Source organism: Lontra canadensis, unplaced genomic scaffold, assembly GCF_010015895.1.
Source record: "Lontra canadensis isolate GAN:19392208 unplaced genomic scaffold, GSC_riverotter_1.0 scaffold46, whole genome shotgun sequence".
In the NCBI taxonomy this organism is placed as follows: domain Eukaryota; kingdom Metazoa; phylum Chordata; class Mammalia; order Carnivora; family Mustelidae; genus Lontra; species Lontra canadensis.
The window spans coordinates 3,871,227-3,943,315 of NW_022631040.1; the positions used below are offsets into that span (position 1 = coordinate 3,871,227).

A 72,089-nucleotide genomic window follows, 5' to 3' on the forward strand; every position below is an offset into this window, starting at 1 on the left:
CATGCTTATTACATGAGAAAAATGAGGCTGTTACTTTTTCTTTAAGCTGCTGTTAGCTTCTGACTAATAAAATTACACAGGTAGAAGAGGAAAAGCTAGCACAAAACATGGGGCTGAGCACTCCAACACCAGTATGTTTTTCTATTTTGCCAAACTGTGTTGATATCATTAAGCAATTCTTAGATTTCATGGAAAGGCAAATAAAGTCACAACGGCAAGGTATTATTGTTATAAGCATAGTTTCATAAGCACTTATGATTCTTTTGACAGCATCCTGGATTTTTGGGAGCTAATCTTGGAATAATTCCGTTGCCTTCCTACAACTTGCAAACCCTACCCTCATCCTCTTACAATCTGTCTCCCAGTGGATAAGACAAAATTTGGTCACAAGACAAAGAGGGGAAAATGCTAAAAAGCTAGAAAAAACATAGGCCATTACATGAAAGATATTTACTTCCTAAATTCATGCCTTTTATTTTGTATGTTTGTTTTCAGTGGTCGTAAAATTATTTTTTAATGTTAGTAATTCTAACGTACATTAAATCATTCTTCAGAAGTTCAAATATGTAGTACCAAGCAAGCTGCTTATAAAACAGTTTTTACTTTGCATCAGTTTCCAAACCACAATTACAATAGATGTTTCTAGAAATGTCTATTGGTTTCTGTTATGGAGATTTACTCCATAACAACAATAGTATCCTCTGATTGGCATTTTACTATTGTACTGCAAGCTAAAGACAGATAGGTGTGTATATACATGATATGAAAAGCAAGTATTTTATTTTTTAACCAATGTTCTTTTTCAAAGAGGTTTCTTTGGACTTTTTGGAGAACAAAAAGTGTCTCTTCTTTTGTAGTGCTCATTTTTTCCATCTCTAGTTAAAACCTGACTCAAAGGTTTTACTTCCTATGGTCATTAAGTATGGCAGCAGGCAATTGGACTTTAGAATTTCAATGTAAATTGTCTTTTTTGGAGACCTACAGGAATTGGTAAAACAATAATAAAGTGATTAGGTTAGACAATATTCCAGCTCGATATTTATCTCAGGAATTCTAAATGTGACTACTAATGCTAGTATTAAATATAAGGTTGTATTTTAATTTGCTATACTACTTGAAATTCTAAAACCATAATCAACTGAGTCTGATGTCTGTTAAAACTAAAAATAAAATTATGCTGGTAAAAATGTAATTTAACATTCATTTCTAGCGCTAATCATTGCCTAACATTTTAAAAGATGGAGGAAGATATTTGACTTGATGAAATCACTAAAAATTAAGTCTGTTCTTAAATAAATAGGACACTATGTATCCAAAATATTTGGATAAGGGTGACTATAAATAAGATAACTAAAATGTCTTTTGTTAATAGTAATCTTTTGCATTTACGAAGTGTGCTTCTTTCAAGAGGCTGGAAGTGCTTTTTTAAATATCTTTGTACTGCTTCACTCTGTGAAAAATGAAACATCTCTTTAAAAATGTCATTGTAAAAATAATTTTCTCTATGGGAATAAATGACCTAACATTGAATAAATAGCCCCTGAAAATCTATTGCTCCCTTTGTCTGCCTCAAAGTGTACAGTCAGATCAATGGTCCCATTGAACTTTGCACTGGTCTGAAATCATCTGATTTATTTGATCAATTTTAGGTGTAATGTTTTAAAAAGGAGTAATTGATCATGTCTAATTTATCAGTTCATGTATCCCAAGCATTTCTTATATGTCTATGATATGTAATTGTTGTTCAATAAATATGTAGTACCTGAATTAATATCAAAAGATGATTTTGTAAATGCCATGAAAGGTGTATACATAAAGCATTTGGAAGTTTAAAAAATGTATTCTTGTTTTTATTATTTCATAACAAACTACCACAAATGTAGCAGCGGGTCAGGATTCTGGCTTGGACTTAATTGGGTTCTCTTCTCAGGATCTCACCAGGCTGAAATCAAGGAATTGGCCAGGGTTGTGTAACTATGGGAGGAATTATCCCATCATAGTTTGCAACATATATAAACTACCAAGGGAGTGAGTGTTAGGTTAGATGCACATTCAAGTGTAGATGATTATATAAGGCCTATACACTGGGGAGCAAGAATCTTGAGCCCCTTGGGGGCCATCTTAGAATTCTGCCCATCATAATAAATAAGTATGTACACACACACAGACACACACACAGACACAGACACACACAAACACATACCCTGAGGCAAAATTAAAGAGATCCCTCATTTAAATATTACTACCATTTTTTTACTGTTGTCCCTTTTTAGGAATAGAGAGAAGGAAAAATGATTGGTGATTCTTTTCCACCTGTAGTTCAGCTATTTGAAATTGACTTGTTTCATAGAATAATAGCTAACATGTACTGAGTGTTTATTATGTGTCAGACACTAACCTAAATTTTTTTAGATACATTATTCATTTAGCCTTCCAGAAACTCTGTAAGAGAGGTAGCATTATTACCAATTTTTTATAATAGACAACAGGTACAAAGATATCATTAGTCAAGCTCCATGGCAAGCTTTCTGCTCAGCGGGAAGACAGCCTCTCCCTCTGCCTCTGCACCTCCCTCTCCACTCATGCTCTGTCTCTTTCTTTCTGTCTCTCTCAAATTAATAAATAAAATCATTAAAAAAACTCAAATTGGGAAAGAACTTTTAATTCAGAGTATCTTTGGTTTAGCAGTAATTGTTGCAGTCTTGCTCAACTTCTCAATATATTGACCTAGGGATCCCAGGGGGGGGAAAAAAAGACAAAAGCTTAAAATGACCATAAAACTCAAATAGAAGTAAACCACCACAGGATAAGATCTCCATTCATTCTCAGAAGTGAATGAGAGCCATTTAACTCAGACTTCCTTTAGTAGCGTAAACCTAACTTTGACCCCATGGTAAAGAAGCTAACTAAAATCATGTAAGAAGATGCTTTACTCCTCTCAAAGCTTGATTTTGGCTGTTCCAACAGAAATATGAGCAATGTCCTCTCCAGTTCCCAAAGGCTGATTTTAGGTAGCAACAGTAATGTGGTTTTTCCTCATCTCTTATTACCATATACCCAGCCCCCCAATATCAATTGTCCCACCAATTCACTTTTTCCCCCACCATCAGGGCAGAGACTCCAAAGCCCAACAAGTCCCTAAGAATCAGACTCTATGTCAGGTTTGCTTTAGCAGGTGGTGGTGGCTATGGAAGGATAGAGGAACCTACCAGAGGCGAAGAGGCATTATAAGAAGTTTAAGAACAAGACCTAAATGCTATAGGAAAAAAACTGAGAGCAAGACATGTCATGAAATGTGCTTTTTTAGGCATTATGCCAATTCTGAGAAGCAGAGAAATGGGATCATATTTCTGAATTAATATTTTATAGGACCCTTTGTATAATTTCAAGAAACTCTTCTACCTGCTCAGTAAGAATAATGAAAATCAGACTTTATTAGTTATTATTAGTTATTCTGATTTAAAGGGAAGAGGGTAGGAATCAATTTAATGACCCGGGGAAACACTGTAATTCTACAATACTTTTATTAAAATAATTTGATTTTAAGATAAAGAAGAAACAGATCAACAGACATCTGCCACACTGTGGTGAATAAGAATGTGAATTTTATTCTTAATCTTATTCTGTGAATAAGAATGCAATTTTAATCTTGTTCTAATTGATAAATGTGGAGCATAGTCAATAAAGGTATGTGTGTTTGGTTGCCATGGTCAAAAAAATACTAATATAAGTTTGATGAGAGGCAAAGAGACAATCAGAATAAATATAAAATTGACATATAATTACTTGATTAGTAGAATTGCATAGAGAATTATGTTAGTGGTTGACCAACTTAGCTTTGATAAACATATACAAGAGGCCATAAAAACAATTGCTAATGCTCAGACTTTGTCATTATTCTATAGGATTGTCTCTTCATGTCTCTCAGAATGAAAGTATGTTAGTTGACATCATCACAAAAACTTTGTTATAATTGTTGAGCCATTTCCTATAATAATTGCTTTTTTAGCCCTGAGGTTAGTTTTTAAAGCTTGAATTATGAATATTTCATATTATATTATTTTCATATTCCACGTGCATGCCTCATGCAAATTAACTTTCTTATAGCCTCACACTGACCTTTACTTCATTGAAGGAAATTAAATTGTAAAATGAATCTGCTTAGGAAAATCTTTTTAAAAAAATGTCTCTTTCTCTACGTTGTTGAGGTTCAGCAGAAGCCTTTAGCATTCCAAGTCATAAATCCTATTATATAATGAAATGAAAATCTAGTTAATTGACAGAAAATTAAAATATTTTGTTTGTCTCAGGATGAAAATGAAATAACAATGTTTAAAATATTGGAATATGGTAGAAAAGAAAAAAGTAACTACAACAATTAGCTCTTAATATTTTCAGGATTTCAAGATGCTTTTCTAACCATATACTGGACTATTTGATATTTTCCTCAGGCTGCTTGAAAATTGATGAAACACACACTGAAACAAAGGCATTTCAGTTCTGTAAATATCTGAAAATCCTGTATTTGTACTTCCAACAATATATTCATATATTAAGAAATAAAAAATACCTTAAATACCTAGAAACAAAATTTTGCATGTTACTACACAATAAAACTATTTTCTGTTTTATCTGAGAGTGCTTTCAGAACAGTTTTTTTTTTTTTTTAAGGTTTTATTTATTTGAGAGAGAGAGTACATGAGTGGGGAGAGGGACAGGCAAACTCCCTGCAGTCAAGTTCAGAGCCCACAGGTGAGGGGAGGCACCATCCCAGTACTCTGAGATCATGACCTGAGTTGAAACCAAGTCAGACGCTTAACCGACTGAGCCACCCCGGCGCTCCTTCAGAACAGATTTTAATCTCTGATGATTTCTGAGGAAAAGAAAAATACAGGTTAGGTATTTTCTAGTCACAAAATCTCAGCTGCCTCCTAAATTTTACGTATATAACCTTCTGATGCCTGGTGGCACTGATGTCCTGTATACTAAAGAAGGAGAAAAACTTTGGGTTTCCTATGCACTGTTTATTTTAAATTCACATTGCATCTTATTGTCAGCACTCTGAAATCATATTACATGGGCTTTACTTCCTTTATCTAAACATCCTGATTCAATTTTCATATTAGAGTGTTTTTTAATGTAACATCATGCATTGAATCGAAAATAGAAGCATTGGTATTTATTTTCACATCAAGAAAGTTTTGTTTGTATGCCAGGCTTCAAGGGAACACACCTATAAAGACAGAGTATATAGATTTTAGAATAATCTTGATAAATTATTACTTAGTTTAGGAAGATGAAGTCTGAGAGAGAGAATAACCAGCTCTATAAAATCAAGAGACCCAATTTCTTTTTCAGGAATTTTAATTTTAAAAGAACTAGAAGACAGAATAATAGTATATAAAGTCATGACATTCTCAAGCTTGTTGACTTTAGGGGGAGGAAAACAAAAAAATATATAGATTCTATAATTGTTTAGTAAATTCTGTGAATCAGTTACATGTAACATTAATAAATACACAAAACTCTTTCTCATTTGAGGAATTTTTCATAGATATTTATTTTCTATTTTTCCAACCTCCCTTCTCCTCCCTCCCATTCTGTCACAGCCTACATTTACTTCTGTATGATTCATTATTTTACTAGGATGTTAAATGCTCCTTTAATTTATGTGGCAAAATTAGAGGTTTTAAAAAGAGTATATTCATCAAAAACTTTGAAATGTATAATTGTGATTTTACATTTGATTTCAGAACCCTTCTTTTTTTTTTTCTAATTGATGTAAAATCTGGTCTGAATTACCACATATCCTTTGAAAAGACTTGAGCAAACAACCCATATCTTTGCTAAAGACTTAGCTTTATAACCTGGAAGAGAAAATTTAACCTCTATGGTTAAAACTTATAATTTAAATGTTCATTTTTTATATCATTAATTTTAACCACTGTTACTCATTCTAGTATTTATATGTAGCATATACAAAGTATGAAAGAAGCAATGAGATTTTTTATAAAACAAAATAATAAATCAGTGGCTCCAATTAAATTTTATTAAAATGATTCAACCAAATATTCAAAAATTAAGGTAGCTTCTACTTAAAAATGAATTTAAGAGATTAACATATAATATATGACACATATCCTCAGTATAAAAGCCAAATACCACACTACCTAAATGTAGTTTTATATAAAGCATAGCTTTCAGCTGAATATTGTACTATGCAAATTTTATCAGGTAACATACCATGAAGAAAGTTTCTTTCTCTCTCCCTTTCACTCTTTAATTCACCTCTGAATGTCCAGTGCTAACAGTACCAATCAAACACAAAGTGTTCAATAAATATTTGTTCATACATACAACGTGCTACAGAAGAAGGGTTGGCTATGCTATTACCTTTCATTACTTCAGGTAATGTAAATGAATAAACTTGTGGTTAAAATGTTAAGTATTTTTGTGTTTGCTTCCCCTTTATAGACCAATGATAATGAAAAAGCAAGGAAATTAAATACAGTTGGTGTCACATAGTGAAAATAAACTTAAAGTGTTTAAATTTTAGTTAATGTTATGGTTAAGTCTGAGCATTTTGGGGAGTATGTATCTTGAATGTGCTTTGTCCTGTTTTTGTTTTTGTTTTTTTTTTTTCTCCAGGTAACATTGCACATAATTAAAAAGATTTTTTTTCAGCTTTGTCTTTAAAAGAATATTTAAATTTATAATTTTCCAATATATTTTTATGTGGCTAAATGTCATTATTTACTTTTCTACGTGGGGTAAAATGATAAAAGACTTGGTAAGAGCAAGAGTTATCCCCATATTTATCCAAGAAAAGCTCATTGTTCTCAAAGGACACTTATTTGATTTTAACATAAAAATTAGGAAAATATATAATTAAAATATGATCTTTAAATTCTAGGAATATTCCCATTATTTCTGTTCACACACTAAAGTCAATATATACTTGGCACTTTACAAACATTTTTAAATTTAATCATCTTAGGATCACTGTAAATGTTTTACTTCAATATTATAAATGAGAAGTTGAAATTCAAAATAATTAGGAAGCTTACCAACATACTACACTTGATAAGTGGCAGAGCCAAGATTCAAATAAATATACGCTACATTCAGATAAAAGTATGCCTTTACTCTTTCCTGAAATGTGAGCTTTCCTCGTAATGCTTCCTTTTGCTTCCATTTGATTCCATAGTCATTTGTTGAGCTTCTATCATGTATAAAATATGAGAGTATGGGTACTGACTTTTGTCTATGAGCTTCAAGATACTCCAAATTATCTTCAATCCATTTAAAGATATTGGTTAAAAAAAATGTAAGCTGCATTACCTGTTGTTTCTTTCCTTTCACTTATGTCTAAGGTTTCTACAAAATTACACTTTACTATTAGATCAGTATCTCATATTAATTTTTAGTCTGAAGTTTTCCTTCATTAACCATACTTATTTGCCATACTTTTCCTTGCTTGGGTGTCAATCAAGAGGTGCTTCGGAAAATATCAGGTGGTCTACTTAGAGACCAAAATGTAGAGACCATAGAGGATAGAGGATTAGAATCAGAAATGCTGAGCCTTTATATTTAAAAAAATGTGTAAGGTAAAGATGCTCAAAAGTAAATGAATTTCTGACGCACACACATCTGTTTAGGTAGTCCAAGCATTGAGGTTCTCAAGTTCTCCAGCTTCCATTGTATTTTTGTAATGCCTTCAGCCAGTGCTCAGTATTGTCTGAACATTTTTACTTGGCTTTTTCACTTATTTAATTGTTCATTTTGTTTCCTGTTTGTGACCATGTTTTCCTTCCATGGATACAAGTTCTTTGAAGTCAGACATTAAGTTCATCAAAAATTCCTTCTATGTTTTTGAAGGGTCCCACTGAATTCTTTAAACAAGATATTGGAAAACTATTACAAATGAAAAAGCTGCATAATATTTATTTGTGGTCCTAGAACAGTGCTATTAAAATCAGCCCATGATTTTTCCAGTGAGATCAGAAAGCTTGTATATCAAATCATAACTGTGCATGAAGCAATCAGACTCTTTGAAAAGACACTTCTACAGAAAAAGAAAATACAAAGCAGCCAAAGAAAAATTAAAAATCACTTTCTTAGTTGGTTTTTGAAATGCATGATACCTTGTTTTCATATTTATAACAATATAAAGAAGTGAATTAGCATTAAGATCAGTGACAAAACACTTTAATACTTTCTATCCCAATATCATTCTAAAATAAGAAAATATGTCTGTGTGTAGTTTGATGACAGAAAGGATAATCAACAATCAGCAAGAGCACTTAGTGACCAAACAAACATTAACTGTATGAATGAAGAAGTTAAAAATATTTATTACTATGGGTGATCTGCAGTTTTTATATTTTACATTTCAACTAAAATAACATTTGCTACAGCCAAATGTATGGCATCTTTAAATACACACATTTACATGCAACACACATTTAAAATAAAATATTTCCCTAAAGCAGAGACATATATACTTATTACATACTCTTATTCGAATGATATAGTATTAAATGACTCAATGAGACTTGGAAGAAAAACAATCAATGGGGAAGTACTTTATTTACAGGATACAATGTAGCAGATGCATGAGTCTCCAGAGTCTTGGACTCCTTGTTTCTTTACCTCCTCTCATTTCTAATTCTTATCCCAGTCCTAAAAGTCCAAAAAAGAAACCTAACTACTTCTGGGATAAACCTCCTTTGGGCCTCATCCAAACTACTAATTGCCCACTACTTTAGTAGCAATTTCTGCTAGCAGATGAGAAGATGCTCCTAGTCCCAACCTTGGAGCTATATATAATATGGTCAGGTTTCTACGACTACTAGAAATGTGCTCCACTTACTGGGTAAGCCTCTGTTCATTTAAGTATGAACCCAAATGTGGATCCCATTTTCAGTTATCAATGTGGGTCATGTTTAACCTGGAAGTTCTACAGAGGTGAATGTGTCTTCCCCAAAGTTCCTGTTTCCGGCTTATAACTAGAAGTGATACATTGTTTATTCTTTAACCAGGGTTAGTAACCCAAGAACAATGATTGTCCTCTCCTATTATAAGAACCAGATCACTTCTACCCTCTATGACTGAGAGTGAAAGAGTCTTCGTTATTATGGAAAATGTGTTCTGAATATATGGATATCTGAACATTAACTTTTTTTACATGTAGAAAAAATATCCAAAGTAGATATTTGGTCTAAGTATAGACAATTTTGCAAAAGCTTAACTTTAACTCAAATTTACGGTCTTATAACACATTCTTATTACTTCTTTACTTTCTTTCCATTAAGTAGTATGTTTTTCTGATTATGAATGGAATTAAGTCAAATGGAGGCTTTACAGAATATATTGGCAGATATAGTATGTGTTGTTATAATGTTAAGTTTTGATTTCCATTTTTAAAATCCTTTGACACAATGCATTTTATTTTAAAACATGTACTCATTTGTTAGAAGTAAACATGCTATATCTTAAAAGCAGATTACAGGTTTGCCACCAAAATGAACACAATTAATTTTCTTTATAACCAAATGGCAACATCTGACTTTACATCTTGGAACTCCGTACAGGTGAATGAGCGTGATCGTCTTCTAAGATTTGTTGGTCTCTGAGGTCTTCCTTCTGTCAAGTCTAAATATATGTCAGATTTCAGAAAACGTGTGTAACTGTCTTGTTCCATAAGCTGATACACTCTGCTTTGCGCAGCATCAAAACTGTGTAGGGTAGGTTGGGTGATGCTCTTGCTAATGACTTCTTTGGTGTGAAAATCAAGGTTAACCTGGATGATAATAATAACAAAAAGTATGATTATGGTCAATTCACTTAAGTAAACACTTTTGAAAAACAAACACTGCAGGACTGATCCAACGTTGGAGTGGGCATAAAGCACTTGGTTGCTTTCGTGATTTTTTTTTTTTTTTTTTATAAGTCTAAGGATCCAGTGATTTACTCTGGGGTGACATTTCATCTGGCTCTTCTCTTCCTTTGCTCCTGGTCCTTCTCACTCTCTGCTGATTTAGAATAATGAAACATTGTAAATATCATTAAAACCAGATTAACCCATTTTCAACGTGGAAATGAAACTTCATAGAAATTAAATTATTTTGAATGAGGGCAAAGGGTGACTTGGGGGCGTATATGGGATTTCCATGCAGGGCTTTTGTTTTATCCCTGTGCTCTTTTCATTTTATTATGATGCTTTCTTACAGGCAAGTGTAAGCTAAAAATGGATATCTTTTAAAGATAAAAAATCCTTTAATGGTTTTTATCAGAGCACTACCACTATATCTGATTCTGATAGATGTTAAGTTTTCATTTAGGGTTCCTTCCTTTTCCTTCAGGGGTAACACTATACAACTAGCTGCTTTTAAAAAAAAATGTTTATAAAATTGGCCTTGGGAAAAACAGAATAATGCACTGAAACACAGAACAGATTGAGACTTATTGATACAAGAAAAATAATCATCATTCCATGTGAAATGATATCCACATAAACAATGCTACCTCATGGACATATTAATTTATAGTGAAACAGAACTCCTAACAGTGGTATACTACCAGTCCTACCATTTCAGCAAAGAAACACTATTTATTGAACACATAATAAAAATATAGAAACTCTATTTAAATTATTTTTGAGGGCAGTCAGGTAATATTTGCTAGTTGTATAATTTTATTGCTATAGTTTCAGCAGTTGTATCACACAATTATCTCACACTGTGTTTGCAGCCAAAATCACGACTATTTTTTCACTTGAACCATTGTCAAATTAGGTTTTGCTCATCTATCAATTATGAAATTTTCTTTATCCTATCTTAAAACAGAGGAATAATTATTTGGGGGCAATCAAAACTTCACATAGGTAGGTGAGCTCATGCTAAAATGGTACATTATACAAACTTTTTAATTTATCTTGCCTTCCTCACTTATAAAAATTGTTTTTATAAGACATTGCTTATGCTTAGGTGATTAATACGGATAAGTGAATGAATCTAAAGGCTGCAAGTAATTGTATTTACTCTTGGTCTAGAATAAAAATAACCCCAAGGAATGACTTCAGTTATACTTTAACTTTCATGGCGAAGCCTTACAATGCATTTTGTTCGTATGTAGGAATTTATATAAATATCCGAATTTGCTTCAATAAAATCTTGACCTTTCTGATAGAATATATGAGGATACCAATTTGATAAAGACAGAGTCTCTCAAAAATTTTTCAAGCAGTTTTAAATTTTTACAATTATCTTTACTGTACCTCTTGGGGAGCATCATTCTGTATAAATTTCTCATATATTGCTTTTGCTTTAACGATAATTTGTTGAGGGTCTTTACTTTTCTTGAAATCTTCACAGGCTATCCAAAATTCAATGTTTTCCTCACTGAATTCAGTTTTAAGGAATGTGGTAAAAGTCTTCAGTCCATCTACCAGGAAAAGAAGTGATATATTTTAATTATACAATATTAATGCTGAGGAATTGGACTATGTGATTTTCCCCCTCCAAGTATGTATAAATTCCAGTTAGTTAACATGCAGTGTGATATTGGTTTCTGGTGTAGAATTTAGTGATTCATCACTTACATACAACTTCTAGTGTTCATCACAAGTCCCCATTTTAATACCAACACATCTCTCCACCCACCTCTCCTTCTGTATTATACTACTTGATATTAAAGTATAACTGCAAATATTAACAGAATAGCTATGTCTTCCCTCTAATGCAGTAAAGAAACACACATCTGCACACTATATGTGAGAGACCTCATATAATTTAGCTGTAATCTTCACAATTATGTAAAGTATTAATCCTGTTGAAATGAGGCTGATTATCATACATAGACCTATTATACATAGACCTGAGGAAGAGGGACAAACCCCTACTCTGGACCTTGCTTTGGGTCTCTTTTCCTCAGTGCCTTCCTCAGGGATGTGGGGGCTATTCTATGGAGCCAAGAAACTATTCCACCTGGAGCCCATTCTCCCCTCAATGCCCCCTCCCCCACTTCTAGACTATGCTTCTATACTCAGGACCCTGGAATTCCCTGTCTAAAAGCTCTATGTTACCAGGTTTATACAGTCCTCTTCCCTAAGTTCATCGACTAAAGGCACTCAGACTCAAAAGTATGTGTACCCTTAGGATAAGACTTGAATTTGAAGGTTGAGGTGTCTACCCAAATATGCAAAGAGGACTTTCACAGTATGGAATCGAACCATGAGTAGAAAGATAAGGAAGGTAGGCATGTTGCTAATAGAACTGTGAAAAGTCTGAGAATTTTATATTTAAGCCTAATGGTTACACAGTACATTTATAAAAATAATAAGATGAAATATGTATTTTTAACAGTTTGTTAGCTTGACTTATTGCTCTTAAGCATTTAGATATTTAGTATGGGGTCTCCATTTTTACTTGTGTTCTGAGCTCCATCAATATTAGACATTGGTATCAAGTCTTGTGGAAGATGGCCAGTGTTCAAATTCATGTTTAGCAAGTTACTATGTAGTCCTGAGCGGAATACTTTTCTTTCTTTGCCTCAGTTTTTTATGTTATTTTAAAATTAACATAATGATGATACCTACCTGATTGGGCTGTTTAGACAATGAAAAACATTGATTTCTGGGAAAGATGGAGTAGGAAGACCTTCACCTTTTCCCACAGATACAAATAGATAGCATCCATATAAGTGTAAATAACCCGGAGAATGACCTAAGGCCTGGCAGAACAGACTCTCCACAGCTAAATGCAGATCCACAAGACTGTCTGCAGGAGGGAGGGACACTGCAGGCACAGAGAGGGGAGAGAAACAGACCCTCATGCCAGACACCCCAGGCTCAGCCACAATAGTAGAACACATAACACACATAGGAGACACCCCTGAAGTGATAGGTTCTCGGGAATAGAGAACTTTGCACTACAGGAAACCATAAGACTTCTTCATAAGACCAGTACTTTCAAGAGCAGATGTAGTGGACTTTCCTAAAACATAGAAACAGGCACAGACCATTAGACAAAATAAAGAGACAGGGGATATGTCTTAAATGAAAGAACAGTACCAAACAGAAAAATAGACTTAGAGAACTCAGCACTATCAAGTGTAATAACTTTTTCATTATATGAATCCCAGAAGAAAAAGAGAAAGGGGGGCAGAAAATTAATTTGAGAAATGATAACCAAAAAATTCCCAAATCCAAGAAGGAAACAGAAACCCAGATCTAGGGGGCACAGAGAGGCCCCAATAAAATCAACCAAGGAGGTCCATACCAAGACACACAGTCATTAAAATGGCAAAATGTAGAGATAAAGAGAGAATTTTAAAAGCAGCAAGAGACAAGAAAACAATTACATACCAGGGAAGCCCTGTAAGTCTATAAATTGCTTTTTCAGCAGAAACTTTGCAGGCTGGCATGATATATTCAAAGTGCTAAAAGAAACAAAACAAACAAAACAAAACCTGCAACCAAGAATACTCCATGCAGCAAGGTTATCATTCTGAAAAGGAGAGATAAAAGAGATTCCCAGACAAACAAAAATTAAAAGAATTCATGACCACTAAATCATTCCTACAAAAAATGTTAAAAGGAGATCTTTGAATTAAAAGGAAAGACCAGAAGTAGGAATAAGAAAAGTAGAAAGCATAAAAACAGTAAAGTTAAGTATATCTATAAAAATTGGTCAAGGGATTCACAAAATAAATGGATACAAAGTATGATACCAAATACCTAAAACATGGAGGGTGGGGAAGAGGAGTAAAGTATGAATTCAAATGTAAACAGCCGTCAACTTAATATAGACTGTTATATACATTAGATATTAGATGAAAACTTAATGGTAACCACAAATCAAAACAAAAAATAGATATGCAAAAAATAAAGACAAAGGAATCCAAGTATATCATTAAAGAGAGCAAACAAACCATGAGAGAAGAAAGCAAGAGAGGGGAGAATTAAAAGTATTACAACATGCAAAATATAAGTGATTCTGGTAAAATTGGATAGCTTTTTACAGAAGAATGAAACTCAACCATTCCCGTACACCATACACAAAGATAAACTCTAAATGGATGAATGACATCAATGTGAGACAGGAATCCATCAAAATCCTAGAGGAAAGCATAGGCAGTAACCACTTAGACATTGGCCACAGCAACTTCTTTCAAGACATGTGTCTCCAAAGACAAGGGAAATGAAAGAGAAAATGAACTTATTGGACTTCATCAAGATAAAATCTTCTGCTCCACAAAGGAAACAGTCAATGAAACAAAGAGACAACCCACAGAATCAGAGAAGATATTTGAAAATGACACTACAGATATCTTGATATCTATGGTGACTAATATCTTGATATCTAAGATCTATAAAAAATTTCTCAAACTCAACACCCAAAAAGCAAATAATCACGTCAAAAAATGGGCAGAAGACAGGAGCAGACACTTCTCCAGATAAGACATACAAATGGCTAACAGATACATGAAAAAGTGTTCATCATCATTAGCCATTAGGGAAATTCAAATCAAAACCACATTAAGATACCACCTTATACCAGTTAGAATGGCAATAATTGACAAGGCAAGAAACAACAAATGCTGGAGAGGTTGTGGAGAAAGGGGAATCCTCTTACACTGCTGGTGGGAATGCAAATTGGTACAACCACTTTGGAAAACAGTGTGGAGGTTCCACAGAAAATTAAAAATAGAGCTACCCTATGACCCTGCAATTACACTCCTGAGTATTTGCCCCAAAGATACAGATGTAGTGAAAAGAAAGGCCATATGCACCCCAATGTTCATAGCAGCAAAGTTCACAATAGTCAAACCATGGAAAGAGCTGAGATGCCCTTCAATAGACGAATGGATAAAGAAGATGTGGTCCATATATACAATGGACTATTACTCAGCCATCAGAAAGGATGAATACCCAACTTTTGCATCAACATGGATGGGGAGATTATGGTAAGGGAAGTAAGTCAGTTAAAGAAAGTCAACTATCATATGGTTTCACTTACTTGTCGAACATAAGGAATAGCATGGAGGACATTAGGAGAAAGAAGGGAAAAATGAAGGGGCAGAAATCGGAAGAGGAGAAGAACCATGAGAGACTGTGGACTTTAAGAAACAAACTGAAGTTTGTTTTTTTTTTTAAAGATTTTATTTATTTATTTGACAGACAAAGATCATGAGTAGGCAGAGAGGCAGGCAGAGAGAGAGAGGAGGGAGCAGGCTCCCCACTGAGCAGAGAGCCTGATGCGGGGCTCGATCCCAGAACCCTGGGATCATAACCCGAGCTGAAGGCAGAGGCTTTAACCCACTGAGCCACCCAGGCACCCCAAACTGAAGGTTTTAGGGGGGAGGGGCGTCGGGGGATGGGTTAGCCTGGTGATAGGTATTAAGGAGTGCTCGGATTACATGGAGCACTGGGTGCTGTATGCAAACAATGAATCCTAGAACACTACATCAAAAAATAATGTACTGTATGGTGACTAATATAGCACAATAAAAAAAAAGATTTTAGTAGTTTTGAATATATTCACAAAGTTGTACACCCATCAAAATAAAAAAAAAATAAAACATGCAAAGTGCTTAAAATGGTGACTGGCACATAGTATTATACTTTGTGGGTTTTGATGATGATGATGTTAATGGTCTTGATGACTATCATTTATTTAAGGCTCAGTCAGGTAAAGTTTACATAATTAGAATATGACAGAATCAGAATTCATCCCTAAGACAAACTAAATTTAAACTAGTGCTCATTCAACTTTTAATGATATGATACTTCTTTTGGCTTATACACATTTTTTTAAAAATTAAACCTTTATTTTGAGAAAATTATAAATTCATATGTAGGAGAGAATAGAGATCCCATGTACTCTTTATCCAGGTTCCACCAATGTAGCATTTTGCAAAAGTATACAGTTATTTTTGAATAGTACAGGGGTTAGAAGTGCCAACCCCCCACTGCATGCAGTCAAAAATCCACTTATAACTTTTGACACCTCAAAAACTTAACTGCTAATAGTTTACTATTGACAAGAAGTATCACAATTAACCAGTCAATTAACATATATTTCGCATATTATGTGTATGGTATACAGTATTCTTAGAATAAAGTAAGCCAGATGAAAGAAACTACTAATAAGAAAATCATAAGAAAGAGAAAAGGTTAGGTTAAAATCTAACGGTAACTACATTTAAAGTATTGTCCTGTATTTACTTACAAAATCCAAGAGTAATTAGACCTATATAGTTCAAACCTCAGTTGTTTAAGGGTTAACTCTAATAAAATATCACAAGTAAGATAATGACATACTACTATTTATTTACCCATTGAAAAACATAAAGAAGTGGGTTTTAAAAATTTATTTCATTTAGAGCGGAATTATTTCTTAAATAAATTATTTTGACAACCTTCTAATTAGTGACCCTTACTCTAGTGACCCTTGTTCCCACACCCTCATAGTTTATTATTGGCATTCTAGTCAATAGTATATTTCTATATACAGGCTTCATCATGTTTCTTTACTTTTTAATATGTTCCAGTAGTGCCTTTCATCTCTTTCTACTATCTTTTTCACACTTTAAGCTTCAGGTACTTAAAACATTGTGCTATAGTTGCTTGTTCACTTGTGTTTCTCACACTACTTTTTAAGATTCATGAGATGAAAACTCTTGTCTAATTTGCCACCAAACTTTGGAGTTGTGGCTCCACAAGGACCATGATTTTGTTACAAACATTACACTAAAGCCACAGGTCTTATACTAGTATTGAGGCAAATCACAAAGAGATGGTTTCAAAGGATCAAATTGGCCAGAAAAAATAAAGAGGATCTGTGGGGGATATAATGGGCTGCCAGAAAAATAATCCAAAACTCTTTAAAGGAAGGCAACATAGTCTAGACTCCTCTATCTTCTTTTATGCTCACATACAATAAAAATTTATTAGGCATGAAAGAAATGCCTAATGTGACCCATTATTAATAACAAAAGGAGTCAATAGAAACTGACAACAAGGTATCCAAAATATTTGAAATAGCATACAAGGACAGTAAAAAAGCTATTATTGACTTGTTGAGGAACATAAATGTTAAAAAAGACATACTGAGTGAATAGATGCAAAAACTCAGCAGAGAAACCGAAACTCTAGAAACAATCAAATGGAAAGTCTAGAATTGGAATAAACTAGGGTAAAAAATTCATCAAATGGACATGACAACAAATTAAAGACTACATAAGAAAGGGTGAGTCAAGTAGAAGAGAACTGAATAGAAATTATTTAATCTGAGGAAAAGTAAAGAGGTAAAGAGTAACAACAGCAAAATTATGGGACAATCAGAAAATAAGATGTTAGCTATATCAATGATAACATTACATTTAAATAGACTATATACTCCAATTAAAGGCCAGAGATCATTAGACAGATTAAAAATTAAAACTAGACTATATATTGGCTACAAGAGACATGTTAAAAATAAATACTACGGCAAAATAAAAAAGTGAACATGATACACAATATAGGTGCTTAGCATAAGAAATCTGTGTAAAAACAATCTGATGTGGCCTGACAAAGTGACTTCAAAATAAAGAGTATTTCCATTTCATAATTATAAAGTGGTCAACTATTACTACTAAATAATAATCCAAAATATATATGGACTTAGTTGCAGAGCTCTGAAATACATGAAGCAAACTGGCAGAACTGAAAGAAGTAGAAATATTTACAATTACAGTTGGAGATTTTAATTCTGTTCACTTATAAACTTATAGAACATGTAGACAGAATATTAATAAGGTTATATCAAATTTATCATTATTGGGGCACCAGGTGACTCAGTGGGTTAAAGCCTCTCCCCTCAGTTCAGGTCATGATTCCAGAGTCCTGGGATCGAGCCCCCTATTGGGCTCCCTGCTCAGCAGTGAGTCTGCTTCCTGCCTGCCTCTCTGCCTGCCTCTCTGCCTACTTGTGATCTCTGTCTGTCAAATAAATAAATAAAATCTTTTTAAAAAATTAATAAATAAAAAAAATTATCACTATTTTTCAAGTTGACCTAATTGACAATTATAAAACACTCTGCCCAACACATTTTCAAGAGCATAAGGAAGAATATCCATGATAGACACATGGTATGTAGGATGTAAAATAAATCTAAATGTCAAAAGAATGATATTTTATGAGTATGTCCTTTGCCCACAAGGATTTTAATATAAAATTAATAATGGTAACATAGCTACAAAAGCCTCCAACTATTTGGAAATAAACACATATAAATTCATAGGTCAAATAAGGAATTACAAGAGAAATTATGATATATTTATAGTTGGATTATAAGGAAAGTACAGCACATCAAAATTAGAGGAGTTCAGCTTAAATAGTATTTAGAGGGAAATTTATTGCATGTAAATCTATATTAGTAAAAAAAGAAGGGTATAAAGACAAGATATAAGTTTCTACCTTAAGAAGCTTGAAAATAAGAACAAATTAAAGCCATGGTAAGTAGAACGGAAAAATAATAAAAATAGAGGAGAAATCTACATTAAAAGAAAAAACAGAGAAAATTAGCAAAAGCAAAAAGTTGGTTCCTTGGAAATATTAGTAAAATAGAACCCCTAGCAAGGTTGTTTCATAGTATAAAGCAAATCAGGAATATTACCACATATCTGACAGATATCACAAAGATAATAAATATTATGAACAGTTCTACACCAATAAATGTAACTTAAATAAAATGGGAAAATTGTTTAAAAAAAAAAAAAACTACCCAAAGTGACACTGAAGAAGTGAAAAATCTCATGACCTTAATCCAATTAATGAACCAACTTTATAATAAAAATATTCTCCCCTCCCCCTAGCAAAATTTGGGTTCAGATTTAGTGAATTTTATCAAACACTTAAGAAAAAGTATTCTAATTTTATACAACTCCTTCCAGAAAACAGTGGAGGGATGAATACTTTCCACATCATTTTAATACCAAAACCTGATACTCCTTCCTCCTCAGAAATAAATAAAATAAATATTAAGAAAGAGAGAAAAGGAAAACTATAGACCAATATCCATCATGATTGGAGATGCAAAAATTCTAAACAAAAAGACTTAAAGACTTAAATTTAGCAATGTATGAAAGGAGAAGCAAACATTCTAACATGGTTAAAAGAATTGTGAAATAAAGTGATAGCTTTCTTTCCTCAACTCATTTTCATTTATGTTCATTTCTTATATTCACTACTCTTTAGAATGATTCTTTATGGTCAGTGATGGCTTCTAATATAAAATGTTCCATACAGAGTGAGGCAAGAAGAATGAATCTCTATGATGGAATTACAGAAATTGAGAGATTTTGCATTTATAACATGTTTAGAGAGGTTCTGAGGGCTAAGTGCTGCTTATATACACTATCGCATTTAACCTTTACAACAGATGCTAGGAATATGCCTTATATTCATTTTCATAGATGAGGAAACTGAGATTCAGATAAGTTCAACTTCCCCAGATCTCACTTTTCTAACAAACAAACAAAGTTGTAGAAGTGTATCTTTTTTAGGAAGGCAATGTTTTCTGTGGTAGGTACAGTAACAGCCCTCCATAGATGTCCATGCACTAATTCCCAAAACCTGCGAACATGTTACCTTACATAGGAAAAAGGAGCTTTGCAGATGTGGGTATAGTTAGGGACCATGAAATGGGTAAAGTACCCTGCATTATCTAGGTGGATAATCTAATCCAGTCTGAGGACATGAGTCCTTAAAAGTGGAAGAGGAAGGCAAAAGAGTGGGTCAGGAAGAAACATAAGAAGGACTGTTACTGACCTTGAAGATGAAAGGAGACGGTCATGAGCCAAAAAATGTGGTGGCTTCTAGAGGGTATGAATTGTCATGAGTTTAGAGCCAGCAACATAATGGAGACCTTGGTCCAAAACTGCAAAGAACTGAATTCTACTAAAAACCTGGAAAGGGATTCTGCCCTAGACCCTCCAGAAGAGACAATCCCACCTTGATTTTTTTTTTTCCCTGATAAGACCTATACTGTACTTCTGACCTACAGAACTCTAAGGTACTATATTTGTGTTGTTTTAAATCACTAAAGTTAGGGAAATTTGTTATAGCAGCAAGGGGAAACTAATACAATCCTCAAACTATGTTTTTTATTTCCCCATATATATTTTTATATTTCACCAATATATTTTTTATTTCTCCTATATATAGAACTTGTCCTCTTTGTCATGAAGCACCATTTTTCTATGTAATAAGCAATTTTTAAAAATATGTTAGAGACACAGGAACAGAAAATGACATGACAACCCATAGACCCTTCCCAAAGTATTGAATATGAGATGATTTCAACCACTACCATGACAAAAGAATCATGCAGCTCTATCCCACTGTTCCTTCCATTGGTGTTTTCACTGGACTATGGGGAGACCTTTTTTTTTTCTCTCTAAATTAGTCCTGAGCACCAGGTGCTAGTTAAATGTTTGTGAAGAAACTAGGAAGACAAGCAAAGATCAGGCTACAGGAATTTGAGAAGCTATCTTTTAAGATGGTCAAGCAAGTCAGAACTTGTTAAGCACCACCTTTTTAAAGAGGTCTTAGTGCTAAGCAGTTCCTGAATGAGTTTACAAACTCTAATCACTGAGAATAAGCAAGAGTGATCAATGTAGGATATTTAACAACTTTTCTTATTTTTTAGTTTGTGTTTGATTTTCAAGCTTTATTTCTTAAAGCTGTGTAGTGTGCTTTTCTCCAAATGTAGAAGGGAAATATAAATGGGTAAAGATTCTTTGAAGTATTTTGATACATAGAAGATTTTCCTCAAATACCTAAATATGTATATGTTTCAGAGTCAAAATAAAATGCCTGCAATCTTGCAATGAGACAATAGTCTGTTCCAGATCAAACCTAGTTTGGAAAGAGGAAATTAAGTATAAGCATTATTGGGACTGTAAATAAAGTCACATTGACCCAAGTGAAGGAAAAAACTTTTCTGATTTCAACTTTTGCTATTCATATGTCATGTATAAGTATGGTTGATCAGTTTTTAAATGCCAAATTATTCCTAAAGTGAGTTAATAATGTTATAATTTTGGGAGAATATGACCATTACTTTTCCTATTAATAGATCTCAATTATAATAAAGTGTTTTGCACTAAACATCTAAAAGGAATCATCCATATGTCAGGCAACTGAAATTGTTACATATTAAAAATAACTTTCTTCACCTTTTATTTATAAAACACCTAGTATGAACATGAGGACTGTATTATATACTGAAATGCAGTAATATTAATTATAATAGACATTTCAGGTGTTTGCAAAGGTCTTGACACATTGCTATATGCCTTTTATTGGCCCAACTCCATTTAATTTTCATGTCAGCCCTACTGGAGCAACCCATTTTTACAGATGAAGAAGTTGAGGTACAAAGAGTTAAGTTGCACACTGAAAAGAGCAAAATAAAATAAAATAAAATAAAAAAAGAGTTAAGTTCCCCTAAGTTTACAGCTGGTAAAATACAGTGCAGAAGCTAGAACCCAGATGTTTTTTGTTCAAAGTTATAAGCTGCCATCAAACAAACTCCCTGCTGCTGAGGAATATGAAAGTCAATGGGTGGGCAAGACAGACCTTTATAACCCAAGGACTAATGAAGGACATTTGTGGGGGGTTTTTATTCTGTTTGGAGCAGCAGAGGAAAATCAATTTGCATGGAATCCAAATAGAAACTTTCAAAAAAATAAATGCTTCTTCATATGTGGCCCTTTACTAATTCACAAAATGTAAGTGTCAACTATGTGCCAGCCACTGTGCTCTGGAATATGCATAAGAACTTTGTTACATGATTAGTCTTGAGTTTCATACAGACGTTCAGAATGAAGTCACAGAACTAACAGTGGGAAAAGTGCTATGTGCTAAAAGTGCTGATAATGGGTAAATCGAAGTGAATGGGTTCTGTTGGCACAATATGAATATAATAAGGAAGAATAGATACTGATTCAAGAAATGAGTTAATAATGGAGAAAGTAGTTCATTTATTTAAAAGTTTAAGTAAATTACTTTATAAAAAAGTAACATGCAATGTTGTGCAAGATTATCCCAGCACCTTAGTTACTTCCTGTTTCCCTTACTTACTTTGGGCAGCTACGTTAAGTCAGGTCACAACGGAACCATTTGCACACAGAAGGAGTCACTTACCCAACAGTCCTTTAGAAGGGCAGCAGTGGTGAATGCAGCTGCCAAAAGTGTTTGATGGAACCTGGGATTAGAATTCACACTGGAAGAAGCTGGCTCAATGTGTCATACAAATATGAAATGCTTGTGATTGCATGTTTCTAAATTGAAACTCTGGCATCTGTTGGAGAATTTTTCTGATGCCAAGAAATCAAATGAAACAAAAAGTCAAGAAACTCTCAGGTTGGCAACCCAAGTACAGTATTACTAGGTTGAATGTTTCCCCCTTAAATATTTGGCTTCATAGCTCTTGACCTGACACAGAATGTTGTGGTTACTTTTGCAATAATGATGTATTTATGTGATCCATTTATAATTTAGACTGGATTTTACTTACTTTTATCCTGAGACAGATTAAGAAATTGAGTGTTAGTTATGGGTCAGCCTGATTCAGAAATTTAACTTTGCAGAACTTTGGAATCCTTTATCTTGCAGAAAATCAGTAACTGAAATTGGGAAGAGCGAGCTGAAAAGCCACAAGGTAAAACGTGTAAGGAGAAGTACTCATTTCCTTCTGCAAAAGTGAAGTACTCATTTCCTTGCAGGCTTTATTCAAAGTCAGTAGTAAGTATTTTCCACAGTATAATCGGTTTATATTTTTAAAGCAAGGGGGAGCCTTGACTTACATATCCTACTTCCCTCATCATTATGAATTATTCTCAGACTCAAGTTTAGTAGAACCACAATACAGGTTGCAAAAAAGTCCAAGCAAATATTCATTAATGAAAAGGTAAAAAAATTGGATTTATTTGCAATGACCAGAAAATGCACAGTTATGTAGTAGTTGGAATATTTTCTTACCGAGACTCCCTGCAGGAAATAACATCCTCTTTCACACATCTTTAGTTAACTGATTGAAGATGTGATGGTTAGAAAATCTCTATTTATAATCAAGTACTCTTAAATATTCTAGGTGTGTCCTTATAAAACCCTGCAAAACTTTCAATAAAGTTTACCAGCAACTAAATAAGTTCAAACTCTGACCTGTTATCTTCTCACAAATCTTGTGCTCCCACTTCTTTTTCTCATCTGTAAAAGGCACTGTCATCTTCCTATTAATATGGCTAGAGATTTTTGGCTCATCCTTTTTCTTCATCTCTTCATCATCTCACTTCACAATACACACACACATTCGATCAGTCACCAAGTTCATCTGTTTTTTTTTTCCAAAATAGCCCTTACTTTGAGGTTAGCTTTTATATTTGTAACAATCTTGTAGGGAGTCCATATTACATGTATAGAATTCTACTTTTCTGTCCATCAGTTTTCTAACAAACTTTCTGAACTTTGTCCCCAACTTGACTTTCCAATGTGTTTGTTCACTAGTCTGCCCCAGTGAAAGTGAACTGGTTTATTTTCCAAGTTATATCAAAATCTCTTATTTCTCTAGCCATTTTCCTGCCTTTTTCTCAGCTCAGGAATTATTTTTTCTTCTGCCTGTTGAAATCCTGAAACACATCCATATAATCTCTTTTAATAATTTTTAAAAGGTTACACGAAAGATTGCAAGTTACATAGCATTTTTAAAACTATTTAGCTAATTATTTTCAAACATATATTAGTGAGCAGAATTATTTTACTTTCAAAGATATCTTATGTGGAACCATATACATATATGTATACAAACACACAATATACACATACATATAATACCACTAGAGTTGATTTGCTAACTTTATATTGGTAACATTTACTTTTATAAGGTCAATTAATAAGAAGACTGATAACTAAATTTGAAATTGGTGATTATGAATCATATATAATCTGATATAGCATTCAGAAATCATTGATTTTGTATGTGTAATTAAATTATAAATTTTTATGATTCATTTCACAATTTCAGACAAATTTGTCAATAAATAAGGATGTATGCTAACATCTGCATAGAAACAAGAGGAACAGTTTATTTTAGAATAGACTTAGATTTATGGAAAAGTTATGAAGACAGTGCAGTTTCCTTATACCCCACAACCAAGGTTCCTCCTATTAACAACATCTCATATTGGCAAAGTACGTGTTATAACTGATAAACAAATACTGATACGCTTTTATTAACTAAAGTCCATACTTTGTTTAGATTTTCTTGGATTTTATCTTCTTTTTTTTTTAATTTTTAAAAGAGCTAAACTGCATTTGAAGGATGAAATTTGGATAAAATAGCCAGATTATCAAAACACTCCATGGATTCTGTCACTTCTGTGGAATATAGCTAAAACCATGCTCTTTCTGTTTTAGTCTCATCTGTCTATTGCCTGTCACCCTAAGCCTCCCTTTCTTTTTCAAATTGTTACACAACAAAGAATTACTTTATTTTTAATTCCCTAAATAAATTGCACTGGTTAATTCCCCATGCTTATGTTGGTTCTGCACTTGGATGGTCTCTCTCCTTGTCCAGCTAGTGAATTTTGATTAAATCCCCTAAAATCTAGAGTAAGAACCATCTAGTCTGTGGTTCCATTTCTAAAGTTGCTAATAGTTAGCATACATTGCTTTTAATATCAGCCATTTTTGTCAAAATAATAATCAAATTTCTATTGTATTTTGATTTTAATTTAGTTCGATTTATCACTGCATTTCCCATTTGGCTAAATTTAATACAATTTCCTTTTCCTTTATATAGACATGACATACAGAATTTAAGAAACTTACTCATTTAACCACAGGGAATTTGTAAAATTTGATAAAGTCTTTCTTGAAGTGCCTATATGTGTGTGTGTGTGTATGTGTGTGTGTGTGTGTGTGTGTGTATTAATGAGTATAAGATCTTTCCTTCCTTTTTTTGTTTGCCTGGAGTCAAGACAGTAGAAATGAACTGAATTTAACCATTGCAACCAAAAGACTTTTTTAACTGATTATTTTATGCTTTATAATTTAAAATTACAGTAAGCTTTGCAATTAAAAATAATTGGATTTTCAGGAGATTGATTAAAAGGATACTAGTAACATAATTTTTTTGTGAATTCAATATAATTTAATTAGCACTTTGATCAAGAGCAATGATAATAATGTCCAAGTGGGTCAGTGGGGCTGACTTTCATTATCATGTTGAACCCTCATGATTCAAATTGCTGGTATTTTACAGTTCTTTAATATTTCCACCAGCAGAGAAGAGAGAGAGGGAAGCAGATTTAATTTTTTCCATTCAGTTTTGACTACTTGTAATACAGAATGATTACAGAATGCCGGGGGAAATTTTTCTGTAGGGCTAATTACCCTCACTGAATCTTTCTTCTCTCTGTATGGGTCATGAGAGTAGGATGAAATTATTATGTACCAATTTATTAAGTTCAATAAATAAATACAGCTTATATCTTTCTTTTAATTGAAATTTTACCTTGTAAGTGATTTCACCCAGTTGGGAATTAACTGGAAAATAGGAAAAGATTATTAAATTTATTGTTGAGGGGTGCCTGGGTGGCTCAGTTGGTTAAGGGGTTGCCTTTGGCTCAGGTCCTGATCTTAGGGTCCTGAGATAGAGTCCTGGATCAGGCTCCCTGCTCAGTGAAGAGCCTGTTTCTTCCTCTCCCTCTGCCTGCTGCTCAGCCTATTTGTGCTCTCTCTAACTCTCTTTCAAATAAATAAAATCTTCAAAAAAATAAATTTATTGCTGATAATTATTATTTTTCATAATAGAAGTAATAATTTACACTTGTGTAGGGTAAGTTATTGGTTTCTTATTCATCATCTCACTTAATCCTGAGAGAAATCCATTCCTATTGGAACCAAAGACATTTTTATCTCCATTTACAGTTGAAGAAGCTGAAAGTCAGAGAAAGTAGGAAGATTAACTAAGACTATGCAATCATTATGTAGCACAGGTGAATCAGAGTTCAGATCTCAAAGGAACAGTGGGCTAAACTTTTCCTAGAAATAAATTTGTTTATATTATTTAAACACTTAATATTTATCCGGTGATGTAATGGGTTTGAGCCTCCAGAGATGAAAAGACATTTGCTTCCTTATAATAAACTGTCAAATTAATTAAAAAAAAAAAAAAAAGGAGAGAGAGAGAGAGAAACAATCTAGGAAGCCTGTCCTGAATCATGGCTTATCAGTGTTGAACAGTCAAATAAGGACTCAATATTTGTTCTCTCATCTTCCACCTCACCTAAAAAGCTCCATCTTAAATACCCACCTGATTCTCAGCTCTTCTACAAAATTCTGCTTTAAAAATAGATGATTGATATGAAGAGTGAAATATTTACAAAATTTGGAAAAAAAAAAACTATTTTCATGATGGTTACCTGAATTTCCAATGAAAGAACTACTTTAAATTTTAGATCAATAAAATTAACATGTGTAATCAGGTATTTTAAAATGAAGGATCTCATTAAAACAATCAATAAATTAAAAAATTTGAAACTATTAATCACAACACAAAGAGGTAATATTTCAACCACAATAAGTATTTTTAGTAAAATCAGAATATTTAAAAAAATTTCCATTTGTTTACTATTCTATTATTTAGTTATTTCTCTTGATCAGAAACTCAGATTGCTGTAAATTACTAATCAGACTACATTTTTATGACAGCCTGTTTTGTAAGGTTATGTGCACACTTTGCATAATTATCCATTAAAATGTAAAGCATTTGGGGAAAAACACCACTAACCTTTATGGGAAAGCAGTTTGTCAAATGATTCACCCCATATCACTGCTTCTTCAGGGGAGACTCTGTTCAAGAAACAAAATGTTTGTAATGGAGTATGCAGAAAGTCTGTTTCGGATCTGCTCTAACACACTGTTTAACACTGCTCTTTTCAGTCATAGGGTTTCTTCTTTTATTACTATGTAATGAAAGTTGTATTTACATTGGAAACTTCAAAAACATTTGTCAACTTTTTTATTGATTTTGCCTATCAAACAATATGTTAAAATAATATTAAGTATTTTCTCCTAAGTGTATAAATTATTTTATTTAAAATTAATCATGTGTCAGGTTAAGAACAAAGAAAAAGAAATCAGGTCAATTATCTTTTTATTTTTTTCTTTATTCATCTCTGCATATCCAGTTTAATTCAGCAAATAGAAGAACCTAAACTAACAGTAACTTTTAGCCAAACTTTTTTTTTTAACTGCAATTTCCTTGAAGCTCTTAACACAACATGCAACAATTTTTTTTTTTAAACAGACACAGGAAGTTTGGCTACTGAGGTTCTAAAGGGATAAGAAATATGTTTAAAAACTTGCAATACAACAAATATTTTATAGTTACAATTTAAAAGGTTGAATATATTTGTCATTTCATTATTGGAAAAATTTGTATTTTAGTATTTAAGTATATAAGTACATAAGACCACTTCATTTTCTGTTTGAATGGCTAAAAATGACAAAACATCCCTTTTCATGCTTTTTGCTTTTATACCTAGAGGCATTTTTTCAAACTACTAAGGGAGGAAATGAATAGCTCTCCTCTATGACAATATTACGTTGTAAAACTCTTAATGAGTATTTCATCAGTTTATAAGGAGTAAAATATATCATTTAAAATTGACAGGTATATAATTTTAAAAAGCGCACCTTTAAATTTTTATAAGGTTATTTAATTTAAGCCATTAAAGTATTTTAATTTTATGGAATATTCCTAGTTTTTTGAAATGAGACCTCTAACCTTCCTTATATTACTGTGTAATTTCCAATAAAATGGAAATCCCTAATTTCCTCTTTCTTAAACCTTTAATGATAGAATCAGCAAAATCTTCCCTCAAATAATTAAAAGTTATTCACCTTGTTTCTTTGGCCAATTGCCCAGATCTACTGGAGTGGGTTTCTTCATGAAACTCAGGTTTCTGCACAAGAAGACTTAACCTATTTCTTTTTTCCTTAGCTCTGAAAATGAAAAAGTGTTAGCTTCAGGACAATTTGGATGACAAAATTTTTCCTTCTAACTGTCAAATAAATTTGGGATTGGTAATCATCTGAACACCCCTTCTCGCCCACATTCACCCCCCCCGCCCCACACACACACACTCACAGTGGTTTTCCTAGTGAATTTCATTCAATTTGCAGAGGAATTAGGATAGCATATGTGAAATATATTTTGCTTTTTTCCCCTCAGTGATTGTAAAGTATTTGAGATTATATTTCAATTAAGATTGTCACTAGTTGTTCTGTGTGGTTAAAATTGTTGCACTTTTTCAAAAAGAAAAACATTTTAGGGGAGCCTGGATGGCTTAGTTGGTTAATCATCTGTCTTCTCAGGTCATGATCCGGATGTCATAGGATCTAGCCTTACATCAGGGTCCCTGCTTGGTGGGGGGTTGGGGAGGATCTACTTTTCCCTCTGCCCCTCCTTCTGCCCTTCTCCCTGGTCATGCTCTCTCTCTCTCTCTTTCTATCAAATAAATAAATAAAATCTTAAAACAAAACAAAACAAAACCCAACACTTTAGATTTAACAGATGTTTACTCCTAATAAACAAAGAGACTTTTTTTCCCAGTTGTAACACTACATTCAATATATTTTCAACCACATACTTTAAAAATAAGTGCTAACAAATATTCAACATCAATCATGTTTTTAAAAGTATAAAACTGATTTTAAAAATTACGATTTTTACCTGATTTTCGCTTCTTTGCTTGTTTCTTCTTTTCCTGAACCATGTATTAACTTGAAAAAAGCTTTTTCTTTTGATTCACACATATTTAATTGAGGAAAGAAAACCAATGATGTTTCCATCTTCTCTCTCTAAAATGAAGAGATGTTTAATTTATTACATCCTTCCCCTATTAATGCTATTTCATAGTTATACATGGTATAATAAAAAGTTATCTTAACTCTGTCAGCAGTGCTTAAAAAAATAAAGTAAAAATAGAGTCAAGAGCTGTGTTTCTCTCTCCACAAAAAAGTAGAACTGAGGAACAGAAGTACAATTTGGTCCTAAGTTGTTTAGGGAAATGATACTACAAATTTGCAAAATGACTCTTGGTCTCTAAGATAAAGACGGGTATTACAACAGTGCAACTTCTCTTTCTAGTTTGTGCAACCAGAATGATGCTTTAGCAGACCCAAATGACACTGTCATTTCCCACAGGAACTTATAAAAAGCTTTTTTAAAAGATTTCATTTATTTATTTGACAAAGAGACACAGAGAGAGCAAGCATGAGCAGAGCAGAAGGAGAGAGTGAAGCAGGCTCTCCACTGAGCAGGAAGCCTAATGCAGAGCTCTATCCCAGGACCCTGGGAGCCTGACCTGAGCTGAAGGCAGACGCTTAACTGGCTGAGCCATCCACCCACCCCTAAAAAGTTCTTAAATGTGTATAGTATGTATTTAAATATGTTGTGGTGAAGTATTACATTGAACACTAGGAGATATTTCCCCTTGTTCCTAAATTTTTTAAACTTATTTTAATTACAATGAATTAAGTAAATTACATTTAATTGACACAATGGAATGGAATGTAAGTTACATTTGCTTGACATATTATATCAAAGTAAGGATATAGATGGAGTTTTATAGTTGAAAGAGACAGTAGAAATCATTTCATTCAATAATTTTTAAGCACAGGTTCATGGAATGATTTTAGACATTTAAGAAATTTTTATCAGTCCATGGTGAAAATGGGGAAAAAAGATAATACGTAATTTTTTCTTTTTTTTTCTTTTTTTTTTAGGATTTATTTATTTGAGAGGGAGAGAGAGAGGTGCATGTGAGTGGGGATAGGATCAGAATGAGAAGGAGAGAGAGAATCCTCAAACAGACTCCCTGCTCAAATGCAGACCCACCCTGGGGCTCTATCCCAGGACACTGAGATTAAGACCTGAGCTGAAATTGAGAGTCAGACGCTCAACTGACTGAGCCACCCAAGAGCCCTGTAAATTTTTTTCTTAAACTACATATATATTTATATGAAGGAATTCATTATCTTGAATTTGCCTTTCTTTTTTATTGTTACAATGTTCTTTTTTGATGAAATATTGTAACTAGAGATAGCAGTTTGTATCTTTGTTATTTTATGTCCTTATTAAAAAAGAAATGGCAACCTGAATTTGGTTCAGCCTCTGCTTCTTTTACTGTTTCATGACAACTTTAATATCTAAGAAATACTGATGTAGTCCATAATTCACATTTTATAGAAAAGGAAACCAAGAATGATAGATATTAAGTGATTTATTCTTGCAAAGTCCTGGAGGTCAGTGGAATAGAAGATCTGGAATTATTAGAGCCTTTGATAACCAGAGCATGTGATTTAGTCTTTATAAGATAACTTTGATCTCCAGTAGTGAATACTTCAATTCCTCTAAAATTGTACATATTAAAAAACAAGTTAACAAATGTAAAAGAAATCTGTTTTATTTTTAGCCTGTTCAAGTTATTGATTTCAAGAAAGTAGTTTCAAGACACTTTTCAAGAAAGTAGTTGCACGGATACCACCTAGGAGCTCAAAACATTTGCAGAATTGAAATTAAAGAATATTTAGTATATATTTATACACACTCACTCCTGATTCTATAACTTTCACTTTGAACATTTTTAAATTCACCTTAGCTGAAAATTGACTGTAAAAAGACTATATTTGAAGTACCATATCCAGAGGAGAGACAGAAACTTAGTGATGCTTTTCATAAGATTGGTTGAAATTGTGTGCAAGGTGTGCTACCTGCAAGCTGACAGAACTATCGAAAGAGATATTGTGAAAATATGGACGCAAGGAAACTGCAATAAAGACCTGTATAAAGGTGTAAAAAAGAATTAGAAGATGTGTGTATTTACTCTTTGTGTATGCAAAGAGGTGGAAACAGGAGAGGAAGAAAACGGGTGGATGCTGCAGGGTGACCAGCTAATAATCACTTTCGGGTACAATTATCTCTTAAATACATATTTGAAATGAGAACAAATTGTCTTTTAAATTTACCTACATATTTAACATTTCCAGCTTTCTTCACTTTGTGCAGAAGTGCACAAGTCCATCTGGAACATTGTCCTTTAGCTTTATGACCTTTAACATTTTCTGAAATTAAGGTCTGATGAAAACACATTTGCTTAGCTCTTGATATTCTGAAAATATTTCTTTAAATTTTTTTTTTCTCTTCAGTTTGAAGGACATTTTCACAGGATAGAATTCTAGATTGACAGTTGCTTTTTTTTTAATCTTCAGCAATTTTCAAGATGTTGCATTGTTGTCTTCTGGCTGCCATTTCTCCTGTTGAGAAGTCACTGGTAATTTGTTTAATAGACTTCCATTTTAACATAAGACTGTGACCACTTCTTGGATTTCTTCTTTATCTTTGATTTTTAAAGATTTGGTTAATATATGAAAGGTGTTAATTCTACTTGGGATTTATTGAGTTTTTTGGATTTGTGGGTTTATAGGTTTTGTCAAAGTTAGAAACTTTTGGGTATTAGCTCTCCACTTTGTTGCCCTTTATCTCAACTTCAGAGACTCAAATTACAAATATGTTTGACCCCTTGACACTGCTTCACTGGTCACTTAGGAAATATTCAATTTTTTGCCTCTTTTCTCTCTATTTCTCAGACACTTTTCATTGCAGTGTCTTCAAGAATATTCACTGATCCTTTCTTGTCTCAGTGCCTTATTTGTTTTAAGCTTAAAACAAGGCACTGTGGCAAGAAAAGATCAGTGAATTTTTTTATCTTCTTTTTTATGTATTACTTGAACATATTGAAAATACCTATACTGAAGCTCTTTTCTGAAAATTTCATCTCTGTGTTCTTGGGTCTGCTTTCATATAGGATTTTCTTCCTGATGATAACACATTTTCCCAATCCATCAGATGTCTAATAACACTTTATTGGATGCCAGACATTTGAATTTCATGATTTTAAATATCAGGATTTTGTTAGTCTTTATTTAATGATGATGGAGTTGAAACTGACCAGCAGTTATTTAAGTATCAACTTTGTCTTTAAAGACTTTTATTTAAACTTTGGTATCGTGGACATAGACTAGCCTTACTTATTAAAGTATGATGACTCCTAATTTATAATGAATTACCAGGGTCTTCATTAAAACTTTCCTATATTTGAATATTAAGAAATTGAATGTCCTCAGCCCTGTGTGATCTCCAAAAATTATTAACTTATATCTTATGGTAAGTATTCTTTGCCAATACTCATGGAGTTTTATCCCGCATGTGAGCTGCTTGGTATTAAGCCAGACTCAAAGGTAACCTTGCACAAATTTCTTGAACTCTAATACTTTGTCTTGCAAATTCACAACTTTGCAAAAAAAAAAAAAAAGTCCTCTTGCTGTCACTATTTTCTCAACTTAAAAGAGTACTTTTTTTCTCTATTTAAGGAGTACCCTGTAAACCTCTCAGTCTCTAAATGAGACTGATACTTCTTCCCTGCACTGAAGTCTTTTTTTCAGAAAGTGGTTGAAGCTGTATGGCTCACTTCATCTCTCTCTCATCTGTTAATGGATTACAGATTTTTCAGTGCCTAAAAACAGTTGTATTACATTTTTTTTTCAGTTTTCTAGTTTGTTATGGCAGAAAGTAACATGTTTGATAGCTAATGCAACATGATCATTGCCATCTTTTACCTGAGATGCATATGTCCAGTTATCTTATTGAATTCTATTATTGCTATTATTGCTCATAGAATTATTCACAGATTTTTAAATCAGTTTTCTTAATTTATCAATAAATAGATTCTTTATAAATATTATTAGTTTCTACCACCCTTTTAAAATTGTTATGCTCTAATTTATTTTCCAATCTAATATTAGTTTATAACTTTGGTATAAAAAGTTGGAATTCTCTTCTTTTTCTTTGCATTAGGAAAAATTGAGGCCCATTAAAATGAGGCTGAGTTTCAGGGGTGCCTGGTTGGCTCAGTTGGTTAAGCATCCAACTCTTGGTTTTAGATCAGGTCATGATCTCAGGCAGGGTTGTGAGACTTAGTTCCTTGTCTTCTGGCTCTATGCTCAGCAGGGAGTCTGCTTGAGATTCCCTCCCTCTACCCATCCCCCAACTTAAGCTTTCTCTCTCTCTCTTTCTCCTTTTCTCTCAAATAAATAAATAAATAAATAAACCTTTTAAAAGTAAATAAATAGAAATAAATAAAATGAGGCTGGGTTTCATACTTACCTCTTGTGAAGTTACACAATATATAACATAGTTGTGTTCCTATTCTCCTTATTATAACTCCATATGGAATTTAAACTTGGTACATTTCTTGTTTATTTTTTCTTGATACACTTCTGTTGTGAAATTAGTTTTCTTGTACTTTTAGAATGAACTTGGATTCAAGGAAGATTTTCTAGCTTTATTTAATTCAGCAATCACAGTGGAGGTAGTATTATTTTGAGAATAATTTTAAAAATCGTTAATTAGTGGATGTTCTAATTTATCATTCCCTGTCACAATGAGAAACTGAATTCATAGGGTGAAATAAGGGGCACACAGTTGCATTTGGAAAGAGTTTAATTAAAATTTCTGTGGTCTTGAAATTTGATTGCAAGTATCACTATAAATTTAGCAAGTTGATACTGGTTGTCCATAGTTTCTAGTCTTTTATAAAGATAGGATATATATTTTTCCTACCTGTTAATATTTTTTACCTCTTTATACTTTAAAGACCTCAATATAATTATTAATTCATTAGCAATAAGACCCAGATTATAGTCTTGAAATGTCATTTTTCTCTAATAGCAACCTAAATTTAGTAGAGACATTGCTGAGGTCTGAGATAGGAGATGTATAAGCCTCACCTGGTCCATCTTGTCATATTAGTTAGCAAGAAAGCTATCAAAGACTAATGGAGTCAATTCAAAAGATATTCAAGGGCTGACATTGCAAATCTTCCACTAAGCAAAATGAGACCATTCAAATTTCAATAATTTTAATAATTAGAATGGATTGTACAGATCAAGCTTATTTATATCAGTGGGATACATAGTGTTATTTAAAACGAATTGTCTATGTTCAGAAGATTTTAGAAATCAATGCTTTATCATGAAAACTTACTAATAAAGGGAAGAATTGAACAGTTATCTTGCCCTTCCTATTAATTCTACCACAAGTAACCAACCAGTTAGATAAAAGCAAGTATTTCTTTTAAAAGTATTCTAACAAAGAAAGTGAAATAATAGCATCAAAATCTCAACTTTTCAAACAAATAATTAGATATAGGCATCATGCTTCAGCAGTTACTAAAATCACATAAAGAGATAAACATTATGGACTTCTTATAGCCCTTCCATACTCTACTTCTAGTTTTCCAAAGAGATCAAATCAGAGTTTGATCCAGTCTCTGAACCCAGCTGCCAACTAGCAGGAATGAGAGAACACGGTGAACTACACCATGAATGTGCTGTCAGTGAGATCCAGACTGGGGAAAACTGCAGCCCAGTTCTTCAGCAGGTAAACTGTAAGGAAAAACGGGAGATTGAAATAAGTGGGAAACAAAATTGTTTTTGGATTGACTGAAAAATATCAATGTATAAGCCAAATATGGCTCTCAAATAAAGGACTATTTGCTAAATTAATTCTACCTGAAAGTCTAAGTGTTTGATTTTTACCTAAAAAACATCCATGTGCTACTACTAGTCAAATAGTAAAAATTGACACTATTTTACTAGCCGTTTTAAGAGTAAACTGTATAAATATCGCCAAGTAAGGGAACTCAACAAGAACTTACATACCAGAAAACTAATCAAATCTCCATTTCCATAATTATCTCCAACTATTACAATCATAGTAATTTGGTGATTTTTCAACCCAGCAGCCCAATGTAAATACTGGATCACATTAGTTCTTCCAATATTCTACCTGATTTTACTAACTGGAAAATCCAAAGATTTCTATTACTAGAAATAACAATAAAAAAATCAAACAGAAAACAAATTTGTTGGCTACCCTTAATGCAAAGGTGGAAAAGATACAAACATTCTTAAGATCCTCAGTGAAAATATTATTTATGTTTTATTGAGGAAACTCAAAGGCGGAGAAGCAGCAAAGTGCATGGGGTCTTCCACACTTGCATTATTCTCCCTCTCTTTCTGTCCTTCCCTGCCTCTGCTCTTGCTCTCTGTCTCTGTCTCTCTGTCTCTCAAATAAATAAATAAAATTGTTTTTAAAAATGCAAGTGACAGAATCATTCAAGTTGCCCTTGACAACTTCATGGAAGAGCTCCAAGATGGAGACTTTACCTCAATCACTCAAAGTATTTATAAGGAAAGGAGGACAGAGAGCATCTGTGTATCAGTGGGAGTGCACCCATTGAGGAATGCTCTTATTAGAAGTGGAGAATCCCCATAGTTTTCTACACTCTTCTATTGAACTAACACAACTACAATGCTCAATTACTCCTAAACTACAGAAAAAGAGGAAATGACCACCAGGGCCACCCACATTTCTCTCTGCCTATCCCCAATGCCAAATAAAATAAAAGGTGTCATTTAGTTTCATTATAGGGGCCTTGCCCATCTTTCCAACCTCACTCCTTACCCCATCCCTTTTGTTCTTTTAGCCCCAGATATAGAGCACTATTGCCATTCTTAGATTAGATCACACTGTTGTGCAACACCTTGTCTTTATATTGTCAGGTAAAATAGTTAAAGACTTTAAAATAAAGAAAAGATTTCTGAGTGGCCTCTCCAGTTCAACCTTCAGAGTTATTGTCCCTTCTCATTGTCTTTGAAGTATAATTCTATAAATTGTTCCACCCTGATAGTAATGCCTGTGATTCCTGTTCACATAAATGCAGATTAGACCTATTATTATTATTGCCCTGCAGATACTGATGAATTTTGTACCTATGTGTAAATTCATTTTAGCATTCCTCCTGACCAGTATACGTGTGTGTGTTGAATTTTCTTTTGAACCTCCATACCATTTTACTGATTCCCTTATTAAATAGTGAGTTAAATAAAATCTTACATATATATTTATTTTACATTTATATAAGAATCATGATTTTACCTTTTTGAAAACATCTTTCAAAGAATATTTAGCCTCTTCTTCTAGATGGCTCCAGCCTCTTGTTCATTAACCAAGTGATTAATCTTTAAGTGTTAAGTTTAAGTATCATATTATTTCTTCTTCAAAGAATTCATAGCTTTGCTAGGCAAAACTGAATACCGCATTCATTAGGCTCCACTGTGTCTAATACATCATTTTATAATAGGAATTGAATGATTCTGTCACTTGCATTTTTAAAAACAATTTTATTTATTTATTTATTTGAGAGACAGAGAGACAGAGACAGAGAGCAAGAGCAGAGGCAGGGAAGGACAGAAAGAGAGGGAGAAGCAGGCTCCTGGCTAAGCAGGACTAGATCCCAGAGCCCTGGGATTTTGACCCGAGCCAAAGGCAGACTCTTAACTGACTGAGCCACCAAGGAATCCTGTATTTTTTTTTACTGGATTCTAGCATCTGACCATAGGAGATTTTCTTACCTATTTTTGTAAATGTAGCACATAGCACTCTGTTAGTAACACATGAACATTTTATTACACATTGTAATACACAGAAAAATATGATGAAAACCACACAAAAAAAATGCATGTCATAAAAATTATCAAAAGGTTAACACCCTTGTAATCACTATTCAGATAAAAAAAAAGAGTACTTCACCAGGAACCCAGAAGCCCCACCCATGTGTCCCACCACAATTACCAATCCTCTATCTTCTCATGGGTAACTATTTTCCTGAATTTCAAAAAGATCGCTTCATTTTTAACTTTATAACTTAGATATGTATCCTTTGATATTATATTTATTCTCTCCCTTTTTCAACTTACTATGACGTCTAAGTTTCTTTTACTAGGTCCCTCATCAATCCCCTTCTTTTCCTTACAATTTATCTGTTGAAAAACTGAGCTATAATTTTCCCCACCATCTCAATCCTGCTGATTGCACATTCATGGTGCAGTTCAACATATCCTTCTGCTTATGAATGATACTTTCAGGTATTATTATAGCAAACATGATGAATACTTCAGGAATTAAAAGCGTAACTATCTATGGTCAAAACTGCCGACACTGTAATTGTATGATAAATTAGCTTGTACCATGTCCAAGGACTTGCCAAAATAAAAATTTAAACTTTTGTAGACTAATTGAATCTATTTTTTTTTCCTTTTAGGATTGCAATATATTTTAATTTTTATGTCATTGTCAAATATAAAACTTCATGTAACATATCCAAAGGGATTGAAAAACTTGTCTTTGTAAATTCATAGAATCAAAGTCATGGGTGGATTTCAACCCATAGTCGAAAGAACCAAGAATGAGAAAAAATTAACGACTTGCTCACTGTCAGCATATTACTGGCAGAGTTGAAACTGGAATATGATTTTTATAGCTCCCGGGTCTTCTCTAAGCTCATCTGCAAGTGACTAAAAGCTTTTAGCTTGGAAAATGCTCTACTCTTTTCCCATGTCCAGCATCCCTCTTTGCTTGTGACTTTACTAGCCACCAATAAGGTTCCTTTTTCTCTTCCACTGGAGCTTTAACCTGCAACTGGATTTAAAAAGCCAGAGACAAAAAGCTACCATCAGTCTGCATCTCATCTAGCCCCTTGTTTCTCCCACAAGTCTCCCACTTTGTATGTTCTACTATTACATAGTTTGATAGTGTTCTTCCCCATCTGCAGACCCATAAAAGGCTTATTTCTGATCCTTAACTGTTAATTTTACTAGGACTCAAGAATATATTGTAAGTTTTTAAATATGATTGAATATTTAATTTATTTTTAATAAGGATTTTATTTTGAAAGAATCATAGATTTGTAGAAATGTTGCAAAGATAGTATAGGAGTTCCCCATACATTCTTTCTCCAGTTTCCACTATTGTTAACATCTTACATAACCATGGTATATTTGTCAAATCTAAGAAATCACTGTTGGTTCCTATACAATGAACTAAACTAGATTTTATCTGGATTTCACTTTTTTCCACTAATGTCATTTTTTTTTTCTGTTCCAAGATCCTGTTGAGAATTCCACATTGCACTTATTTTTTTTTAATTTTATTTTTTCCTTGTTGCATTTACTAGTCATATCTGATTAGTTGCCTCTGTCCATGACAATATCTCAGTCTTTCCTTGTTTTTCATGACTTTGGAAGTTTCGAGGGAGGTATTTTTGCAGAAGATCTCTGGTAAGGTATTTTTTGCAGAAGATCTCTCATTTTGGGTTTGTTTGATGTTTTTTATCATGACTAAACAGGATGAGTTTAGAAAAAGAATACCACAGAAGTGGAATACCTATTCATTGTAACATATTAGTGGGTACATACTATCAGTATAACTTGCATTGGTGATTCTAACCTTGTTCACGTGGCTGAATTAGTGTTTGTCAGATTTTTCTAAAGTTTCTAAAGTTATTTTTCTAACCTTAATAAGCTCTAATCTTAGGAAGCAAGTCACTAGTTTAGCCCACACTCAAGTGGGAGGGCACAGAATTAAGTTCTATCTCCTGGAGAAGGGAGTATCTACAGAAATTATTTCTAATTCTTTTGTAAGGAAGATTTATCTCTTCTCTGCCATTTTTTTATTCAGCAACTTATTCTATCAGTATAAGCTCATGTATATTTATATTTTTCTTACTGTGTGGTAACCACAGTTGTTTTTTTTTTTTTTTTGATGTACAATAGATCTAGCTTTTGTCATTGGTACTCATTTGAATTAGTTGATAGCTCATTCAAATTAGTTGCTGTTTGCAAGCTTTTTAAGAAGGAAAATGCACTTAGTTTCTCAACTATCATTATGGAAAGCAAAAAATTATTAGATATCAGCAAATACTGAAAAGAAATTTTTAAATTACTGAAATTTCTTGGCTGATAAAAAAAAATCTTGGAAAGAAACATACAATGTTCACCATCATTTGAAAGTAGAAAGAATATCATAATTTTCTATGCACCTTAATCCTCAATTTCAAAATTAGCAATGTTTTGCCACACTTTATTATCCTTGGTCCTTATTTTTTAAATAATTCATTTTTGATGTATAGTATTTATATATGCTTTACTACTATGATACAATTTCTAACATTCTCATTTATAGTTGATTTACAAGAAAAATATCCTAGACCTTATTCCCCCTTTTGAAATGTAGCATAAAATGATAAAAAAATATATATGTTAAATGCATCTGGGGCAAAACTTTAAAACACTCATGAAATACAAATAGACTTTATTTTTAGTTTAAAGATTAGACACAGTCTTAATAAAAGCTCAGTAAGATATAAACAGTGCCCCTGCCCACCAATCCAGTGCTAGACTAATTAATTTAAACAATGACACAGACAAAAAAAATAAATATCAATGACTAAGAAAGTCACATAACAAAGGGAAGAAGACTATACTTAACAAATTATAAAGTTTTCAGTTTAAAAAATGCAATTGCTGCATTTTTTGATAGACTGAAAGAAAAAAATCCGAGGTTTAGAAGTAGACTTAAAGAGTAGAGAAAATTAATATCTAATAAAAGTAGCCTAATATTAAAAGAGCTCCTAAAAATAAAAAAGAGTAAGACCAAAAATTGAAGGAAAAATGGCAGAAGCTGTAAATGCAAGTGGGATGTAAATATATGAAGTTATGCTAAGTCTTAGTCATTGGATAAGGGAAAATCAAACTAATAGAGGTATTTATGGAAATATTGGGTAAATCTAAATGAAGTCTATAATTCAGTTACTTGCATTAGACCTCCAAAAAGTACAACTTTTCATTTATACAAGATGAATGAGTTCTGGAGATCTAAAGAACAGCATGGCGATAATAGTTAACAAAACTGCATTGTATGCTTTAAATATGCTAAGGGGATAGATCTTAAATCTTCTGTGCACACACACACACACAGACACACACATAATGGTAGCTATTTAGAGAGGAGGATAAGTGTTTTAGCTTGATTGTGGTGATTCTTTCACATTTACTATAGATGAGTGTCTCAATCAGAGGAGGCCAGTAATGACTAAATATATATTGTAGTTGTAGGCATCTCGGTTGGACAGTTCCACATAATTTTGTTATTTTTAATTTCAGGAACATTTCACACAGAGTCCTGGAGTGTTTTTATAATGAAATTCCCTCCCAACTCCACATGCATATATTCACTCACACCACTTTTTTTTTTAAGGGTAAAGATGGCTGCTGTTTGATGATGTTGCTACATTTCCTTTGTGGTCTTGAATGGACATGTTGACATTTATCAGTGATCACCTGTGACTCCAAGTTTCCTTCCTTGATGAGTATGTTATCATTCTTAGGAAGTGTGTGAAAGAAATGACCTCTGAGAAACAGTTTGAATGAAAACCTTCTTTGGTCTTAGTTTTACTCTGCTCATGGAACCTGGCAACTTTCATACTCACGTTCCCTAAGCATTGCTTATTTGCTTTATTTTTTTAATAGTAGAATATAAGTATCTCTAGGATATAGAGCTGATGTCAAAATTGAGGATTACTGTAATAATTAAAGTACCTCTGTGTCTAGGGAGAAACAGGGAGAGAAAGAGGGAGAGTGAAAGAAAGATAAACAATCTTTAGAAATCCAACTTGAAATATTGCTTATAATTGCATTCCTAATGAGGCAAGAGATGCTCAAATTCCAGGTGACCAGGTTTTATATTTAGGATAGAAATAAAACTAAAAATAATATATAACAGGTAAATTGTGTTTTTATATTTTAAGCCATTTTTCCTAATTTTGTGTTTAAATATGATTCATGTAAGTTCATAAAAGTGGTTTTGTTGCTGGTTGGACTGGGGAGACCTTGGACCCTGAGGCCTCAACACAGACCATCTGAAAGATATTGCTGAAGTGTCTTGGTCTTGCCACGAGAAAGAATTCAAGGACAAACACAGTGGATGAACAGCAGAAGTAGCAAAGTTTATTAAAGTAAAATTATACTCTCGAGATATGAGAGCAGGGAGCTCATGGGAGAGCTGGGTGCTGGGGTTTGGGTCTCTATCTCTTACTGATAGTTGTTACAAGAGGGTGAAATATTCGTTACTTGAGGTGGGGATTTCTTGGAAGCAGGGTGCTCTCTTCCTCGAATGTGGGTTACAGTGCCTTTTCTTCCTTATTTGCTCAGGGACTTCTAGCCTGCTTTATCAGCCATCTTGGTCCTGTCTGGTTTGATCTGGTTTGTGGTTTTGTTTTGGATTGCTGCCAGAACAGGCCTCTGACTCTCATAGTTAGCAATAACTTCTTCCTTGCTGCCCTCCAGGCATCCGGTTAGAACCTAACTAACTACTTACTCTAACACTTTAAACACTAAAATTTGACATTTTCTTTCCAAGTTAGTAGAAGTCCAAGAAATTGAGAGAAATACTATAGTATTTCAAGTGACATTAGTGTTCAGCTCACCAGAAAGTTATGTTTGTGAGGAAGAATGGTTCATCAAGGTTTTTCATGACTGGATAAAATATTCTTTCAGGACTTCTACTTCCTTTGCTCTTATTCTCTGTCCATAAGGGAAAGGCAGGCTTTCAAGTACCTCAGTTGCCTTGGCGCTGAGAAGGAAGTGCTCTCGAGAGAAGACACAGGGAAGAAGTGCTCTCGCTTTGAACACATAAATTACATCCCTGGTTTATTATCATTAAGTTTGATTATAGGAGTCCTTCTTTTGGGGCCTAACCAACTTGGACTGTACTGTCACAACGGGGCTCCTGACAAAATGAGTACCAGTCCTGGGACTTGAACTTACCCTCTCACCTTGAGAGGCTCTGTCAGAGTTATCAGCTAACCTCTCTCTAAACTCTCTTTATAGAACAAAGGTTTCTTTCTTTCTTTTTTTTTTTCTCCTCAATTAATACACGATGGAAATCAAATTCAAATGTAAATCAAATGACTAGCCCTTTCTACCCTTGAGTCTGCAGGTCTTTTGAATAACAAAATTTGTTTTTTTATGGTTATATATGGTTACTTAGAGCTTCTACTGTCTTTTCCAGAACAAATTCATCATTTCCTTTCTAACTTTACCTCCTCCTACCCAGGGATTTCTTCTCCCACAGAATGTCCTAAAACCTCCCATAAAGTACTCACACTTGCCTATGAATCATGTGGTTTCATTAAGTTGTTCTGCCCATCTCTGTGTAGAATCAGCACTCTGACGATCAAGTCAAAGACCAGGTGGTCCCGAAATGGCCAAGATTGAACAGCATTGGCTCAGTGCTTTGCTCATTCCCATCAACCTGAGGCACCTATCCAGGTTTCTGCCTCATCCTACTCTCTCAAATGTTCTTTTCTGAGAAAAAGCAGGGCATCTCTTCTCCTTACATCAAAAAATAATGCTTGATATTTAAGCAGTTATGTTGGGAGAGGGCTAACCTAGTTCATTGTTATTTCCTTTAATTCTTTCTACATTCATGAAAATTTACATATTAATCAAATGCATACACCTTAGCATACTCTATCAGTTTCCTAGTGCTGCTGCATCAAATTACTATAAACACAGTGGCTTAAAGCAACACAGATTTATTTTCCTACGGGTTTTGGAGGCCGAAAGTCCAAAGTGTGCCTGACTGGGTTAAGATCAAAGTGTCAGCAGGGCTGTGTTTTTTTCCGAGGGCTCTAGGAGTAAATCCATTTTCTTGCCTTTTCCAGCTTCTAGAAGTTGCTCAGAGCCCTGCTCCATAGGTTGCAATGTCCAGTTGAGTCTTTTTTTCATGACATCACTTTGATACTGACTTTTCCACCTCCCTCTTCCACGTTTAAGTACCCTTGTGATTACACTGGTTGCATCTGGATAATCCATGATAATCGCCATATTTTAAGGTCAGCTGACTAGCAATCTGAATTCCATCTATTACCTTATTCCCTTTGGGCATTTCACATATCCACAAGTTCTTAAGGATGGGGCCTGGACATCTTTGGATGGCCATTAGTCTCTCTCCCACACATAATTCATAAAAAGAAAAGTCCAGAAAACAGGATGAGGGTAAAATTAAATTTTCCTAATAGTTGAGAGTTTGGTTTAATGACAGTATATAATTTTGAAAGTAAGAGTAATTTTGTGCCCTCATATACTTCATTGCTCAAATAGTTTTCTTCTATGGTCTCTTTGATGCCTGAATATTATAGCTGGGTTTCTAGTAAAAATGTAAATGTGGAATGAAAAGGATTTTTTTTTTTTGTCTATACCATTTATCTCCTTCACCTCCTCACTCCTGCTAGAAAGTGGTTCTTTTACAATAGTGACATATTAACATTTTTCTCTACATCACACCCAAAATGATCAGTAAATACTCTGAAATTAAGCACATAAATAATTATCCTCTTGGTGACACGCCTTCCAGTATTTCCAAAGTATTTTGAACACAAAGGTTTTTTATAATATCAATGCAAATTTATACCAAGCTAGTTGTGATTCTCTCAGCATCTATTGATTAAAAAATATGTCATAACAAAAAGTACTATGATTTAATTAATGGTTTTAAGTAAGTATATACAGTATTTATCATGACACATGCATATGTTTTGGGCAATGGAACATGAAGTGTATGGTGTCATCTACCTATTCACTTTATTTAGCTTTGTACACATAGATATTCAGGTTCATAAGTCCTTAGTAGTTAACTGCAAACTACTTCCTATAAGTCAAAAACCTCTCAAATCTATCTTCCTATTTTCTATCAATAACACGGTTTTTGTTTAAATATTTCAGAGTAATGCAAAATACTATAGACTAAATTTTGACACTTAAAAAGAAGCAAGAACTTAGAAATTTACAAAGAAAAAGTGTTGAAAATTCTGAAAGAGAAATGTGCAAATAAATTGATTTTTCATCCCATCTCTGGTAGTTGTCAAGTATAAAATAAAGAAATAATTTAAAATTAACTTATTTTACAAAATTAAGATATGCTCATTAAATGTTACTTGATAATTACTCCATAACTTCTCAGATCAAATTCTTAAAACTATTAAGTCTAATGTGTCTTCACATTTTATTCCTGATGTAAGCCTTCAAGAAACAGTATGACCACTTATGATTAATGCCAGTTCCATACAAGTGAAGACTATTTTGTAGATATTTATAACACTAAAATTTCTACCTGAAACCTAAAGTACATTGTTTTACTGAGTAGTTTTCTATGCTGGAGAGATTACTGTGTTTTATGGAAACATATTTGGAAAGTAACTTTTAGAAAAATAAAATAATGCATTTGGTGAGATACACAAACGTAACATCAATGGGCAAATATCGTATATGTGTATGGTCATAACTTTTCATTTAATTTCCCTTCTGTACTTTTTGGTACAGAATTTTTCATAAAATATATTCACTGTATATTTTGGTAACATATTTACTATAACATTTATTAGAAAAAATAAGAGAGATTGAAACTCTAAATAATCATCACATATAAAAAGTCCTGTTTGCTTACTGAGATTCACTTAGAACAGAAGAATGTGGCAAATAAATCATGTACCTAAAATAATGGCTTAAATTAGATTACAGAAAATTTAGGTTAGTAAAAAAGTAGAGGTCAATGTTAAATTACATGGTTTGGCTAACAAAATAAATCTCTTCACCTTGTCTTATTCGCTTAGATAATGTTTTTAGACATTTCATCTTTCATTTGAGATTTGGCCAAGGACTCCTAAATTTTTAAATAGTTCCTCAAGTTTATTTAGATGATGCATTTGTAGTTGTTTTTAATGGAATATATTTTATATATGTACTGTAGGCTTTTCTGATCAGATGACTGTGGTATAATTTTACTTTAACTCTTTAGATTTAAGATTATTAGGAACAGGGGCACCTGGGTGGCTCAGTGCATTAAGCCTCTGCCTTTGGCTCAGGTCATGATCTCAGGGTCCTGGGATCAAGCCCCACAGCTGGCTCTCTGCTCAGCAGGGAGCCTGTTTCCTCCTCTCTCTCTCTGCCTGCCTCTCTGACTGCTTGGAATCTCTTTCTGTCAAATAAATAAATAAAGTCTTTAAAAAAGATTATTAGGGACATATTAATGCAGAAATGACATTAACAATTTATAATTTCATGACAGATAAAATTGCCTCAAATCTGATAGAAACAGGGTGTTATATAAGAAAAAGAGACTGGCATATTTCCATTGCTAAAGGCTAAGGACACAGAACATTTGCAGATTAAATAGCGTGTGAATTTTAGTTTATGTGCCCGTTATAGCCACTGTCGACAGGAAACAGGATGCACACAGAGTGAAACAGGACTTGCAGTGTCACTTGAGGCTTGTTCTCTGAAATTTACCAAGACTACTGCCATTAACAGTATCTGTAGTAGAAACTTAACATTTTGGTTTTATTTACATAGCTAAACAATGCATTGAGAATTGATAATATATCATTCACTTTTCAGAAATAATCATTGAATCTTTTCTTAAAGGAATAGAGACCTCTAAAAACCAGTAACACCTACACAGAGCATCTCATTTTTCATAAGATGTTAAATAAATTTTTAAAGTAAATTTCTGGTACAAAAGGAAATCTACTCTGATCACTTACAAATCATATGATGTTTAGGAATGTTGCATTTCAAATATTTTCTTACTAGTATGTTTGTAAATAATATTGTTTAATTTGAGAGAGAATTTTAGCTTCTTTTGAAAACCAGGTAGAGGCAGAATAGGGGTTAACACAGATTAGATATTGAGATCTTTTAAAAATTATAGGAAATGATGTTTTATATTGGTTAGATGTTATGCGTTGATACTTAAGAGGAACATTGACAAGGAGCTGTGAATTACATAGATTCGAGTTTCAGTTGTCCTGGGCTCATAAATTGCTAGCTGTATGACCTGCAAGTCAATTAGCCTCACTCTGTTTCAATTTCGTCATTTTAAAAATACTAATAATTGTAGTACACACCTCAAGAGATTGTCATCAGGATTAAATGAGTTAATATAGGAAATCACTTAAAGCATTGCCTGACATCTAAGAACTTTCTTGGAAAAAAAAAAAAAGCATTCATTTATTTATTATTATAGGTGTTGAGTTCATACCAGTGCCTGGTATTATTCCCATTTGAGAGTAAGTTGTGGTTCCTGTTCTCAAAGAATTTACCAGTCAGCAGTTAGCTTCCATGGCGTTATAGTTAATGCTCATGTAGTGAAGGAGAGAGATGCTGTGTGTAGAGTAAAATACTATCAACATGCCAAAAACTGTTTTTATACAGCTGCAGGTAAATTTAGAGGTGCACTTAGGAGTTAAGGAGGAGGAACCAACTGTGGGCACACATTTAGGTAAGCTGTCGAACCTCTGAAGACTGTTGTCTCTGTGGACCCTGATATAAAGAATGAGGCAGGGGCTAAGTGGAGACTTGAGATAAGATTGGAGAAGAAGGGAGAGGAGAAATCACTGAATATCTCACATACCATGTTAATGCTTGCAATTTATCTTGTATTACTTTTAAGAAAGTCATTTAAAATGGTTTAATATAATAGCATGTAAAATTTTCAATTTCCATTTTGGATAATTGTCTTATATTGTAGACATCATTCTTAACTAGGAAATAACATAAATTTAGCTATTTTTTAAATGTGATTTAAAAATGGGTCTTGGCTCACATGGAGATCTAGGATTTAGCAAAAGAAAAAAAAGAATTAGATTTTGAATTATAGTTTAATTCAAACAAAACTTACTTTTCAACATACTTTAAATTCTTGAAAGACTAAGTAAATCACAGTATTTTTATAGCATGAAGTAAAATTTGCATAATTTTACATTTAATGGAATTTTATCATTCTATCATGATGTCACATGCTGAATAAGAATGCAAAGATGCACCACCTACATTAATAAATGAGTGCTTTTAAGGCCACATGCTATGCATAATAACTGATGAATGCAAGCAATCTACATTTTAAATTTTTATTAACTATATGTTATTTTATTTTTCCTGTTTTATTGAGATATAAGTAACATAGATCTCTGTATAAGCGTAAGATGTACATGTTGATTTGATTCACTTATATATTGTAAAATGACTACCACGATAGCATTGACTAAAACCTCTGTCACCTCACAAAATTATCATTTCTTTTTTGGGGTGAGAACATTTAAAATTTTCTCTCCTAGCAGCTTTTAAGTACATAGCATAATTTTACTAACTATAATCACCATGTTGTACATTAAATACCCACAAGTTATTGATTTTATAATCGAAAATTTGTATCCTTTAACCAACATTTCCCCATTTCCTCCAACATCCAGCCCCTGGGAACCACGTTGCTAATCTGTTTCTATGAGTTGGACTTTTATATATTCCATATTTAACTGATATTCCACAGTGTCTGTCTATGTGACTGATCTTACTTAGCATGAAGCTCTCAGGGCCCATCTATGTGTAGCAAATGGCAGGATTTCTTTTTTCTCTTGGCTGAATAACATTACCTTTTATATATATAAATCTTTATCCATTCATTCATTTATAGACACTTAGGTTGTTTCCATATCTTGGCTATTACGAATAATGCTGTAATGAATATGGAAGTGCAGATATCTCTTTGAGATACTGATTTCATTTTCTTTGGATATATACTTAGAAGTAGGATTGCTGGATCGTAACCATATGCTATTTTAGATACAAGCATTAGGATCAGACAGTTTCATAATAAAATTCTAGGTGAACATATTCATTTGTTCCCAATCAGTGGAGACACTACATAGATATGAATGAGAAAAGAGCATAAATTAGTTATTTCTAGATAGTATAGCATCAGTTACAGGATTTAATATTGATTTATGCCAATAATTTTGTAAAATTAATGAATAATTACTTTAAAAATATTTTTAAACAGAGGGATAATTTGTAAAGATTGTGACCAAGTTAGTTTAATTTAGTATTTTGAACTTCAGTTGATAATTCTTGTAATAATGCTATTTTCTGACTATTTTATAAAAGTTCTATTTATTGCTTTCTAATCTTAAATGCAAATCCTTTGACAGAGGAAGAGATTACTTTCTCTGTATTTCCCATCAGCATTTTTTACCATGAATATTAACCACACTGAATAATTTCTTAGGGTAGAAATAACTTACATGAGGAATTCATACATAAATCAATTAGAATAAGGCTCAATATGTGTACTGAAACATATTTAGCTATACCAGACCACTTGTATATTTGATTATGTTATATTTAATATCTAAAATAGTTGCTGTTGATTTCCTAGAAAAAAATATTTTATCACTTGTATGTGTGAGTGTTGTGTATATATGTATGTATCTTGGATTATTTGTTAATGTGTATATTATGTGTATCTATAGAGATATACATACTGTTATTACATGGGAAGATATAGTGCTTCTTGGATATTTCTCATAGTTTTAAAAAATTCTATGTTAATATTATTTTCATTGATTTATTGTTGAGAACCAATTAGATACTAGACTTTGACCAGGAAAGACAAACATTTCTTAAATTCCCATAATGTGGAGGAGAAGCTGCTATCAGTATCCACCAACTTAGAGGCACTACATGTTGCTAAGATGGAATGGAGAGCTTTCTAAATGTTGGGACCTTGGGAGAATTTACCTAATATTCCATTCATGGGAAGGAAAGGGAGCTTCCTTATAAAGATTCTTCCTTCAAATATATCAGGGCAATTAACCACGCAGACAAAGTTCAATCATAGTTTCTCTATATAACGTATATGTAAAGTAATGTAAAGGCCTCTGTTACTCAAACAACACACAAACACAAATGCAGTTTGTAATGTCAATGCATTGTGTGATATTAAAAGAATTAATCTCACTAAACCATAGCATTTCTCAGGCATGTAATTTATGATCCAAACTGTGCTGTCCTAATGAAGCATCCTGAAATACCCTCCCTTAAACTGTTCAAGTGTAACTGCTTATCTCTTCTTTGTCATTTTTGGGCAAATCAAAATTTTGTATGGAGCAGTTTTCCCTAATATATTCCTTAACGCTTACATGCTTAGATTCAAAGAGGAAACCTGCCATACAATCAATTATTATCTTACAGTGCTATTTTCTTTGACTTATTCAGGCTTTCCTAATCATTTTTTGTAAGAAATCTTACTGCTTTTAGTCTGATACTCTAATATAAATAATTTGTATTTTTAGTGGGAAGTTTGGACCCTATGAAGATTTACATAGTATGGAGTCTGTGTCTGCTTCCACTGAGATCATTATTTACAAAGCTCACTTTGCTTTGTTCATCTTCCTGCAGTAAAACTATCCAACCTCCTCAGAATAATGCATTTATCCTTAAATGCTCAAAATGTGTCTCACTTACCAACTAATTGATTATATAAAATATACTCTATGCTTATGTATACACTTTTCTCTATATGCTTATGTTCTAGAATTCCTGACTCCCAGGATTATCCCTTTCTCAAAGCAGGGTACCACCACAGTATCTTCTAGGCATGGCCTAATCAATCTGGGAGAACAGAAGGGAGCCTCTACAATGGTTGGAAAAGAAAAACAGGGACTCTTTTTAGCATATTAAGTTAATGCTAAGTGGTAGACAATCTTAGGTGTGGTAAAATATTAGTTGTTTCATTTTAAATTTGGATTGGGAAAAAATTTATTTGTTTTTCCTTTCCCTCTCACCTGGAATTGCTTAAGTCCTTCATACCATTCCAGTACCTGGCAGGACTAAATGACGTAGGGCAGAGACTGAGTAAAAGAACAAGTCAGATCCTGGGGGAAGGCTGGAGGAGTTAAGAGGGGAGATGAGAAGACAGAGAGAGAGAGAGATGGATTGGGTTCTCGTTTATGCCAACTAAGTAAATGGATAATAAACTGATAAGCAAATGTTTATGTGGCATATGATTATATTATTTTATTAAATAAAATAGAGTCTAGAAGTTGCATCTTTTGTGCATCAATATGCCAATCATTTTGCATATATTTTCACATTTAATCTCTAAATAACATTTAAAAAAGTATTACAATCACATGAACGATGTGCTCCTGAGAGAGGTTATGTCATATACCCTAGGTCAACTCTTAAGTAAAGGAGTGAGGATTTTCACAATAGTCTCTCCAGCTCAGCTAATTGCTTGGATTCAAACTCTTTAAAAAGATTTTTTTAGGTAGGTAAACTTAAAGTTATTAAAATTTTCTTATGTTATAAAAGTGTTATTTCCTAAAGGCAATAATTTTAATTTTCTTTCTTTTCCCCAAATCCCACTCCATTCAGATCTATTTCATTTGTACCAATGAAATTACCAATATGATTTTGCTAGGCTAGCATGTTTAAATGCAAGTTAAATGACTTGGAATTAAAAGATATTCATGAACATTTTCTGAGGTATTTTAAAATTGCATAAACTTAGGTTCTTTATGGGTTTATGAGAAGGTATCATATTCACCAAGCTGTGCTCTTGTTTTTATTAGAAAAAAAAAAATCTCTTCTCCTCCACCTTCTATACACACACACACACACACACACACACACGTGCGCACGCGCACACAGCTCTCCTTAAAGACTACCATGGTCAGCTTATGTCCTGCCTTTTCAAAGACTTTGTAAAGTTTAATTGCTTCTTACCACTCAAAGATCCAGGGGTTGCTTATAGTTGACAGCTTCTGATGGTCACAGGTCCTGACATAGACGAAGTCACACTCAAATAATCCAACCAATTCTAGAAATTCTACTTTATTTCCTGATTCTGTTACCTTAAATTCTTCATGAAATAATTCTTTCAGGGGCACCTGAGTGGCTCAGTCAGTTAAGCACTTGCCTTGGCTCAGGCCATGATCCCAGTATCCTGGGATCCAGCTCTGCATCAGGTTCCCTGCTCAGTGGGAATCCTGCTTCTCCCTCTGCCTGCTGCTCCCCTGTTTATGTTCTCGTTCTCTCTGTCAAATAAATAAATAGGATCTTTGAAAAAAAATATTCTTTTATATCAGGAAATAATTGAAGCAATTTCAAAAGAAAATTTGGTTAATACCCAAATAGTCATTTGGTTTCTTTCTTTCTTTCTTTCTTTCTTTCTTTCTTTCTTTCTTTCTTTCTTTCTTTCTTTCTTTTTTATTTGACAGACAGAGATCACAAGTAGGCAGAGAGGCAGGCAGAGAGAGGAGGGGGGGAAGCAGGCTCCCTGCTGAGCAGAGAGCCAGATGTGGGGCTCGATCCCAGGACACTGGGATCATGACCCAATGAGCCAAAGGCAGAGGCCCCAACCCACTTAGCCACCCAGGCACCCCTCATTTGGTTATTTCTAACACCTGTATATTTGATGTCCAATGAATTAATCTTTTGTGTTTGATTGTGTGACTTCTCCCATCTCATCCCAGAACAACGTAGATCACAAATTATAAGATACTATAAGGAGGATCAGCTCTTATAATTTGTGGAGCCCAGAGAAAAATAAAACTAAATGCTTCTTTCTCAAAAATTATTAAGAATTTCAAGATGAAAACATCAGAGCATTAAACCAAGTGTGGGGACCCTTTGAACACTGGACCCTGTGTCACTGCATAGGTCACATTCCCAAGGAACTAGCCCTGGCTATAAAATTTTAGCTCCTTGTCACATCACTCTTTTCTGGTAATAGCTTATATTCCAAGTATCCTGTAAATAGTCATATTGGAAAAACCAGAGTATAAATTATGTCTACAAATAAAATTAAATTAATTCATAATTCTAATATAATTTTTTAGGTTTTTTAAATTAATTTTTAAAATATTTTATTTATTTATTTGACAGAGAGAGAGAGAGAGAGATCAAAAGTAGGCACAGAGGCAGGCAGAGAGCGAGAAGGGTAAGCAGGCTCCCTGCTGAGCAGAGAGCCCAACGCAGGGGTCGATCCCAGGATCCTGAGATCATGACTTCAGCTGAAGGCAAAAGCCCAACCCACTGAGCCACCCAGGTGCCCCCTTTTTTTAGGTTTTGAAAGCATCCCTGAAACATACCCTAAACTAAGTAAACTCTCAGAATTGGTAGTATGAAGAACTGAAACAAACACTAATTTGTCAGATTAGTTATCTATCTATAAGATCTATCAAGCTTATTTTGAGCATTAATACTTACAAAAATGATGGGCAATGAATGCCTTTAGGAAAATGCCTTTTTTGTTGTTATTGTTATTATACTAGTGGAACTTTCTAGGATTCTGTACAAAATGAACACGTTATTTTACCTTTCAGGCTGGCCACATGGATATTATTTTCTATCAGAGATACCTGATGTGTACAATGAGGATTATGACTCTTGATCTTGATTTGTCCTTCTCATCTGCTGTGTCTCAATGTATATTTTTCATATGCCAGGATATATATGGATAATTTGAATGGTTTGTTCCAAACTGGTGGTTCTCTATTACTTCTTATTACATAATTAATAGATTTGGTCTAAAGCAAAATATGAACTTCCAGAATGAAAAATGAATAAATTACCCATATTTTTCTACTCCAAATTATTAAGTTTTTGTATGCAAAAACTTAATACGGGATATGGACCTCCATTGTTTATCTAGCATTTTAAAAAGGTGAGTATACTGTACAGATTTCTAGAAGCCTTTTTCATTGAAAACCTATCAGGTACATTTTTCTAGATCAATAAATACAGTTATATGTTCCTAACATTTGCATTGCAGATTGTTATTGTTGAGGTGGAATTCACGTAGCTCATGTCTGTTGCTGGAGAATAAGGACTTTGGCCAACTTTCTTCTCAGTCATTCTCAATCTTCTGACAAAGGTGTTATTATGCCTTATCTTTAGTTCCAGCATTGCCTATTCAACTATTGTTTACTTTGTAAGGAAGCTGTTGCACTGCTTTTTAACCTCAGGGGGTTTGTTTGGATATAAGCCATTTTGGCTTTTGGTCATACTTCACTCAACTGTGACTCCAGCTTCCTCAGATTCCTGTTCTTAAGAGGCTCTGTGGACAGGTCGCAAGAAGAAACCAGGCATGCACATATGGGGAGAAAATCACCCATGCAGACTGAACAGTCAGCTCAAAAGGTCAATGAGTGTGTAGGGTCATCAGCTGAGAGTAAGGTATGCGGAGGAAGTAATGTGACAATTTACCAATAAATGAAAAGAAGCTTAAGAAGTAAACTTGCTATGAATCAAGATAGGGATGTCGATGACTGGGTGAGACCACACAGATCTTTGGGGTTGATAAGACTAAAAAATTGAGAAGCCATGATACTGTGCAAATCATTTTCGTGGGTACTGAAGACTCTAAGAATGATGACAAAAACATTGATTGGTATAGAGGTATCCATTATGCTTGGCTATTAAACTGGAGACTTTAAACCTTCTACTTACATCTCACAGGTAGAACATAATGTTCCTATGCTGTAAAATAAGAGTTCTCACACTAAGAAGGAAAAGGAGAGCAGAGGTAAGAAAGCTCCTTGTTTTTGTCTTTACTATTAAAAAATTGTGAAAATTTTTATTATGAAACTTCAGGAGTATTCTACACATTTATATTGAAATTTAAGGGAAAAATTAAAATCCTGGTTTGTATCTTAATGTTTTATCTCTACTTCAAAGCTAATGTCTGAAATGTGGTGGACTGTCAATACCTATTTGATAATTGAATGAATCAATGAAAAAAATGACTGCATGATTACTACTTATCAAGCATAAAAAGTCTCTACTTCAAATTTCCAGCACACTGGCAATATACATGACAGTGTTCCTGCATAGTCTACATACATATAACATAGCTTGGACAGTGGAAAGGACATGGACAAACTAGGTTAAATGATAGCTCTGTTAGTAACACACAGTGTGACCAAAGGCAAGTTTTTAAAATTCAGTGAGGTTGTTCCTTTTCCTTCCATATTCCATATCTGTGCTCTACACCCAAACTAACATGTAAGATTAATAAATAAATCTTAAGATGTTGCCTTCTCATGTGTCTGGTTTTGAGTCTGTTATACATATCTCAAAGATTTCATTCTTTAAAGATGATGGATAGTGATTTCTATACATTTTCTGTCTGTAGGCTGTGTGGGAATCATTGATAAATGACTTGGTATTTTCAAGATTATGGCAAGAATTAATTTTATGGCTTCCATAAAAATTTCATGTCTTTCAGTGAAGACATGAGGCTAGCGCGCTAGCCAATGGATTGTGAGGAGAAGTCAACTATGGGTTTGGCATTGAATGGCAGGGCAGGACCCTCAATGATTCTCATGTTCTTTCTTATACTACATGATAGGCATTAGATGGCCTTAAAATTCTTGGTCCTACTGTACCTTCCATATATAATCCCTATTCCCTTGAACTGGACAAGACCTGTGGTGGATACATTGAGACGGGATAGCGGTTACATAGATTAGGTTACATTATATAGAAAAGTTGAAGATTTTGCAGATATAATTAAGGTTCCTAATCAATTGACTTTGAAATAATAATTTTTTTTCTGCAGGCTTGATTTAATCAGATAATCCCTTAAAAGAGAAGTTACCCTGCTGACCTCGAAGGGGTGAGTTGCCATGTTGTCTGAGAGTGTGGCAGGTGGTAAGGAACCATGACTGGCTCTTAGGACCTGAGGACAGGACCTGTGTAGAAGTCAGCAATCAAAAGTAGACCACTCTCCTACATCCACAAAGAACTGAATTCTGTCAACAACAATGTGATTTTGAAGAAGGACCATGGTTCCATGAAGAATGCTGATTACCATATTGTGATACATTGAAAGAAGACCCAGGTAGATTGTGCCAGGCCCTGACCCCAAAAAACTGTAAGATAATAAATGTACATTGTTTTAAAATGTTACTTTAGACTACTGAGTTTATGGTAATTTTTTACAAAGCAATACAAGACTAAAACATAAGCCGCAATATTTAAGAGATTGTTTTGACAGATTAGTTACCTGAATTAAGATTACATATACAGTACTCTTGCCAAACCACAGTGCACATATAATGAAAACAAAACTAAAACTTTATTTTCTTAAAGTATTGATATTTGGGAGTTTTTCTCCCTTTCTCCTTCCCTCCCTCCCTCCCGTCCTTCCTCTCTTCCCTAGTTTCTTTCTTCCTTCCTTCCTTCCACCCATCTTTCATTTTTCATATGCTAAAATAGCTTATCTTAATGGATGAAAATTTGACACTGGAAGCCAAGGTCTATAATAACAAAATAATATATTTTACATTGCTTTAAGAAATTTGCCTAGATGATAAGGAAACTAATTTTAGAGATTAGAAAAATATTTATCCATTTTATGTAATGAAGAAATACATGATGATAAATAAGTAAAACGTGTAATACAAATAATTTCTCTTCTGACCTTGTAACTTTAGGGAATGAGTTTGGAAAATAGATTTTAGTAATGTATGTTAGCTATCATTGGCTGCATTTTAGAAATACATAGATGAAGAAATGCATTAAAAAATAATTGGCCGTTTTGTAAGCATAAATGAGAGAGCATAGAGAGAGTCCAAAAATGTAAGGAATTATCGGAGTGGAAAAAAACAATTGCTTCTCAATCCTGACCAGTAAAAGATACTATTGAGAAATTCCTTGGACAACAAAGGTTAATTAAAACTCAGCCATGCAGAAAGAATGCAATCAAAGGTTTGGCTGTCACATCCATTGTTAAAACGTTGATGGATTAAGGTGATAGGAGGTATATCCATTTGATTGGACAAAATGGTTCAGGGAAAAGAGTTAAGAATATGATTCTTCCACTAAGCTGGAAAGACTTGAGATTCCTAAAATCTCCTTAAATCAAGAGAGAGACATATTTCAAAATTAACTCTGGATATAGTTCATGGCTCATGGGATTGGCTAGAATCAAGCAGAATTGAAGCTAACTTCTTGAGAGAGTTACCTTGCCAAGGAACCACTGAGTCTAGGCTAAAAACATCTGTGACTATTTGAAACTTATTTTTTAAGTCTCCAACTTTCTACAGATAAGAAGTAGATTAGAAAACTATGTTTTCTTGTCCCCTAAGGATATCAGAATACTCAATATCTACTTCAGATGTGCCAGAATAATAGAAGATAGGAGGTATCTTTGGAGGCAGAAATAAAAATCAAAGAGGCCAAAGAACAGAACTTCATTGGATTCAGGGCCTAATTGACATATACTTGCCACACATAGTATGGGGTCTTCTCCTAGCTTTTGCCCATGGGATATCAGAATTGTTGTGGACCAATAACACCTGTGTACTTTCCTTTATTACCACTGTGATGGGAGTGCTTATTTTGATAGTTCTATTTTTGTTTAATCAGTGTAGATTTTTTGGAGGTGGGGATACAGTTTTCTAGTATATCTATGGATCAAGAGAACATCATAACTAGACCTGCTGTAGTGACTACTGCTCATCGGAGTTCTTGGAGTTTGAGGTCTGGGTATTTACTTTATGGGACTTTAGAGTTACTTCCTTTTGGAAAGGAGGGAGGGTCTTTTACCTTGGAAGCAAAAATGAACCAAGTAAATGGCCGGAGAGTGGACTGTCTTGCATTAATGTGGTTCACTAAAAATTTCTTTCTCTCTTCATTCCAGTTTTACAATAGTATTCTATTTCTTAAGTCACTGTTGCTATGCGCAGTCATATAACTAGTTATGGCCAAAGAATCACAGGTAGATGTGACATATATCATTCTAGGAGTGAGAATTTGATGGCAAAAACAAATTCAGAACTCTCTGTATCCTTCCAGATTCAGATATAAATATGGAATATTTCTATTCTCAGTAACAACTGGAAACTTCTGAAAGCAAAGATCACAAGTAAATCAGAAAATTCTAAATTGAGGATGACGGAACTATAAAGTTAGAAACAGGAAGAAAGACTGGGAGTGAGGGAGAAAAAAAAAACCAATAAAAAAATTGTGAAAAAAAAAATTCACTGCAGGGGAAGGGGTATTTGAAGGAGATAAGTGAACCGTGGTCAAGCAATATTCCCAGATACTATGACTAGTTGTGATGGGGATGTTTCAATTGGTATGAGACTTAGGATGATAGTGATAAGCTAAGTCATGTATTACGCCACTTGATAGATATGTAGGGCAAGCTGAAACTATCATTTTAGGCTTTAGTCACTGAGATTTGAGAGTTACTTGTTACCATAACATAACCTTATCCATCCCGAGAGAAACAAAAATGAAGGCTCAGTCATTTCCCAAACATATCATATAGGGAAAGATGTCAGGAGATCTACTCATTAGTCAAAATCCTTCAAAATTTGATAGAATGGAATTTTGATATTTCATCTTTAATTTGTTTTCACACGAAATTATTGTTATCATCTGGTTAAAAGTTCTACAGTGAAATAACTCTTAAATATTATTACATTTAAATGAAGGGGAAGTCAGTGGTGCCAGAATTAACATAGACACTGCTTGTTGATGTAAGTGATTCTATTTATAATGTTAAGAAAGATTAGCTTAAATATTCCATTTTAACTGCAATGTAAGTTGAAGTGCTGAAAGTTAAAATTACATGTTTTAAGGGAATTTACCTATGAATTAAGTCTACTACTCATAGGAAATGTTTCAGCAATTTATCAAAATTCACATGAATATTCATTATAAGTTTACTTCTACTAAAAACATTAATTGTGCTAACACTTTTATGATGATATGATTGTGATGAAGAACCAACATAACATCATTTTATTTGTCACCAGAGAAAACCTATGTTTGTCTCATCAAAAAGTTTCAAGGCAAAAATAATTTTTAGAAACTTTACATAAAGGAAAGATCATGGTAGTTGAGTTGGAATAAAGCATTTTTGCAAGGAATACCATCTTCCACTGTTAAATCCTTATAAAGATTATGTTTTAGGGGATGAAGTTAAGATGGTGGAATAGTAGTGGGACCCTGGGCTTTCCTCATTCTTTGAACACAGCTAGGTCAACATCAAATCATTTTAAACAACTAGGAAATTGATCTGAGGATTAAGAAAACAATCTGTACAGTTAGACAGAGAGAATGTGGTGGATGCAAGGTTCAGAGATGTGAATGGGGGAGAAAAAAGTCACACTGCAGTGGAGGTGAGGGAGCTTTTTTCATGGAGAGAAGTAGGAGGGAGAAGGAGAGAGTGGGAGAAAGAGTAGTGTGTAGTGTTCACACAAGACACTGTGGTGTGGGGAATCCCCAGATTGCATAGGAGACAACTTCCCCCTTCTGGAGTACATTGGGAAGAGGGTATTTTGCCTCTCCAAGGACTAAAGGCCTCTCAGCTGCCATGGACTGACCATTCAACAGCGGGAGAGAGAGGAACATGCAAAAGACAGATAACCTAGTAGGAGCTTTTTGTTGTCCTTCATCATATATTCTGGGCATGTGAATGCTTTTCTGGGATAGAATAGTGCCAGGCACAGTGCTGCAAGACTCTCCTCGAGGGGAGGGGAGTGGGTCCACACCTAGCCAGATCCTTTAAGATTTAGAATTTTGAATCCCAGCTGCCAGCCAGAGGTAGAATTCTGGAACATAGGAGAACTCTGGTGCTGGGTGTGCCAGTGGCCTAGATACACACAGACTGAAGGGAGGGATCTGACAAAAGCCTGAGACAAAGGAGGGGAGATGGTCCCTTTCTGTGTTGGCTTCCTGAATAGCACAGCCACACATTCCCCTCTCAGGGGATGAGAAGGTAGAATGATGCCATCTTGCATATCCCCTCCATAAAGACAGCTGGACTTCAGAGAGAAGCACAGTGCCTCCAGTGGAAGCTGAGTCACTTACACCCAACCCAGCTCTCTTGTGCCCAGCAGGGGCATCTTTACTAGGACAGGTCTGACTGTGAGCTACTATAGTGGGACCCTCCTTCAGAAGACCAACACAGTCACCTTAATGTACCAAATTTACTGATCATAGAATGTTCCAAAGTGTCAGCTTCAGTTTTGGTGGAAATAGGACCAGGTTTGGTCATTCTTCTTTTTCTTTTCTTTTCTTTTCTTTTTCATTCTTTCTTTCTTTTTTTCTTCCCTTTTCTTATTTTTTTCTTTTTATTTGGATTTAGGCTTATAGTTTTTTATTCATTTGTTGGTTTGTTTCCTTTTTTTGTTTTTTAGATCAGACTTCTTTTTAAATTTTCTTTTCCTTTTTCATTCTCTCTTTCTTTTTCTTTGGAATCAGGTTTATAGTTTTGGGGGGGTTGTTTGTTTGTTTTGCTTTTTTTGTTCCTTTTCCTTTTTTCTTGGATCCGGTTTTTATTTGTTTGTTTGTTTGTTTGTTTAAATCAGATTTATCTTAACAAACACATCAAAGCACATGTAAAAGTCCAAACATTCCCCACTGCAAGCAAGGAGGAACTTTGCAGAAGCCTGACCTGGAGAAAGAGCAGCCAAAACACAACAGCAGAGTGCACACAGCATACACCAGAAACACCTTCTGCAGTGCCAGGCTCTGAACAGTGTTATGAACCCTTCTTAATACAGTATTACTCTCAGGAGCAGTAAACATAACAAATTTTCATAACACACAAAAGACAGAAAGCTAGACATAATAGCAAGATGGAGGAATTCTGCCCAAAAGAAAGATCAAGACGAAATCACAGGCAGGGATTTCCTTAAAACAGATGGAGGCAGTACATAGAATTTAGAACAACAGTCATAAGAATACTAGCTGGGGTTGAAAGACGCATAGAAGACACCAGGGAAACACTGGCTGCAGAGATAAAAGACCTAAAACCTGGTCAGGCTGAAATAAAAAATACTATAACTTAGATGCAAAATTGACCTGATATAATCACAGGAGGATAGAAGAAGCAGAGGGATGAATAGTTGATATGGAAGATAAAATTATGGACTATAATGAAGCTGAAGAGAAGAAAGAAAGAAAACTATTGGGTCACAAATTTAGACTTAGGGAACTCAGCAATTTCACAAAGCACAATGATATCATTATCATAGGAATCCCAGAGGAAGAGCAGGAAAAAGGGATAGAAGGATTATTTGAACAAATTATAGCTGAGAACGTCCCTAATCTGAGAAAGGAGACAGACACTCAGGTCAAGAGGTACAGAGAACTCCCTTCAAAATCAACAGAAACAGGTCAACACCAAGACATATCATAGTGAAACAATCAAAATACGAAGATACAGAGAGTTCTGAAAGCAGCTAGAGAAAAATGTCCTTAACCTACAAGGGTAGACATATAAGTTTAGCAGAAGTCCTGTCCACAGGAACTTGGCAGGCCAGAAGAGAATGGCAGAATATATTCAACGTGCTAAACGGGAAGAATATGCAGTCAAGAATACTATATCCAGCCAGGTTGTCATTTAAAATAGAAGGAGAGATAGTTTCCAAGACAAGCAAAAACTAAAGGAGTTTGTGAACACTAAACCAGCTCTGCAAGAAATATTAAAGGGGACCTTTTGAGTGGGGAAGAAAAACCAAAATCAACAAACAGCAGAAAGGAACAGAGACATCTATAGGAAGAGTGACTTTACAGGTGATACAATAGCACTAAAGTCATATCTATCAATAATCACTCTAGAAGTAAATGGACTAAATGCTCCAGTCAATAGACATAGGGTATCAGAATGAACAACAACATCAAAAACAAGACTCATCCATATCCTGCTTACACAACTCATTTTAGACTCAAAGACATCTCCAGATTGAAAGTGAGAGGATGGAGAATGATCTGTCATGTTAATGGACATCAAAAGGAAGGTGGAATAGCCATATTTATATCAGACAAACTAGATTTTAAACCAAAGACTGTAAAGAAGAGACAAAGAAGGGCACTATACCATAATAAAGGGGTGTATCCAACAAGAAATCAGTAATTGTAAATATTTATGTCCCCAACTTGGGAGCATCCAAATATTTAAATTGGTTAATAGCAGACTTAAAGAATCTCATTGATAATAATACAATAATAGTAGGGGACTTTAACACTCTACAAACAGTGATGGACAGATCACCTAAGCAGATCAACAGGAAACGATGGCTTTTAATGACACACTGGACCAGATGGATTTAAGAGACATATTCAGAGTACTTGATCCAAAAGCAGCAGAATACACATTATTTTTGAGTGCACATGGAACATTTTCCAGAATAAATCACATACTGGGTCACAAATCAGGTCTCAACCAGTAAAAAATGATTAAGATTATACCACGAATATTTTCAGACCATAATGCTATGCAACTTGAAGTCAACCACAGAAAAAAATTTGGAAAAACCCCATAAATACATGGAGGTTGAAAACCCTAGTAAAGAATGAATAGGTTAACCAGGAAATTAAAGAAGAAATTTTAAAAATACATGGAGATAAGTGAAAGTGAAAACACAGCAGTCCAAAACCTTTGGGATGCAGCAAAGGTGGTCACAAGAGGGGAGTATACAGCAATACAGGCTTTCCTCAAGAAATAAGGAAAGTCTCAAATACACAACCTAACTTTATACCTAAAGGAGTTGGGAAAAGAAAGCAAATAAAGCCTAAAACCAGCAGAAGAAGGGAAGTAATTAAGATTACAGGAGAAATAAATAATATAAAAATTAAAAAAAAAAAAAACAGAACAGAGCAAAGACACTAGGATCTGGCTCTTTGAAAGAATTAACAAAATTGATAAACCCCTAGCCAGACTTATTTTAAAAAAAGAGAAAGTACCCAAAGAAATAAAACCATGAATGAAAGAGGAGAAATCACAACCAACATCACAAAAATAAAAGCAATTATAAGAGAATATTATGAGCAATTATATGCCAACAAATTGGGCAATCTGGAAGAAATGGATAGATTCCTAAAACACATAAAATACCAAAACTGAAACAGTAAGAAAGAAATTTGAAGAGATCCATAACCAGCAAAGAAATTTAATCAGCCAATCAAAAATCTCCCAACAAACAAAAGTCCACGGCCAGATAGCATCCCTTGGGAAATGTTGCAAAGATTTAAGGAACAGTTAATACCTGTTCTTCTCAAACTGTTTCAAAAAATAGAAATGGAAGCAAAACTTCCAAATTCATTCTATGAGACCAGAATTACCTTGGTTCCAAAAGCAGACAAGGATCCAATAAAAATGAGTATTACAGAGCAATATCCTTAATGAACACGAATGCAAAAATTCTTAACAAGATATTAGCTAATTGAATTGAACAGTACTTTAAAACAATCATTCACTATGATCAAGTGGGATTTATTCCTGGGCTGCAGGGGTGGTTCAATATCCACAAATCAATCAATGTGGTATACCACATAAATAAAAGTAAGGATAAGAACTATATGATCCTCTCAGTAGAGGCAGAAAAGCATTGACAAAACACAGCATCTTTTCTTTTTTTTTTTTTTAAGATTTTATTTTATTTATTTGACAGACAGAGATCACAAGTAGGCAGAGAGGCAGGCAGAGAGAGAGGAGAAAGCAGGCTCCCTGCTGAGCAGAGAGCCTGATGTGGGGCTCGATCCCAGGACTCTGAGATCATGACCTGAGCCGAAGGCAGAGGCTTTAACCCACTGAGCCACCCAGGTGCCCCCAGCATCTTTTCTTAATAAAAACCCTCAAGAAAGTGGGGATAGAAGGAACATACTTCAAAATCATAAAAGCCATATATGAAAGACCCACAGCTAATATCATCCTCAATGGGGAAATAACACAGCTTTTCCCCTAAGGTCAGGAATAGGACAGGGATGTCCACTCTCACCTATAGTTCAACATAGAACTATAAGTCCTAGCCTCAGCAATCAGACAACAAAAAGAAATAAAAGGCATCCAAATCAGTAAGGAAGAAGTCAAATTTGCACTCTTCGCAGATAACACGTTATTCTATGTAGAAAACCTAAATTCTCCACCAAAAACAATTGCTAGAACTGATACATGTATTTAACAAAGCTGCAGGACATAAAACCAACATAAAGAAATCTGTCACATTTCTCTATATCAATAATGAAACAGCAGAAAGAGAAATCAAAGAACCAATCCCACTTATAATTGCACGAAAAACCATAAAATACCTAGGAATAAACTTACCCAGAGAGGTGAAAGACTTGTATGCTAAAAACAATAGAACACTTTTGAAAGAAATTGAAGAAGACACAAAGAAATGGAAAAACATTCTGTGCTTGTGAACTGAAAGAAAAAATATTGTTAAAATGTCTATACTACCCAAAGCAATCAACCCATTCAATGCAGTTCCAATCAAAATAACACCAGCATTTTTCCCAGAGCTAGGACAAACAGTCCTAAAATTTGTATGGAGCCAGGAAAGACCCCTATAGCCAAAGGAATGTTGAAAAGGAAAGCAAAGTGGGAAGGATTACAATCCCAGACTTCAAGCTGTATCACCAAGACAGTATGGTACTGGCAGAAAAACACACATATAGATCAATGAAACAGAATAGAGAACTCAGAAATGGACCCATAACTATATGGTCAACTTATCTTTGACAAAGCAGGAAAAAATATTCAATGGAAAATAGTATCTTCAACAAATGGTGCTGGGGAAACTGGACAGTGACATGCAGAAGAATGGAAGTGGACCACTTTCTTACACCATAAATAAAAATAAATTCAAAATGGATGAAAGACCTGAATGTAAGATAGGAAACCATCAAAATCCTAGAGGAGAAAACAGGCAGCAACCTCTTCGACCTCAGGCACAGTAACTTCTTATTAGACTCATCTCCAGAGGCAAAGGAAACAAAAGCAAAAATGAATGATTGGGACCTCATCAAGATAAAACACTTCTGCACAGAAAAGGAAACAAGCAATCAACAAAACCAAAAGTCAACTAATGGAATGGGAAGAAGATATTTGCCAAAACATATCTGATAAAGGCTAGTATCCAGAATCTATAAAGAACTCATCAAAATCAACACCCCAAAAATAAATAATCCATTTAAAAAGTGGGCAGAAGACAAGTCAAAACCACAATGATATACCACCTCATACCTGTCAGAATAGCCAAAATTAACATCTCAGGAAACAACATATGTTGGATATTGGAGAAAGGGGAACACTTTTGCACTTTCGGTGGTAATGCAAACTGGTGCAGCCACTCTGGAAAACAGTATAGAGTTTCCTCAAAAAAATTAAAAGTAGAGCTACCCTATGACCCAGCAACTGCACTACTAAGTGTTTATCCAAGGGATACAAAAGTGCTTATTTGAAGGGGCACATGCACTCCTATGTTTATGGTAGCACTATCAACAATGGCCAAATTATGGAAAGAGCTCAAATGTCCATCAGCTGATGAATGGGTAAAGAAGAAGTAGTATATATGTATATAATTACATGTATACACAGTGGAATATTACTCAGCCATCAAAGAGAATGAAATCTTGCCATTTGCAACAATGTGGATGGAACTAAAGTGTATTATGCTAAGTGAAATAAGTCAGAGAGAAAGACAAATACCATATGATTTCACTCATATGTGGAATTTAAGAAACAAAACAGATGAACATAGGGGAAGGGAAGGAAAAATAAAATAAGATCAAAATAGAGAGGGGGCAAACTATAGCAGACTCCTAACTACAGAGAACAAAAGGTGTTGTTAGAGAGGAGGTGGGTGGGGGGATGGGTTAAGTGGGGGGTGGGCATTAAAGAAGACACATGTTGGGATGAGCATTGAGTGTTATATGCAAGTGAAAAATCACTTAATTCCATCCCCAAAACCAATACAATGTATGTTAATATGAAACTGCATGGCTAGTCATTATGTTTGCCACCACCACACACTTATGGTTAAAAAGAAGTCAATTTAATTTTAAAATATCTTTGATAGATGAGAAAAATATTAAATTTATTAAACTTCAACTTATAAATGCATGACTTTTAAAATATATTTTGTGACCAAATGGGAAAGACAAACAAAACACCTGTGCTCCATATAAAGGTATGATAGTTGTGTAAGGTAAAACTTTTTCAACTGTTCGTGCTATGCAATGAATTAGGAGCTTCTGATACACAGAACATTTTTATTTGAAAGAATGACAGAAAAACTGAAGTTATTTAGGCTTAGGTCTTCTCTAAAAGGAACGAAGCCAGATTGTCACTTCAAGAGAACAACCGACAGTGTTTATTGCCAATTATAAAATTTTATCTTTCAAGACAAACTTGATCCACTAGCGTGAGTTGACAAGTTTCCAATACTTACACACTTGTCTGGAGAAGTCAGGGTGATACTAACAAATATGATTTTAAAAAATTGATTAATGAAATGTGTCAAAAAGAAGAAGAGATAAATAACTCATGCAACCATATCTTTCTATGGAATCATCTTTGTTCTATCAAATTACACATAGGTAAATATTCATTTTAATTGTGAGATAGACCAAGATATTTTACAGTAACAAACTAAGAAAAGTTCACTAATGGTTTCAAAATACTGATTATAATTAAGTTTGAAGAAACTATTATCAAGTTTTGATATAGTATCATACCAAATGATCATCAGAAATTTGATAGGGCAACTAAAATATTCTTCTTTTTTCAAATTATATATCTATGGGAGACAAGTTTTTTTTTTTCATATAGTTAAACCCAAAAGCATATTGCAATAGATTTAATGCAGAAGCCAATATAAGAATATATCTTGTATATGCCTTGTATTCAGACAGATTTTTAAAGTGATTCCCAACAATGTAATGCTAATATTTTCATTCTTTTTATGTTTTGGAAAATTTAGTTGCTTTCAATAAAAAATCTTTTATTTTTGTTTATCTGTAATAAATTTATTACTTTTTTTAAAATAGGAGATTTCTTTTTTTTTAAGATTTTATTTATTTATTTGGCAGAGCAAGAGATCACAAGTAGGCAGAGAGGCAGGCAGAGAGAGAGGGGGAAGCGGGCTCCCTGCTGAGCAGAGAGCCTGATGTGGGGCTCAATCCCAGGACCCTGATATCATGACCTGAGCTAAAGGCAGAGGCTTAACCCACTGAGCCACACAGGCGCCCCAAATTTATTACTTTTAAGTTAGTAAATAACATCACATTTCTCAGTTTTAACATCTATCAATAGATATGCACTATGTAAACAAAAGCTCTTCGAAGAACTCTAAAGTTTTAACAATTTAACCAAATACTGAGACACTAACTAGACTGATATTTTAAGATATCAACCCCCCCACTGGATTCCCATTGCACTTAATAAGATGTAAATACTTTTCCCCAATTTATGGTCTCATATACTCTGACTGCTGAAAAATTTCAATGAAAGTTTCCCTTACTGATCACAATTCAGCCCCTCTGGTCTTCTTTTCTGCCTGGAATGTTCTCTATTATCTCTACATGGTTAGTTCCTCCTTAAGATAAAATCTTTTTTTTTTTTTTTTCAAGATTTATTTATTTATTTTTTGACAGAGACAGAGAGAGAGAAGCAACAGAGGGAAAGGAAAGAGCAGACTCCCTGCTGAGTAAAGAGCACAATGCTGTGCTAAATCCCAGGACCCTGGGATCATGACCTGAGCCAAAGGCAGCCGCTTAACTGAATGAGCCACCAGGTGTTCCTCCTTAAGATTAAAATATTAATTCACCATTCTAGGAAATCTTCCCTGGATCCTCAATATAATATAACTGTTCTACATGTATCCATCACTGAAGTTACTCTGTACCTACTTACCCCAGTTTAAATATGTGCATAGCCCTTAATAATCTGTGATATTTTTATTTGTTTTATTTTAAAATTGTCTATTATCTGTCTCAACCCTCTACAATATAAGCTATATCAGAGCAGGGATTTTGCCTATCTCACTTATCACTTAGTCCTTAGGTTCTAGAATAGCTCTTGGTGATGGTAGATATTTAATGTATTTTTGATAAAAGAGTAAATTAATTAATTGCAAAATTAATTACTACAATTAGAGAACATTTCAGAAAAACGTTTCATTTTTCAGGGGGAATTTTAGAGACACTCATAGGATAAAGAAAACTTGGTGTTGTGTTGAGGTGTGTTTAAGAGAGGTCATAAAGATGAGAACATGAGAATAAGGGCAAGACAGACAACAACAAGAAGAAGAAGAATCAAAAAGAGAACTTTTGAGACACAGTTCTCTCATTCCCATCTTGGAATCTAAACCTGAGGTATTGGGTGTCTGGAAGGATTTAAATTGGTTTGAGGGAATCTACAAATAATAGTTTGTGAGTAATCTTTTCTTTTACCTTCTTCCTTCCTTTCTTCTTTCTCTCTTTCTTTCATTTTTTTGCAGCTTCTCAGAAAATTCTCATGTTTGGCATAGTACTGAGTTCAGATGGCAAGGGATTAGTAGGGCAGCAATTGCTAAGGAAGATGATTGGTCCCAAGGACAACTTCACAGAATCCTGTACCCCATTAGATGATACAGAGAAATCAGCTGAGAATTCCTATGATACTCAGAAGTACCAAGATAATGGAATGGAAATATCTGAAGTTGGGACAAGGGAGCTGTAGATGTGAGATTTCAGGACGAGGGTCAGTGAGAAGACCTGTGGCTAACATTGGAATGTGTCAAGCTTACAAAAAATATCCACCACTGACAAAGAGTAACTGAGTAGATAGTAGCAGAGGTTACTCAATAAGCAGGTGGATACTTTCATACTAAAATTCCTTAAGGTGAAAGCTACTTTAGCATATTGGTCAATTATCTGTGTTCCTATCTTTACACAGTTTTTGGCTCCAGTAATCTTTTTTTTTTTTCTTTTAGACTGCAAATTTGATAAGAATTTAAAATTTTATTCTGGTATTTTAGTATTTCTCCTGTTTTCATTTTGGGATGATTGGTCCAATACCAATCTAACACCATAGTGATAGAAATGGAAGAGAACAACTTTCTCATGATGTTTGATTGTGAAGGCAGGCCATGTCATAGTTGCTGAAGGGGATATTTTATGGGTGAATATCAGGCATCAAGGAATGAAGAAACACATATATAGTAATAAAAGAAGAATTGAACACACTCAAGAGTGAAAATGCTTCATCTAGTGGCACTGTTTATGAATGAAGACTTTTAGAGCTTTTGGGGGAAAAAAATTCGTGCTGATCTTTGTGATGTCTCAGAAGGAGATGAAATGATCAGAACAGTGATACGAGGTGTGATAATGGTGGCATATACAGTAGGAGAGGGAGGCCATCCAAACTGCAGCTTCTGAAATTATTCAAAATTGGTTTAGAGAATTTTTACAAAACTTCTGCCATGCAGGTTGACAAGGATGTCAGAGATCAAGATTTACTAAGCACAATGGTATATCACAAGGGGACAGAAAATCAAACTATTTGTTGAACTTTCAGGAAATAAATAGAACTATGAAGGAAGTTCAGACTAATTGTTCTTATTTTTATAAAAAGAACCAGTTATTGGTCAAGGAAGTTGTTTGTTTTTCATATTATTATGAAAAATAGGCCTTTCCAAAACCAAACTGTGGAAAAAAAAGAAAAATATATTATCCTTAAAATTCTATTCACAGGTTTATAGAGGGGAATGAGGAAAGAGCTTAAAATAATGAGAAGGATGACATGGCTGCCAACATAATCCCTTACAGCATTGAGGGCCAAAAGCTCCTCCTCACAAAGACATATCTTTTTGTATATATGGTATTAGTGTAAGATAAGAACAGGTCAGCAGTAAATTTCAGATACATTTGAGTAGTTCAGACATATATGTATGTGTCAGAGAATCTGGACAGAGAGCTAAAGAGAAGAATGTTTAAATAGGAGAAACATTAAAATTCAAGAACACTGAGGGAGTAAGCATAGTGTTTTGAGTCACAAAAACTTTACACACATTTTGGCAAAGAAGAATTTATTTTTAAAAGTGGGAAACAAATGCTGAAAGATGAATATGCAAAGGTTGGGTTGGGAAATTTTCACCAGAAACCTAGATAAGATATCATGTATTTACTGTTCCTAATTTTATTTTGCAACAGTTGAAGAGCAGTTTCCAGAGAAAGCATTGATAATTTAGCAACAAATCCTACTTAATTAGCCTACAGATTAAAAAAAAGGAGACAAAAAACAGTGAACGTGAGGTAACTCATATTGCTTATTAAAAGAAGTAACTATAGATTACTGACAGAGTCTCTCCTTGCCCAAACTTTAGTTAAGCTCTTCTGAACGCTTTTTGACTTGGTCTCATCCTTGGGCCTTGTCTTTAGTCTGCTATTCCAGTTCTAGCAAGAATCTTGTTAAGTCAGTTTAATGAGAATCATCCCTACCCTTGAGATCTGATTACCCTTTATATCTGATCAAATTCTTCATCCTCTACCTTTGATATGTGGGTACTCTCGCTGGCCTTTAGTAGGAATTCTGTTAAACTGGTTTAGCAAGAACCCTCCTACTCTTCATGTCCCTTTGTAATTTTCCATCCATTGATTCCCCTCATTCTGATCATTAGGTATAAATCCCCACTTTCAGAGTTGAGCCCTATTTTTCTTCTCGATAGCAATAGGATTGAGGTTCATGACAATAGTCCTAATAAGGTCTTCCTTGTCATCTTAACAAGTGTCAGAATAATTTTTTCTTTAACATATACAACTCTATTGTCACATAATACTTATCCCTCAAAATGAAGAAGACAAATGATGAGCTAAGTTGGTAAGCTGACGGATAGGGAACTTTCAAGTTTCAATGCTCCAATGAAGAAACTATAGGGAAGGGAGTATTCTGTTGATGAGAGATTTTCTATAATATACAGGGACAACCTATGAAAAGGACATTTCAGATTGGAGGATAAAGATCAAAAGCCTGGGAAGGATAACCTAGAAATAATATTAGACAAAAATCAGCATTCCATTGAAATAAATGAAGTTAGGATGAACCAATGGATGAGATTACAAAAAAGGAAGAACTACGACATTTCAGGCCTGTAGAAGAATGCTTTCTCTAGAAAATTCCTAAGTCTCATTTATACATGAAGATCTAAACTAATGACATTTCAAGAAATGAACGAATGAATACATAAATAAATAAAAACAAACTAGCAGCATTTCACCCATGAGGAATAGAGTAAGGCCATACATACTTCAAAAAGCATAGATACAACCTCCATAGTTTGATTCAGTATCTGAATTTGAGTTTATCATTTATAACATGGTATGACAGTAGCTTCCAAATGGATTCAAAGACCACTTTCACTTAGAAGAAATTTACTAAATTGTTTGAGAATTTTCTCAATTAATTATATCTCAACTTGACCTTTGAAACTGAAACTTATGAATTTTAAGTATCATCTCTGTTTCCAGTATTCTCTTCTTGCTTATGAAAATTCAATCCTTTAACTCCAATTCCTGTGAACATGTTACATTGATGGTAATTTTATGATATGCATTGTGATCCATCCTCTATTTTGAACTCCTACATAATATATTTTCATGAATTTTAAACTTTTAAAATATTATGATGACAGTGTGAATTTGTGATCTCTGTTTTTCCATATAACTCCCAGGAAGCACATATTCTGAGTAATGGATCATTTATGAAAGAACAAAAATAAATTTACATTTAAAAAAAAAACAATAACAACAATAGGGAAAAAGCCTCAGAATAAACTTGAAATTCCTTAGCTTTATGTCCCAAGTCCTTTGTGACTTACTTTCCCTACTTTCCATCTCACTTTCTCCCTTCAGAAATAACTTCCTTACACTGCTTTCATATCAAATGCTGTAGTTCTTCATAAGCCATCTCCTCTTTGTGCTTGTGCTCCTCTTACAGCTGCTGTCCTCTGCCTAGAACATATTTACCACTGTCTTCAACTACATACTAATTGTGCACATACAAAAGGCAGGCCCCAACGAAGACTAAATATATAATTTTCTTCTCTTTAATGAGAAGAGCTGTCAACTAAATCATAGAATAAACAGTTACAGAAAATCACCCTACAATTATGGAAGATCACTTTTTGGGAGAATTGTGCCCCTTGTCATTATAGAAGACAGATTCTGTGACTACAGGGGAAGGGGTGCCCATTGTTTTAGGAGACCGATCAGTTTAATTTAAGGCAGAGTTATTAGTTTTGTAAAGAGCTGACAACCTAACTAACCATGACTTAGCACCAGTGAGGCATTCTTCTCTTTCACATAGTGGTTTCATACATGAATAACGAACTGAAATAGAGATTGTGCTCAAGACAGAGATGTTGTCTTTATATTGAGTTAGATGCCTCTAAATTATTGTTTCTTTAGGAATCCTGCACAAAGTTCTCATTAAGCAAGTGTGGTTTCAGCGGAGGGATTCAGTCACCACCCCTTATTATGGGCAGAATTGCATCTCTCTAAATTCATATGTGGAAGTCCTAATCCCCAGCACCTGAGAATGCGTTTTTTGGAGACAGGGTTTTAAAATGGGGATTTAAGGTTAAATGAAGTCATGTGGGTGGGCCCTAATCCAGCAGACTGGTCTCTTTATAAGAAAAGATCAGATATAGACATGCACAGAGGAAAGATCAAGTAAAGACAGAATAGAGAAGAAAGTCATCCACAAGCCAAAGAGAAAAGCCTCACAAGAACCCAATCTCACTAACACCTTGATCTTGGACTTCTAGTCTCCAAAGTGTGAGACAATGAATTTCCCTTTTGTAAACCCACCCAGTGTGCAGTACCTTGTTGTTATAGCACTAGCAAACTAATATACTCCTGTATCACAAACCTAACATTTTGGTAAGGTGTCATTGGAGTAGGCAACAATTGCCTATCCTAGGGAGATGCCATTCCCCCATTCCTGAAGTACCTCATTTAAGAAATAGGTGTTTTGGCACTCAATGCCCCTGATAACATACAACCTGAATCATTTCAACCACATGCCCATGAAGCAACAGAGATCTGAAAGATCTTTAACTCAAACAGCCTAATTAGATGTGAATCCTTCCATAAGGGTTACTCTGAGGGATGGAAAACTTTCTCCTATGATTCCCTAACATAGAGGGGTAATCTGCTTTAGCACATGTGGACTTTGTAGGACCCAGAAATATTGCCAGGTTCTTTTCATGCAGATCATCTCTCAGTATTTATTTATTTATGTATTTATTTTTTAAAGATTTTATTTATTTGACACAGAGAGAGAGATCACAAGTAGGCAGAGAGGCAGGCAGAGAGAGAGAGAGAGGGGGGAGGAAGCAGGCTCCCTGCGGAGCAGAGAGCCCGATGCAGGGTTCTATCCCAGGACCCT

At 34.0% G+C, this 72,089-nt stretch overlaps 1 protein-coding gene across 1 annotated transcript; it reads right to left on the minus strand.

Annotated features, from left to right (window-relative positions):
- Positions 1-8,102: 8,102 nt before the first annotated feature.
- RGS18 (regulator of G protein signaling 18) lies at positions 8,103-29,130 on the minus strand. The gene is made up of 5 exons (XM_032872905.1): positions 28,791-29,130; positions 27,959-28,060; positions 26,844-26,905; positions 11,279-11,445; positions 8,103-9,802 (listed from the first exon to the last, which is right to left on the minus strand). The coding sequence occupies exons 1-5, from the start codon at positions 28,907-28,909 to the stop codon at positions 9,545-9,547; spliced, it is 708 nt and encodes a 235-aa protein (XP_032728796.1). The 5' UTR covers positions 28,910-29,130; the 3' UTR covers positions 8,103-9,544.
- Between the last annotated feature and the right edge of the window lie 42,959 nt (positions 29,131-72,089).

Bases quoted from the DNA above. Each gene is read 5' to 3' on its own strand.
- RGS18 (XM_032872905.1), bottom strand. From the start codon at position 28,909: ATGGAAACATCATTGGTTTTCTTTCCTCAATTAAATATGTGTGAATCA. The intron at 28,061-28,790 runs GTAAAAATCGTA...TTTCATTTTCAG, and splicing joins AGCAAAGAAGCGAAAATCAG to AGCTAAGGAAAAAAGAAATA. The intron at 26,906-27,958 runs GTGAATAACTTT...TTTCTTGAACAG, and splicing joins CAATTGGCCAAAGAAACAAG to AGTCTCCCCTGAAGAAGCAG.